Below are 72089 nucleotides of genomic sequence, written 5' to 3' on the forward strand. Positions count from 1 at the left end.
AACAATCGACCAGTTTTAATGCGCTCCAGTTAAAAATAAATTTTGCGGAGGAAACACATCCCAAAGAAAGAAAACAAAAACCGACAGCAACTGCCGGGATATCAATCACTGCCAAAATTCTGTTAAGTACTGGACCCCAAATCACAAGCAAACTACTGCAGCAGGGGGTAACACGTTTTATAATTGTGGTCTTCTAAATCAATTTCCGAAGGTATAATGAAAGCAATTAAGCGAAATAAAAATAAATCAAAGTAAAATTGAAATTAAACGAGTAAAATTAAAATAAAATTCAAATGTTCAAACGCTGACGACTACATCAAAAACGCTTTTTCAAACGATAATTTGCTAGAATAAAACTACGTCGCAATAATTTCAATAATTTGCTAGAATAAAACTACGTCGCAATAACTACGTTGCAATTGTTGTAGCAGATGAACTCCAGATCTACCAATGAAAGAGACCTGTTAAGCATTCTAGCTATTTGCATGATCCAACAACCATTCTAAGCTATGTCCCAATTCATTGCCTGATAAAAAAAAGTGCCACCAAATTTCCGGATGTGATTTGTGGAACTAGAAATCGGAACTTCATAAAATCGGAATTCCACATAAAGTAGAAGTTCCAATTCATCTCCAAAAGAAGCTTAAAACTGAATTAGAGGAGTTAATTGCACAAGGGCATATTCAAGTAGTCATAATAAGTTCACACCAGGGAGCTTTCAAGTTTTTCCAATCGAAACTACTCTCCATTCATAATATAAGTTGAAAAGGACCACTCGATCGAAATTGCTCTGGGATCAAAAAGTTTAACAAATAGATTCGCAAAAAAATATCGGATTTCGTATATTGATTCTCTAAATCAAAGAACTTTACAAAACCTGAGTTCAAATGCTCCGCCGGAAATTGCATATTTTAGTTAAACTTATTTAAGTTTAAATCCAGCTCAATTGGCAGCCTGATACGGCTAGCGATTGCAACTCAACTATTGTATGTGGCGATACAATGTGTAATTACCGCTTCAAAACTTAATTTTATTGTCTCACTGAAATGCCAGCTCAGTCTCAAAACGCAATTGAATTCACACTAACTGGTTTGCACAACAGACTGATTTTTGACGTTACTTTAACAGTAAGCAAAGGCCAATACGAAGATCATAATGTTTTAAAAATGTTTTAAAAATTTACACGAAGAATACCGTCAAAAGAAATTGAAGAAAACGCCGTTGTGCAAAAAGCGAAACCAAATGGTTAGGCCGTAACTTCAAGCAAATAAAAAATTTAATTGATTACAATGAAGCCATTCAAACACTTAAATTTTCAAAACTGAAAAAAATGAGACATTTTTGGGTTCCTTCAATCAGTTGAAAAACCTAATCCGAGATCATTGGAAGTCTTTCAACCACCTAGACAACAACTCGAGGAAAATAGAAAACTCAATTAGATTCAAAATCAAGAGGCTCGCTTTCACGATTTTAAAGCGAGAATAGCAAAAGCCGTATAATATGAAAATTTCAACCCTGACCTTGATGCAAACGCCTAAGTGCTGCCTTGAAACAAGGCATAGGTGCTGCATATTAGCAACTAACTCGCCAAGGATGGCAAACGGTGGCATTCGTTTCGGGGTTCCCAATCTATGTGTCCGAGTGTTATAGTGTAAATGAGTTAGATGGCCTTGTGTCGTCGAGTGAAAAATTATTATATTATTACTTATTATATGATGAATTTTTTATAGTGAATAGTTATCATCTATTTATTATATTATTGTTGTTATTACTAATACCATAAATCGAACTCTGATATGGATAGACAAAAAACTAGTAAAAATTACGACGCAATTAGTACTAAAAAAAATACCAAGCAATCCAGTTGTAATACACGCTATTTCCGAGCACAAAAATTGCTTCTTTCTCAATTCGCAACTCAAAAGCAGACCAATTCAATTACTCCTGAAATTAACAAAATTGTCAAACGCTTCATCTCAGTCCTTAAAATGTCCTGTTTGGACAAAGAAGTTCTCGATAAAATGAAGTGAACAACGCTTTCAGAACTATGATTCTCATATCAAGCAATACGTTCCAATGCACCACCGATTAAATCTCAATCGACGCCCCCTAAAGACATCGGTATCTGCACCAATATTACCCCTTCAACGCTCACTGAGTTCATAGTGATGCTTTTAATTTTGCGCTATTTAAAAAACCCTTCCTAAATCTTTCAGGGTAAGTTTAACATCGAAAGACGCAGTATGCAGTACTTACGGAAATCAATTATTGCATCTCAAATGAGAACAAAGAAAGATGCAAACATATCTCAACAAAAATCCACAGCTTCTGGTAGAATTAACATTTAAAATCAAAATGTAGCTGTGGACAAACGAGTAGCAACCGCAGCTCGTAAAAGATGCTTATGTTGTAGTTTTTGATAGCCCGCGGCCTGAGAGCTGACGAATGACGGATCCCAGGTTGAGGTGCCATCCGGAAGTGGCCCCTGATCAGACCGTGCCAGACGAAAATAACATCAGACCCTCCCAGACCAAAGTATCCTCTGATCAGACTAAAGTGCGCTCGAAATGGTCTCTGATCAGACTAATGTTCGCTTGAATCCGCCTCTGATCAGAGCATTCCCATCCTGAAGTGACTTCTGATCATACCATCCCCAGACCAAAGTGACCTCTGATCATACCATCCCCAGACCGAAGTGACCTCTGATCATACCATCCCCAGACCGAAGGGACCTCTGATCATACTATTGTGCGCTGGAACCAAATCCCAGACCCTGTAATTTTGGTCTGGGAACACACCTTGTGCGTTGGACTTGGTCTGATCAGAGGTCACTTCCGGATGGCACCTCAACCTGGGATATGGCAGTTCACGCATGGTGGCCCTCTATATGCGCAGGGAGATCTCGTCAAAAAATGCAATGCGTAACCCGTGCGTCAAAATATGTTAAAAAACAATTATCCTTTGATCAAAATAGGAAAATTTAAAAAGTTGTGTACAGACTGAATTGGAAAAAGAAAGATGTTTTAGAGGACCTATCTATATTGAAACTAATAAAGAGATGGTTTTTCTAGCATATATAGATCGGCATTCGAAATTTCCTGCAGCTGAGGTAATCGACAGAACAAGAGCAGTCAGCGTCCATAATTTCCCTCAAAATGATTTACTTTTGAACGGCATTTGTCGCTCAAGCAGATCAGATCAAACCAGTTCTCAAATTGATCAGCAGAAAAGGAATTTTGCAAAAAAAAACAGTATTGACAAAATTGAGGAAAAATAAACGATTGCTGACGGGCTGGCTTAGTAGAACACTTAAATACTTTAGGTGGTTTTTGTCTTAATAGATTTCCGATTGTTTCCGGTTTCTGATATTTTTTGTTTCAGAATTGGGAATTTGTTCGTATTGTCCTGTACTTGGCGTTCTCAATAGTTCTCAATAATATCTCAATTGAACTTTTTTACTCTCTTAACATAGGTGTTCTGGGATGTTTTCACAATTCTTTACGGCAAAATGCGCTATATGTTGGTTTCTAACAAAAGCGTCCAAGGTTTAGTGGTTATTTCTAATGCACTCCATTTTCTTACTGCGTTATCTGGTTGCACTTTAGGTAGTCTTTTATTCAACAACAATCTCAAAAACTTTATAGGTTTTCTAAACAAATGAAGGTGCTACCATTTGAAATTTTCATGAAACAGATTTCAAATCTATTTGACATCAATACAACACAAACACGCGCCCACCCCAACAATAACACAAGAATTTTTTTGCTATTTTTTTGGTTTTTGGTCTTTTGATCTATTGCAAATTCCGCCACACATAAAATATGAAAAGGTTTGAAGATGTATACATCTTGAAGACTGTGTTTATGTAAGTGCAGGGAAAACATAAATCTAATGTCGTTTGTTTTTTGATATATGATAGAAAAAATGTTGGTTTTGAAAACGTTGCATTCAGAGAACATGGATGAACAATTAAGCAAGAATGCAATTTTATGGTCAATTGGACCTGAAAATCCCTAAAAAACATAAGGTAAGCTGCCAATTTTTCTCGTCAATGCGATAACAATTAAAGTTTTTGGTGGCCTAACAAGAGGAAAATCAACAATTAACTTACTTCTTTAATTTTTTTTCCTTTTGCTAGAACTTTGAGAAAAATAAACGTTTTTTCTCTTTTTAGCCTTTTTTCGTTTGTGTAGAAATGTTGCTAATATTTGTTCCCACTTTATAAACAATATTAAAAAGTATGAAAAAAACGCAAACCAGAACAAACAGCGATAAGTTTTACATTTACATTTTTTTTACTTTTACTTTTTCGAAAGAATTTAATTCGAAGATCAATAAAACCATTAGCTCTACATCGATATCAGTTATGCAGTTAAATTATGTATCAATAGTTGGCGACTGAGGCCTTTATTATCCAATATTTGGCATGTGACAACAAAAAATTAAATACAAGTACATGGCAAAATCAAACTAATTTACCAAATTCTGCGAGAGAAAGGTGCCACAGCCCATGAAACCATACGTTAGAAAAAAATGAAAATGTTCAGTTTCGTAAAGTATTTTTCAATAAGATTGCTAAGTAATCCGACAATTTACCAAACAAACAAAACTAACAGCAAAAATGGGCAATTAAGCACGAAAATCACAAAATTTTGTTTGTAAGATCATAGTACCAAAGACAAGAAACCGTTCTCTTAAAACAATCCGCTACAAATTTAGTTTGTTTCCTATAGGAAATAAGGTTTCTCCTTACTTACTGTGAATACGGCAAAAGTTGACAAAAAATTTCAAAAATTCAATGAAATTTCCCTAAAACAAACACATTCAATGACATAAGAGACATCAGGTAAAAACCGAATTCTTGTAACAGGTTCATTTACAACTCTTGAAGAAGCCATTTAGACCTTTGAATGGTTAGACTGAGTAACCAGAGTGCAGAAAGAATAACAATTGAAGGCAAAACAAAAGAATTCAATTAAAGTCTACTAAAACTCTACTTCAAAGCCAAAAAAACCATTATGTTCTCTGAAAACAAACTATATCTACATTCAGCTTCATTTTTCAGTACATGGGAGCTGTGATCAATGCACACGTGAATAAAACTCTTCGGTCAGTAATTAAAATTAAAAAAACGAAAGCAGATTATTTCGACAGCACAGAAATAAAATTTAAAAAATTTCTGATTGTAAGAACCTTGATATTATCAAACCAAGCCCTGATTTTTTGCGCATCCAAAGAACTACCAAAGTGTTCCAAATGCTTGCTAACTGGATATATTCGTGAGTGAGATACTTCAAATATTTGAAAAACAATGATGCTTTTTGTATAATTATCTTGTCATATTTAAAAAAAAAAAATTAAAATATTAATTCCTGAAGAATTTTGAAGGGCGCCAAGTTTCAACTAGCTCTCTTTTGGAGTTCAGAGAGATTGTGTTGGCGGTTTCTAGGTCTCCACTTTTTGCAAACCTGAACAAAGTGAACCAAAAGGCATGTTTTGTGCAATTTTTGATGAAAAAAGTTTGAATTTTGTAAAGTCTATCAAATTTTTAGCCAAAGAAACTCAAATCAAACAATTCAGCAACGCTCGTTTGTCTCTAACGGTAGCAATAATACTCAACCGTTAAAAATTTTAGCTTACTTTAAATAATATTAGCAACACTGTGCCAAATTTCAGAAAAAAAAAACTACGGAAATTGTGAATGAAAATTGTCGAATCTTCACAAAACTTTAAACCTCGATAACCTGTAAAAACGAAATCCAAAAAATCCTTGCAATTCCATATTCTGGGATGTACGTATTTTTTAATGATACCACTCAAAACTCTCTACAATGAATATATCGATCGGCCAAAATTGTCTGAACAGAAAACCCATTTGAGTATATAGTTCCTCCCTACCACTAAAGCGGGGGTCGGAACAACAATATTTAAAACTGAGCAAGCGGGAACAACCAAAACTGGGGAACTGCGGACTGCAGTTGAAGCTAGCTCAATTTTGTTAAACCTAACAAATAAACGGCCGCCTCAGAAATTAAATATGAAAACAACCGATAATGTCAGGTCAAAGCCTTGAAAAAAAATTTAATTAGGAAATTTTCAAGAAAAAACACTCCCTTAACATTGCATTATTTTTTAAACCACAATTGACTGGGAAACGCTGTCCCAAAGTTCAAAGAGAGGCTTCTGAAAATCTGAGTTGATCATTTCTTGAAACTAATTAATTTTTTCAGCTGCTTATTTATTTGAACGATTGCAGTATTTTCTTTTGGGAAGTTAAATATTTCACTTTTGAAAATTTTCATCTTCAGGAGTATTTTTGCAGTGTGCAATAAATTTTAAATTATCCCTGATTGACATTTCTCTTTATGTTGCTTAACCATACATGTATAAAACACATCATCATTCCATTTTTACTTTTCCATCGTAGCTATGGTGAAAACTGATTCCCCTTTTCCATGGGAAAGGTCTAACTGTTATGTGCATAAACACACACTACACACACAGTATGTTACAACGCAGTATTTTCAATACAGTGTTCGCGTACCAAGGGACCGAATTTGCATGTAAGAAATTAGACTTATGGTGCCTTTACTTCTTTTTTAAAAAATGATACGTGAAATAGGCATTTACCACCGTATAAATTGCAGCAAAGTAAAGCTAAATGTTACACATATTTTCTTGCCTCGAGGAAATACTTTTTTTTTAAATTCAGGTCATTGGTTTTCTTCCTCAATTTTGGCTAAATTAGGATCTTGGATTTATTTTTTCTGTCAACTACCGGCGCGAAATTTAGTAATCTAAAAATATATTACTTCTGTTTTTGGAAGTTATTTATTTTTTGTTGCCGTATCGTGTTTTTCATTCATTACAAGGCGCCAGGAGAAACTTCTGGTGTTTGTTTTGGTTCTTTATTCACGCTATTGATGTTGTTTATTTAGACATTATTTTAACTAAGAGACTTCGTCAAGCCATCCTCAAAGTATTTGCGTTTTTTTGTTCATAATTTTACGACATTTTGTATTTATTCTTGCAAAGATCTTCAATTTCGATTTTGAAACAGTACTCATTGCTGCTAAAAAGGTAAGCTTGTATCATATAAGCAAAGCGTTTCTATATAACAGTTTGGACGGTTAAAGCTGAGACCAAATGGGAGTTTTGCAAATGACCTAGAACCGCAACCTAGATCCAAATGTACAAAGGCAATTAGTTGTCAACTGTTCCCTAATTGAGAATTCATCGGCTTTAAACGTACAAAAATTATCGGCTGTACGGTTTTAGTTAGAAACAAACTGCAAAAGCTCTTATGTTTTTCTTCGGTATCGTCGGTATGATTGGTTTAAAACGTCAGAAACTGTTGGCATGGTTAGTTTGAAACCACAAAAAATCATGAAAAACTGATTTAAGACTTGATTTCACAGTCCACTGAAACTACGTGTCTCATAACGCCATTTAGAATTTTAAACAATTTTAAACGTAATCAATAACATTTTTCTTATTTTTTTAAGAGAACAATATCTTTCTTCAAACGACTCTTTGTTATTCAATGTTAAAATGATCAAAAGTAGGTACAATTATTTTACATATTTGAATAACAGGAATATGAATTATATGAAAAAGTAATAATAAATCGTTTTCATGCTCTCAAAATTCGCAAATATTTGCAACTCAAAAAAATTAGTAGGACAAGGCTTCATATATTCCCATGTTTACCATTGCTAAGCAAGAAAAGAACCTTGATTAAAATAAAAGCAACCATTTAACGCAAAATCAACAGGTAAGAACTAATCAGCGAACATTACTCTAAGTCTTTTTTTGAAAACAAAGAGAGTCGTTAATGTGTCAACAATACTTTAAGTCCTTTTTAATAACAAGGATGCACGTTAATATGTGTCAACCTAATGTATAGATAACAAAAACAGATGTTGGAGTTTAAACTACAAGAAACTACGAGAAAAAAAAAACAAGCAACAAAAAAGCAAAAGCAAAAATTGCACTAAAAAATCTCAAAATATAAATTTGAAAGAACCTAGTAACAACGTCAAAATGCAGTCAGATAAAACTTTCAATACACAAATTTACTTTTTTCTTACCCATACAGCAAATAAAAATTTGTCATAATGAGACTAGGCAACAAGTCGACAAAGAGAACGAAAAATGAGGCGAAATTCAAAAATTAATCAACATTTTTTAAACCAAGAAATTTCAAAAGTCTTAAAAATCATTAGCTTTTAACAAAATAACCCATATATATATATATATATATATATATATATATATATATATATTACTAAAAACTCATTACAATAGGACTGGTTTTGGACTCAGCGAAAGAAATGGATTAAAGATGCAGAAAAAATAAAAAAATTCAAACGACTTGCGAAAATACAAATTATTGATACCATTAAAGTCATTAGCTATTATCTAATCCTTGTTTCTCTAATTCAATTGTTATTTATAATATTTCAGCTAAAGTATTTATACTGAGAGATCGAAAAGCTCACTTGAGCCACATTTGAAAACTAATGGGATCTCCTTTAAAGAGATTGTGCTGAAAGAATAGAAAAGTAAACACAAAAACTGACCACACAAAAAATGAAATTGCATTTTGTCAAACATACAAGACATCAGCGACAACATAAATCATTAGATTTAACAAAATTTTAAGAAGACATGTTTTTGTTTGAAAAACAAGAAAATGGATGGGACCTCTCAATGATGAAAACAAGTTACAAATTGAGGAAAAGAACAACAAAAACTGAAAGGTTTGAAGTTCCTTGAAAATGTAAAATATCGTAAACTTTAAGACTTTTCGCTATGAGAAGACTACTCTGGGTAACTTCTTTCATTCATTCCTCAATTACAAGCTTATGAGACCGATCAGCAATTTACGGCTCCCTAGAGAACAAAAAAACAGGCAAAAAGAGCAAATTCAAGAAAAAAGTTGACCGAGAAACTTGCCGAAGGCAATAGAAAATGAACTTTTCACTAAAAACTTTCCTTTTTTCAAATAATTTTTTAACAGCAATAGGATCGTTTTCTTTTTAAAAAACGACTCCCAAAAGTCAATCAAAATGAACAAATACATTAGAAACACCCTTTTGAGGAAACTCGTGGTATCACCGCCACTAAATTCAATAGCTTTCAACGGAAGCCAGTAAATACGCTTAACTATGCCTCGATGGGACGATAAGGATGTTCCTTTTATGTCCATTCTTTTTTACTCACAAGTTATCAAATGAGGCATTACAAAAAGTCATTGACTGTCAAAACAACAACAAATACAGGTAAAAATCAAAAATTCAGTAGAAAAGTGCGTGAAAGTGTCAAAACAATTTAAACTGTTCTCTTAAAGTTTTATCTATAATCCGTTGAACGTCTTCCCTCAGACAATGGGAACTATCAGTATCAGGATAATGTGAAGATTTCAAAAGGAACCAAAAATAAAAAAAAGTCCAGAAACTGAAAAAAAAGTTTTGAAAACTCGTGGCATTTAAATCATAAAACTAAGAGGCAGAATATAAAACCGCTAGCCAGATTATATTTGGTTGCTATAAGATGGAAGGGTTCCTGTCATTACTGAGACTGACTTACAGTTCCCGAAAGTAAATTTAAGATTGTTTAATGTTGAAAAAATTTAATGTTGAAAAAATTTAATGTCGAAAAATTATTTTTAAAGACCTAACAGTCATTAGCCGTCCACTCAAAGCACTAAATAGGTTCATTTAACGCTCATTACGGAAAAACTGCACTTTTAGTGAACGAGTTTTTGCTGAAAGACTCCAAAACAGTAGAAAAACCGCAAAAAGAGAATCAAAGTTTCATTTAAAGCTACGAAAAGACAGAGTCGAAGCCAAAAAAATATGCGCAATTTCTTAAAAACAAACTTTTTGTTCATTGGGCTTCTTTCGAATGTAAACAAGGTTTTGTCATAAACGAAACCTTGATATGAAAAGTGACTAGTCTCTGGTTGACATTAAAAAAACGAAAATCGAAAAGTTTTCTACAAAAACTCTTAAATAGAGTTCGAATTTTTCAGATGGGGAACTTCCCTATGAGACCAAAACTGGTCTTTTCATCGCCTTTAGTCTATTAGGAAGAGCAAAAATGATTCGTTTTGTGGCGTGAAATGTAATTTTGAAATACTCTATTAAAGAAAAAAAGCTCAATTTGAAGAAAAATCACTTTAAAAGTGAACTAAATCATGCCAAATATCCCGTGCTCTGACAAAACTTCAATCCTCGATAGCTCCTCAAAAAAACAAAATTCAAAAAAAACTCTTTACTTTTGAATTCTACGCTGGACGAGCTTTTTGATCATACCACTCACATTTCTCTACGATGAAAATGTCGATCGGCCAAAATTGTCTGAACAAAAGAAAACCAATTTGAGTATATAGTTCCTCCCCCCACAAGGAGGGCTCCGGAACAATTAGGGCTTTCATGCAATAATTTGAGTCACAAATCGCGCGTCAACACATTAACAAAATCATAAACACAGAGAACTAACAATTTTTCTTTTTAAAACGTTACTATAGCAAATAGAGAAAACAATTATTACTATGCAAATCGACGAAAGTTATTAAATACGCAAACAAAGGAAAGATGCCAAAAATTTTATTTGCTTTTAAAATTTGTTTTGATTATCCATTCTGACATCCATTTCTTGATATATTCACCGATTGAAGAACAAAAACTCACAATCAATTTGAATTACAAACAATATATAAGTTTCAACAATTCAAATTTTTGAGGATACTGAAATACTTTTTTTCTAATTATCGTTGAATGACTTGGTAAAATTTTTATCTGTGATAATTTAGACGAGAGTTAAATTGTTGTGATTGCACATCATTTTTGACGCCTCATTTCATTTGAATATCAATTTCACCACCAATTAAGTATTTCCATATAAACTTACCCAAAACCCCGAAAACCATTTTCTTAGCATTTCTTTGCAGAGCCGGTTCAATTTCAAAATTTTAAAAAAAATTCTTCAAAATTAATACTTTTTTATAAGTCAAAGTCTGTACAATATTTTTGGAACAGCCTAGCAAGAGTCTTTTCTTTGCTCTTACAACGTTATTTTCGTGCAAGGAGAGAGCATGATTTTTTACGTTGATTTAATGTTCTCTTGCGAGCAACACTTCTCAAAAATAACCTAAAAGTTTTCCCAATTGTGGTTGAAATCAGAAACAAGATAACATGAACAACTGATAAACAGATTAACGTGCATCAGCAGGGCGCTTGCTGGCGGATAACAGGGCCTTGGGACAGCAAGCGAACCCTCTATGGGTCACGCTTTTTCACAATTTTTCCTTTGAACGAATGCTCGACATTGGCAAATCTGAAAAAAAATTAAGAATTGTCGATTTTCGGCTAAATTTTGGCTCCAAACGGCTGAAAAACGGCTAAAAACGGCTCAGAAACACCTAAAAACGGCCCCATATGGCCCCTGGTTGCCCTGTGTTACCTTCCCGGGTCGCCCTGGTTCATTTGTTATCAGCTGGTGCCAGTTGTCGGGCACCCCGGGAAAGTGCAAATAATTAATGCAAAAATTGTGGCACGTTGCAAACTTTATTGGAATTCGACATTTTCACTCAAAATTTTTTGAAAAGTTGGTTTTGACTTGGGAATCAACTTGCAAGTGTAATCCAAGTCTTGGCAAAGACTTGTCAGACTTGCAGACTTGTTTTTAGACGTGCACAATACTGATATGTGCTTGTCAACTTGCATTTAGACTGGTCCAGTACTGATATTGACTTGCAGTTCAGTCGGGGTCCCCAAAGATCTCGCAAACTACCAAGTCGAAATATGGCAGAGTTTTGGCTACATTATTTGTCAAAAGCTCGTAGATTAGGGCGAAACCAACTCATGAAAAACATAACTTAAGCATCACTCTCAGCCACAGCTATTTATATGTTTTTATGCTTAAGAATAGAATGGATGTTTGGTACAACGCAAAGAAGTGTTACGATAACCGAACAAAGTGGTAATTCTGTTAATTTTGGAGACCTTATGTTTGTTCGCAAAGTTTTTGCAAACTGTTTTTATAGTTGGTAATGTAATCGATTGTCTACCTACCGTCGGTCTACCTACCCTTGTATCATTTCATCAATCCCACAATTCCACCTATAAAGAATTTTAACCCCTGGTCTCATTATATTTTAACCTAAACCATTAGACATCTACTCGAATAAGCTAACACCAACAATTATAAAAAACATTTTCGCTCCAAATTGTCCTTAAAGAAGCTCCAATCAAATTTTGCTCTAATATTCTGTTTTCACTTTAAAGATTTATCTCGACGTGGCAACTTCTGGCGATTTCCAAAACGTTAAAAATAGGGCTGGTGAGAAACTCTTGATTGTGAGTTTAAGAGGTTCATTTCAAACTGATGATGCATTACTTCATAATGAAACTCAAACTGTAAAATCAAAGATCAAATGCAATTTGGTACAAGTTCAATTTTATTTAAAATTCAGTGCACATTTTTTGCACATTTTCATTACACCTTTTCATTACACATTTTCATTACATTTTCATTTTCAAAAAAGAAGCAGAGAGAAAAGTGAAACAGTAGTACTCTATACGCGATTAACATCTATAGGGAATGAGATTGAAAACAAAATTTCAAAGATTTTTTTTTAAATTTGAAAGCGTGATTACAAAATATAGCTACTGCGACTCTATCCAAATTTTAGTGTTGATTGAAGTGTTTTTGGATATCTCAGATTTTTTTTATTGAACTATTTTAAACAGTGCATGGTTGCGGTTACGACCGCCGATATGCAAGCAAGGCGAATTTTAAAAAGAACGCCAAGTGCACCTATATACAATATAATTTATGTTCAACCAGAGGTGAAAGAAGTTTTATATACACAATAAGAAGAGTTTGAATTAATAAAATTGAGTTTAAGAAGTTCTTGTTAAGACTGGGCGTCCTATCTAACTGTAGTAAAAAACTTCCCTTGCCTCGGATGCAGTCAGCCATTTCAATTAGCGTGGAGGACTTCTGTTGGTTGAATTTGTTGTTTAAAAATTACAATGTATCGTTTCCTTGGCTAGCCTGGTGGAAATTGTGTTAAAGGATTGAGACAATTTCTTCAAGTAAGTATGAAGAAACAAAAAAAATAAAATAAAATTGAATTGTAAAATCTTAAGAAATCAAAGGGGCGTAGCTGGGACTCGAACGCACTCGTGTTGAAGTTCTCTTTAATCTTGGTGATAGTTCACTGCACTAAGTTGACTTATATAGCCTTAAGTTTTTCGTTTTAATGCTTTGTTCTTTCAATGTTCAACTCGTCGCAAAGTTAAAATGGAGCTCGGCAAATTGATTTGAAAGGTTTTTCACCGAAGCGCCCAGTTCTGATGTTGGATTAGTGTGCTGCACTAAGTGTCATGTACAATATACAAAATTTCTGACTTTCTTTCAAATATATAAACTCTCCGCCTGATGAAATTATGACTGGGGCTCAGATCGCTGGTTATGTTTATGGATGATCCTCCTTTAATGTTGAGAAAATTTGAGGAGGTGACAGAAACAGTTAAGATTAATAAAGAGAGAGGGAAATATAATAAGGAAAAGCGTTGTTTCTGACTTGAAAAAGCCATGAAATAAAATTGAAAAAACTAATAAAATGTTAATTAAAAGTGCTACGCTAACCTAAACCATAAAACCGCTGAAAGCAAACCAGGCGCAGCACAAAAATGAATGTTGTTGTTTCCTTTTGACCTGACAGATGTTTCTTTTAAATCAGTGGAGTGTTGAAGAAAATAGTAAAATATCAAAAGAAGGCGCAACAGTTGGTCTTCAATTACGCATGAAGACATCAATGGAAACTGCCATCTGTTCAGGCCCGAATTGACTAGGCGAGCGGCTGGCTGAACAGATAAAGAAAAAGGAACGAGGTGGACAGAGGTTGACAATGACTGAGTTGTACTTGGCACCGAATTGACTAGGCGAGCGGCTGGCCAAATAATCATATCACGTCTGATTTTTATGTTGCTTTTCAAATAGTATTTTTTTAAATATAGCTGGGAAAAATAAAATAATATAAATACTGGAGGTAATTGAGCTGGACTCGAAACGCGGATGAGAGAGAAAAGAAAGTTAGTTCTTCCGTTAATTTTTCCACTGTTTGTTAACTACTGTGCCACAATCCTCCTCTTCAAAACGTTTGAATTTTGTTGCAATTTAATGGATGGAAGAAACGTGGCACGAAAACAAAAACAAAGTTGCTCGTATGGGACTCGAGTTGTAGTAGTGTGTACTTTATTCAACCATTTTTGTGCTCTTCACAATTGTGCTATTCGATAACGGTTTTTGTTTTTTGGCTGCCTTTGTGTTCTTTGCACCATCTGTCTCTCTGTTTTTCATTTTGTTGTTGAGCTTGAAGTTTTCCCTTTTTCCTTATTTTTAATTTTGTGCTATCAGTTCTTTCTTTTCTTCTGTGGTTGAGCCCACTTTTGTTGTTTATAAAACTATGATCATTGATATTGAAGTTCCGGGAATGAACTGGGATTGATTCTCATTTTGTGTAGTTGATCACTATTCTAGGCAGTCAATTTAGCCACTACTCTATGGTGTATGCGGTTAGAATATTTAGTATTGGACATGATCACGAGTGCTTTTGCACGAGTTGAGCGGGCACTGTCGTTTCTTATTTATCAGCTCTAATACAGACATTATGTTGTGATTTGCTGCACTTTGAATATCTCCGTTGGCCAATTTATTTGCATTTCCCTCACTGACTTCAAGATTGCCTCTTCGTAGAGTTTTTGTACCTGGTAACATCTTGGTTTTCGAAGGCAAATTCCAGCAAGCATTTGAGTACAAAAAGGAGGTCGAATCCAAGATTTGTTAACCAAAATTAGACTTTCTTCGCTAACGTTAAGATAACTAAGCTTCCAGAGTTGAAGTAGCCTGCAGTTCGCTCTTCGTACTAGAAATTTGCAATGTTCATTCCACATGAGGTGTGGAGTGAAAGTGATACCAAGGAATTTTATTGATTGTGTCTTCTGAATTAATTTTCTTTTTATGTGGAGTTCAAGAGAAAATTCTTTCTTTGAGGGGTTTTTGAATATAAGGTAACGATATTTATTTGAGTTTATTTTAATTTTCAGTGAGTCAAACCAATCAATTAGACTCTTCAGCGATGATTGTAGACGTTTTTGAATTAATTTGGGGGAGCGCGACCTATGGTTAAGTGCAAAATCGTCAGCGAACTGTGAGATCTGGGCTTTTACTTGAGGCAAACGACTAACGTATATGAGAAAGTGGATTAGAGCAATTACGGTTCCTTCGGGTACTCCAGCTATGGGGCTGGTACTATCACTGACAATGGAATTGATCTTCACAAAAACGATCCTTTGCGATGAAAAAGAATTTATCCACCCTATGACTGAGTTATTTAGCCCAATCAAATTTAGTTTGTGAATAAATCCTAGGCGCCATACAGCATTGAACGCTTTTTCAACATCCAAGCATACGAAACCAACCATTTCAGACCACTGGAAAGCTTAACTGACATAAGTTTAATGAGCTTGTCTGTGTTGCAGCGGTTTTTCCTGCAAGCGCTCTGACTCTCGCCGAATGTATTTTGACTTTCACAATGTTCCATAAAATTGTTTTTTGCAACACTTTCATATATACTTGGCTATACAATTTGTAAGACTAATGCGTTGGTAGTTTTCGGCCTTCAATAGGTCTTTGTCTTATTTTGGTATCATTTTAATTCGGGATTCTTTCCAGTTAACTGGAATATACGAGATATTAAGGGAGCTAGATATGAGGATACAGGCACGGACTTTAACAATTTGAAGCAACTCTTGATTCAGTTTGTAGCAAATTTTATCCAGCCCACGGCATGTTTTTCTCGACTCGTTGAAGATTTCATCAAACTCCTTCGTTGAAACCACAATGGCAAGCTGTTCAAAACCTAAGTTTGTAATGATTATTGCTTTGGTTTCATTTTCAACATTTTCACAAAATTCAAAAATTTTTGATGATTCTGTTTCATGATTTTTCATTGTGTTTTTTAGCAGCTGTTCGGACAATTTTTTTTTGTTTGTCTGTAACCGCCATGCAATCTTTGCAGATTAGGTTTGGGTGTTCTGCTGTTTTTTTGTTTGTTTCCATTTTCATTTGTTAGTTCTTTTATTGTATTCCAGAAGCCTTTGTTACCCTTATCACAAGCACTTTTCACGACCTTTGTTCTTTTTCTTTCATCTGTCGGCCTCATGGAACGTTTAATTTCTCTCTGTAGGTAATTTATCTCCCTCTCAAAGAAATAAAGTTATCTCAAACTGCAGTTTTTATTCTCCTCGCCTAATTTTGTCAGTTTTATCAATTTTTGTGTCTCAACACTGTAGGGGAACTCTTTCTTGGTGATGCAGGAGCCTTCCAGAGGTTTGTGTATTACTTCAACTAAACTATTGCTGAAGTGATTTAATTCATCCTTTTTTGGATAATTCGCAGGCCAGAGATTTGATGATCTGTAAAATTTATGCGCGTTTTCTGTAGTTGATCTTTGATTTTAGCTTAAAAAATTTGCCTTATCGTAGGTTCATTGTGGTAATTGTAATTTTGTGATCACTGCCTAGATCTTCTGATACTTGAAATTTGTTAAAAAGCGTAAGGAGAAAACTGTCGCAAAAAGGCAGATCTAACATAATTTTGCTTTTTCCATCAGATTAATTATACGTGTGATAACCGTTGTTCAGAATTGTATAAGTGCCCTTGTCAATAACATTCAGAAGCTTTTCTCCATATTCAGAATCATAGGAGCAGTTTAGTTCTTGACGGAGAGCATTGAAATCGCCGCATACAAAGACATTTTTCAACTTTCCTCATAAAAAATTTCTCGGCCGACAGCGGCTTTCCGGGGGAATTGCATACAGTTATTATCCAAAACTCATCAAAAAGGGGCAACTTAAGGCAAACTTCAGTGTTGCAAGCGTTCGACCATTGCTATCGGTTTCTTTTTCTACTGGTGCTTTTCGCTTGATAACAATGCTATTCTTCACTGAGACAGCAGAACCACGATGACCGTTGTTGTAGGTTTCCGTCGCAACGATGTAATTGTTGAGGGGTATTGATTTTTTCCGGTTCTTAACAGCATTCAAGCAAAATACATCTATGTCTGCTTCTGCTGAAAATAGAATCAGATCGTTTAATTTGTTGTTGAGGCCGCGACAGTTCCATTGCAAAATGTTGAGCTTATCCATTCTGCGCAAAAAGTTTTTATTGTTTGGTAGACTGTTTGACTGTAATGAAATAACAGGCGCTGCATTTGCGCTTTTAATTCTGCCATGTATTCTTTGGCCATCTATTTTTGCAGTGAAGATGCGTGAGGCGCTGTTAGAGACAATACTTATTATATCACTGAAAGACATAGTGTTAAGAACTGTTCGGATTTTGATCAAAACTTCATTTACTAGAACAACAATTTTTTCCGTTGATAGCGTTAGCTCGGTGCTGGCATGAGGTTTCAATTTGTTGGCTACGACTGAGAATTTATTATCATTTATCTTTTTCGAGGCCTCTGCTAACTTGTGCTGAAATGCTCGACACCCTTGATAAACTGTCGCATGAGCACCACCACAATTTGAGCATCTGGCACACTCTTTCGCAATAGTTCCTTCTTTAACACTATGATCTTGCGAGCAGTGAACACGTCGAGTTGGATTAGTGCATTCTTTTGCTGAGTGGCCATTTTTTTGACATTTGAAACTTTGCATTACATGTGGTGACTCTCGGCTTGCTTCAAATCAGTGTAGCTGCCAGCCTATTTAGACGCCATGTTTTTGAGCTGCTTTGACTTGATTGTTTGATTCTGTAATCACAAGTATTAATTTTGTTGGTTAGCCAGTTGCTCGACTTAGGAGTTCTTCTTTTACCTCATCTTCAGTAATGCTGTGTGAACGTTTACAATGACAAAACTTGGTTTGGTTTTAGGTTAAGGAACTGTGCTCCTGACTGTCATTTTGGCATTTGGAAAGGCTTGACTTAGGTTTAGTGGCAGCATTAGGCATTCTCTCATTTGCTTGATCTCAACGGCTGCCAAAAATTCGACTTTAAAGCTCTTGCAAACTGAATTTGTGACGGTCTTGCATCAATTGAAACAATCATAGGTCTTACATTGTTGGTTGGGGTGAGCATTTGTTCTCTGAACTGTTTTCTCTTATTCCGCACTTCAGTAAAACCGCTTTCATCTTGCGTTGATTCTTCTGCTGCCAATCTGGCCTAAGATAAAAGTCTGTCAATTTGGCTGAAGTTGAGAGTCAGCCGCAATGAGGCTCTGAATTTTCAAAGAGGCTAGATGCGGACAGTTTTTCTAATAAACAAAATTTTGCAGCTAACCTTCTTAAGAAGTCTAAATGCTCTACAGTAAAGGAGAGAGCAACTTAAAAAACTAATTAAAAAACTTAAAATAAGAAAGAAGTGGGTTTAAAAGACTTTCTTGGTAAAGTCGGGATTTTAAATCTTAGGCAACTTTTAGTGAAAAATCTCTTATTATAAACGACTCAATCCCAAAGTGGATCCTAAACAAAGTGGAGTACTTGCTTGTGGCTTTCCTATCACACTTTGAGGTACTGATCCGAAAGTGACATTAATAGCGTTTTAATCATCATGGACATGAGGCTAATAGAGGTCAAGAACACCGAAAAGTTTTGGGGAAACTTGTATTTTAAAGTGCACCTGGAGGGCCGTTGGGGGCGCTACATCCCACAGCGGGTGAGAGGCCTGACCATGGACAGCGGTCCGCCGAAGCACCTACCCACTAGATGTCTAAAAATTGACGTCTTTTTGTTTCTTTGGTGCATTGGAATACATTATTCACTACAATACTATGCGCAGTGTTGATTGTAACGGTTGAAAAGAAATTATTTATGATAGATAGTAATCTGGTAAATGGTTGACAGCAATCTTGTAAGAATATGCGTTATTCTTGCAAGATTCTGGCAGAATCTGCCAGAATCTTGCAAGATAACCATTTGATTTCAACCCGGGCATAATTATTACATAACTTTCGGCTTGATTTTATATCGGCTTACTTTTACTTCGGCTTACTTTGCGTTTACCCATTGCATGTTATTTGATAGGAAATTCTTCTTTCGATTTTTCCCTGAGAGCAAAAAGTTTTTGTTACGAGAAAATTAGATGCATTAAATTATGTTGAATATCAATTAATCCCAATTTAAAATGTGAGCATCTCTTTTGTAAAATTGTAGGAATGTTTTATATAATTCCGAGGACTAACTCGAAAACTTAAAATCTCTTTTTTGTTACCATGCATCATGCAAAATGGGATATTTTGGGGTTTCAAAAGAATTCGACAACCCGATTCCAATAATTACTCGACCTGGTTTCGCCTTTGCTCTAAGTCGTTAGACTTTGCTTTCAAACTGAATTCACTCAAACAGTCAATTGCTATAACAACGATTAAGCAGGCGATTTATTTGATCAAATGCTTTAAGAAACAAAAGAGTTTCGCAAATATATAGTTTGAGTTGAAGCCATAATTATACCAACTATGGTCAGCGAAAAGGCATAACCGCGATATTATGGCTACAAATTCAGCTATGGCTTATATACCACTATTTATTCCGTCATAGCCAACACAAGAAAGCTATATATAATAATTCCATAGAAAATACCATAGCGCCGTTTCTTTCGGTGTACATTTGCTTTGCAAAGACCATACATACCATTGGTGGAAAGGCATGTTTAAGCATAACTATGTATCCTAACTATACGCACATCAAGTGCGTGAAACACTTAAGTCTCTCCGAAAATACTTGACTTTCGTTTTAGCATATTTTCAACTTAGCATAATTTGATTATTCCGATTTTTTTCTTCAACAATATCCCGACTATTGACAAACTTGCTCCCGCAACTAACTAGTTTTTACTAGTTTTTTAGTGAAAAATTTGAAAATCAACAATATTTGTTGAACTACAATATTTGTTGAACTACAGTTCAACTAACATTAATTATTGAAGTTTTACACAGCGTTTGAAATTTTTGAATTATTTTCTGCTAATCGTGTTGCAGGCTAAGTGAACGTGATTTAGCGAAACGTACATGATTAATACAAAGTGTTTTTATTTGATATTCGTCACTTGAAAAAACACGATCTATCGCATATTTAGCAGATGTTTCATCTATACATATTAATGTGTATTCTTATTTCATGCTAAATTAATGGCGCATTGAATTTAAACACAAAAGTAGTCACACAGTGCTGCTATCTATTGTTTTGCTACATCGCACTGTCGACCGTTTGTGCAAAAAGTTACATTTCTTTTACAATTTTACAAAAAAAATTATATAAATTCTATTGTTAGTTTCGGCTTTCATATAAACACACCATATTATTTAGAAAAACCTTCTTGTTTAGAATTTACTGCTCTGAGCAAACTGATGGCGGAACAATATCCGCAAATGCCGTCGGCTTTTTATGGCCAGAAACCAGTTGCTTTGATGAATTTTAACAATGTGCAAACAACCACTGTCCAGTCAAAATCAGCCCAACATAATCAGCGATTAAAAGCAAAATCAGCAAACTCAAAATCACGAAAACCGATCAATGACTCATCAATTTCCGATTACTCAAATTCCAACAACTTTGTTCAGCAAATTCCACCTACGAAATCTCAGTTAAACTATTCAACATCTCGGGGAATTCCGAACAACTATTCGGGCGATCACTTAGTTGGGTTAAATGGCCCTGAGAACATGACTCGTGAAGGTTCGGCGAGGTTAGAACGGGATCCGAAAGGTCAGGGTTCTGGTCAGTTCGCTGAGTACCACAAATTCACGTGGGGAATTTCACCCAATAGTTCCATTACATCAGGGTCATGCCATCAAGCCCTCAGGAAAGTAAGTCCGGTTTCAAGAATTTTGCAACAAAAACTATAAAAGGAATCTTAGCCACCAATCTAAGCCCATCTATTAATCAATACTATATTAATATTATAATCAATATCTATGATTTCTGTAATGATACCTATTAATCAATACTTTGTTTGGAAACTTAAGACAGTCCTGACGTAGACCCATAGTTCTATATAGCCGAAATTTAGGCACCCCCAGAAAATTGATGTTTGTCTCCCTTTTAAAAATAGTTTTTTTATTTTCATACCTACGACCCTGGTATAATAGATCGACAACCATATTTGCGTCATTTTTCAAGAAAATCAAAGTAGTAGATCCTGTTACGAAGCCCGTAACTCCTAAAAAACTCCTAAAAAGAACAAGTTTTTGGATAATGTCTACATTATAATCAGTGCTTTTTTACTATGCACGTATTAATTTCAAACTTCCGCTGTTAATATTTGTTAATGCCTATTAACACGTAATAATTCAAATGCATACATAGCGTTTAAGCACATACAAATGGGGAGTGCCTAATTTGCTTGAAGACCATGCGTGACCGCATTTGGTCAAATACTCACATGATTACAAAGGTAACCCAGGTCTAAACCTCGACTCTTGAAAAGACTTGAAAAGTCTAGTGGGGGGTCAATTTTAACTATAATTACACGGTCGAGGTTGCTAGTTAAAGTCCGAGCTAAAGTTTCATGGGTCGAGCTAAACTCTTTTCAAAGGGAATTTAAGTCCAGCTAATGTCTGTTCATGGGTCCAGCTAGAGTTTTTCCATAAGTCTTCTTCTTTGCTTTTTTAAATTCGAGATTTTTTTTACAAAATGCAGCTTCTTTGTATTCAGATGCAGCAACGTAGCAAGAACACGCCGCTTTTCACAATTGCAGTCCAACTTGGCACACAGTTGGAAAATTGCCAAAAAACAAGAATTGAGAAGCATTTGAAAACTGCAAACATACGTATGAATTGAAAGGCATTTGCATTAAAACTCGGAATTGTACTCAAATATGAGGTTACCCACAGTTAATCAAGCCGAAGAAATGATGGTGTGGGTTCATTTAAAGTGGGTTCACATTGCCAAGTTTCCATACAGCCTTATAAAAGTGATTTAAAAAAAAAACAAAAAAGAAGCTTCCTAAACCAAATATCGTTTGTCGGACATGTCAAGAAGCTCAAAAATGGCATTCTGTGGGTTCTTCAACAAAGTAATATCAGATGCAATGTTTCTTTAAATTATACAATGAAAAGGAATCTTTTTAAAGCAGAAAAATTTCAATAGCCATGGAGTTGAAATTCATTTTTATTGAAGTTGTTGCCACTTTTCTTAAATTCTTTTAAAGACGCTTTTAACACTTTCTATCACGCTTTCATGCCAATTTGTGTTCAGCTTAGTTTTTCAATCTAACTAAAGTCTTTTGTGCAAGCAATGGGTCGAGCTAAGATCCATCCGTACTTTTGAGTTGAGCTAATGTTTTTTTTGAAAAATTTTGGGTCAAGCTAAACTTTTGTAAATAATTTGAGTCGACCTAAAGTCCCACGTGTCACTGAAGTGCAGCTAAAGTCTTTTCATGCCTCATATGGGTCAAGTATGCTCCTTTCACAGTACATTTTGGCCAAGCATTGTCTTTTCATAAGTCTGCACCTAAACCTGGGATTCGAAAGTTATCTGCAATTAGCAACTTCAAGTCAAAAATAATTTGACTGTTTGAACAGCCAATTGAACAGCAATTATTTGACCAGCGAGCTGCGGTTGTTCGCTTTCTTTTGCTCTCACCTAAAAATGAGACGTAGTCGCTGCTAAATGTCTGTTATTATGTGTGTTCTTCCGGGTTGACTTAGAGAGGTGCCTCTGATGAAATGATTCTTTACACTTTATTCATCGTTTTAAAATTGAATGGGAGCGGGCAGTTTGTTCCATTTCTCAGCACTTTTTTGAGTTCCAGAGAATTCACCCCATTTCGTTCAGTTTTACTTTCTTTGAAGTTAAGCTGTTTTTTAACTTAGGTCTACTTAACTTTCAATTGTTTGTTAACTCTTTCAAAATTTGCGGAAGTTCCTTAAGATTTACTGTCTGTTTACTTAGTACTTCATTTAAATAACTGGATCTTTTCCGTTTGTGCCCCTCCCCAGTACTTTATGTACCCCCCAGTTACAGAGCACGTGTCATTACACAATAAATCATTATGTAAAAATATGGTACGTGCGTCTGGGGGTTGCAAATAATATGCACCCACTAAGCTGGGGGCACAAACGGAGAAGATCCAAATAACTTTTGATAACAAAATTTCAGCTGACAGAAGTCAGGTTTTCATAAGATCATCACAGTGAATTCATTTTTGACGAGAACATTAAAGAGCTATACTGACACTATTTTGTCGGTTGGTGCGTCGTATATTTTTAAAGGTCAAAATTGGGAAATATGTAGAATTTAACCATTGAAAAAAAAATGATGCCACGGCTATGTTATCATTAAAACGTTGTTGTTGGCATCTAATGAGATGTAATTCATTAAACGGTATGAACGTCGCACGGTAGTTATTTTCATTAGAACTAAATTAATTTGACTTCCTAGCGATTGACTTTAATCAAGTTGTATATCAATTTATTGGCAGTTGTGAGCAGGTTCTAATTTTTTCTTTGATGTTCATTTTCTGTCTAGACTGAATTGTAGTAAAACCTAAAAACATTCAGTTGTCGTAGTTTTTGACTTTTTGACCTTGGTAAATTTCTATGAACATTTAATGAGCCTTTTCTGCTGGTAGCTTTTTAGCTGATAGGTTTTTCCAAAGATGACATCACTACGGCAATGGTGAAGATTAACCCTCCACTCGAAAAAAACTTTAATTTCTTGAGGGGAAATCGAAAGTGAGGGGAAAATTTTGACTTTCACGAGCTTCGGCTACGCTTCTGCCTCAATAACCGTTAGATAAAGATATAATGAATCGGGGGATTTCGCAAAAAGTTAGTGAAAGTTACTTGATTAACAACAACAAGCTTCACAATAAATAGAATGGCAGGCTTAATCGTAACCGATTTTGATTCGAAATAAGATGCAAAAATTAAAGAAAAACTTTTTTCCCATTTTTGCCACAAAATTGTTCAAACTGTTAGTGTATGAACATCACTTTTTTGCTTTTTCATGAGTTTCTGATGACTTTTCAAATTGATGATAGATCTGAATCACCTGAAATTTTTTACACCTTCAGTTGATTACTTTAACAGAACAAAATTTTTCGGTTAAAATTTTCGTTTGACTTAAAAAAAGTTTCTTAAAGAAAATTATATTCGGTTGGTTGGCAAATTAATCAACTTTTCATGGTTTTGCTATTTGTCTTAATTGGGAGAAACTATTGACCAATTGCACATATCTTGGGTAAATTTGGGACCTATTTGTTTAAAAAAAACAATACAGGTTCCCAGTATTTTCAACTAAAGCTTTTTTCCAGCTGTTGATTTGGTCGAATTCTTCATAAATAGCTAAATCATCTTCTCCGGTGGTTAATATTGTGCTCTTGTTGTTCTATATCTATTTTTGCCACTGTTATTGTGCTTTCGTCAACTCTTTCCGACCAACTTTATTTAGAACGCAGTCTATTCTATCTGCACGCAGAGAAAAATTGCTCAGCAAAGCAACCTGAGGTGATCAGATTCAATGCCAAAACCATTTTACCCTATAAAGTGTGTCAAAATAGACCTTTTATTCTCTCTTTATAAAAAAAGTTTAAACCTATATATAAGCTCGCAAATTCTGATCAAAGTAGCACTTAACTTCCTGATGTTTGTATTAAAATACAATGAATTTTTCCTTTTCTTTTCGTTGCTGAGTTCACTCCCAATCTCCGGGTTCAATCGCAGCTATTTTGAGCACTCCGCTATTTATGTTTTTTAGGAGTGAAGCACTTTGTTCTCAATTTGAACAGAAAATTTTTCGAAACCGATGTTTTAGATGAGGACGAAAGAATTTTTTTGGATTTTGAGCTTCAAAAATATTTCAGATGCTGTTTGTAGCGGCTTTTGGACTCAATTGTGTGGTTTGAAATTTTCAACTGAAAGTTTTATTTATTATGATTCTCAGAACTAAGTTACGAGTCCTTGTTTTTGTCATTAATGTTGCTTGAAGAAACCTAGAACACACTATATTTTCGATGGTCGTTTAGAACGAAGGAATGCATCCATTTTTTTCGTATCTGCCCTCTGACTTATCAATATAATAATGTTTTCGTCTGCTGTCTTCGCTCAAACGTTTCCCCTCATACCGCCTGATAAAAATGGTCAATTGATAGGTTGGAAGACTTGCGAAACACAGCGGCTCCCTTGTTAAAATCATATAAGGCTTCTTGAAAACCATGAGAAGTGTATTTGAATTCTGATGTTTTCTTTAGACTAATTAAACCCTAGGATACAACTAAATCTGACCTTGCGTGTGGTATCTAAAAAAGTTCACCCCCCCCCCATTATAGTTGCATGTCATCAACCTAATTCCGCATTTGTTAGTGTATTGATGTGATGCTGTCATAAACTAAAATAATCTAAATGATTTTACATAAAAATGAAGTATTGTAAACTTTTTTTATCGAGAACAAACGTGTCAAACGTTTCGGTAATCTTGATTCGTGGTTCCCCTTTGATTTCCGGTTCTCTGTGTATACGCGGTGGTACAGGAAATTAAACTAATCAATTTGCCACCCAGGGCAAAAGTTTGGACCACATTTGGTTATAATTCAACATTAACCGCGAGATGAAGATCTAATACCTGTAATTTGATCAATATTATAGAGTTCGGGTTCCATATTATTAAGACCTGATGTATAAGTTTATCCAGTGACCATAGTTAGCCTAATATGAAAGGTCTACCCCGGTCTAAGTTGTCAAACATTCTAACATTCTAGCGCATTACTGTTCATTTAATGTTTGATCTATTTTATGTTTATTCACAGGAACTTGAAAGAGCGGAAGACCTTTTGAACCAGAGCATAGAACGATATAGGTCATTGACCTCTGAGGACAACCACGAGAACGCGATCAAATTAGATGATATGAAGATGAAAACACGAACAAAAGAAGCAATCCGAAACGAGTTCAGAGCCATGCTCGAGGAACACGATTCCTGTGCTACTTCGATCAACAGTATCAACAGCAACTCACCACCGCCTACAAATGTCTACAATAATCAGTCTAGTAGTTCGCGGTCACCCGAGAAAGAGCCCAGGACCCCGGAAGACGACAATGATGAGAGTTCTGGAGTTGTTATTGAACTCAAGTGTCCATTGTGCAATCTCAGAGTAAGTCACAGTTTGTGCAAACGGTCGAAAATCTTGGATATATAAACGAACATCAACATGCTTTTATAGCGTGGCCCACAAAGCTGAAATAAGCGGACGTTTCAAAAGACAGTGGACCGATTGCAAAGGTCAATGTTCGAATTTAAACATGCAGAAAAAATAATGAATAGAAGCTATTTCGAAAAAACAGACATTCGAATGTCCACTTTGATGCTCAATTGCCTGTTTTCGAACGTTCGCTTATTTCAACTTTATGATGCAGACTATACTTGATTGTCTTTTTGGTAACAAGCCCAAGATGTCATAGTCTTTATAGCTGTAAGCTGAGCGGAGCTATATTGGGGTGTTAGTGCTTTTTCTCATTCAAAGAGTTTGAGTTTTATTGGGGCGCTGTCTGTTTTTAAGATCTCCTTGCATTTTTTCATGGGTTTTTGAAGTCAATTTAGAGAAGTGACTATGGTAACGTCGAAACAGAAAGTGGAGCAAAAAAGGTGTTTCGTGGCGTAATTTTTAAACTCAAGTTTCGAAGTAGAATGAGAAACTTCAGTTGATCAAAAATCTGGTTTCTCAACTGTGGTTATTTGCTCAAATACCGCAATTTGACATTGATATTTGCTATTTTTGTTCGAATTTTGAATCATATTTTTTTCTAAGCAGTTTTTCCAATCCACTGTGTCCAATCTGGATCTGGTCTTCCGTTTAGTCACAAAAATTTTTTTGAATTGTGCCAGAACTTATCATGCTATGTTTTTTGTTTCGCCGTCTGACTCTGTGTTTCGTTTTACAATGGTTTACATAGCAAAACTTAGAGTCCAATTTTCTGAATTATTTCCCCATCTCACTAACGTCGACGGGGCAAGTGATGTCATTTCGCACTTTCTTATAAGTTTTCAGGTCATTTGCGTGATTAGATTAGAACTTAAGTTTAATTTCAAAAAGTTTCAGCTCAAAGAAACTCCTATATGTAATGAAGATCCCTAATAACAAGACGTTCGAGGAATGACGTTTAACAAGTTTTCGCAGAGGTTGGTGGCAGCGCAAATCAGCGCTGAATTAGTCCGGGGACATTCTTTTTTTTCTGAATGTCCAGTACACTGTTCGTTTCACAATTTATTATACAGGCAAGTGCTGATTTTTAGGTAGATTTTTCTGCATAAAAAATGTGCTCAGATTAGCACACGTTTACATTGTTTACTTCATATGCGATTCGAACTTCCGCGTGGGTACTTGAAATTTTTAATTTGCTTTGCAAGTCGTAACCACCATGTTATAAATGGGCTTCGTGGCAATTGCCTTCAAACTAACATGTTTAAAGAGTGTATATACTATAGTATTTACCAGTTATAAGCTACAAAAATTTGATATTATTCTGCTCAGACTTAATTTTGAGATATGAGTAATTCAGATATCACTTTTTGTTAAGCACTCATTTTTGATTATGAACTCGTCCTCTGGTTTGAAATTGAACGTTGGCCTTTGAATTTGAACCATAAGCTTTTTATGGGCAGCGGAAAGGAAGTAGAGCTGACTTACCAGTTTAGAAACCAGATAACACTTGACTAAATTTCCTATCGATGAACTAAAAATATCCCTCACAATTAGGGAAACTTTCTTTAGAAGGGAAACCAACCAATAAAACCAAATCAAATCAATTTGGTGCGTTACGGGCTCCTTTGCTAAAGATCGCATCTTTTAAAAAATTAGGAAAACCGAAAAGGTTTGAAAACTCGAAAAGCAAACCTAAAACCAATAAGACAAGACTGTTCTATTTGAGCAATAAAAGCGAAATGGTGGCTGTATGTCATCTCTGTATTTCGCAATTTCCATGCCATTTGTGAACCGGTCAATTTTTCAATTATCTCAAAAAGTCCAGGGCAACGAGACCAAAATTTTGTGCTGCGAAATGTCTCAAAATTAGCTTCTCTGTTCAAAAAAAAAATTACGAGGCGGAGAAAATATTTCAAATTCGGCGGTGGTAGCAAAAAATCAAATTATTTCAATTGTTGTTATCTAAATAAATTAATTTTTCAAAAAGTGTTTTCACTTTTCTAATTACTTTTCTATGGCTCGGATGTTTTCAAAATTTAAAAATTAGTTGTCATTGTTTCAGCAGAAAACAAATAAATAAAAGTATCTTATTCCCAATGCAAATACGATTTTGTAGGATCGCGTCTACTTGCCCATAATGAATATTTTTTATCAACTTTTAAAAAAGTGTTTTTTGCTGTCTCCAAAGTAAAGAATGTAAAAAATGCACACCAATGAAGATTGCTGAAAATGTTACCGACCCTCGATTACTGGCCCTCGAGTTGGTATTTTAGAATACATGAAAAAAAGTATTTGGTTTTCTATTTCAATTTTGAGGCGTCAATTTAATACGGATATGAAATTTAACGACACCTTCTACTCATCCAACAATGTTTTGAAATATTGCTTTAGTTTAATTCTAATGACACCTCGCACGTTGTTCTAGGCCCTATCGTTCATTCAAGCTTCATCGCAATTTCCGACACTGTCAATACGTAAAAGAAACCAGCGTTTGAAGTCGTGAAAAGGCAAGGAGCTATACTTGAGTTACGCTGCAGCAATTTGCTGACATACGGCCTATAACAATAAGTGTTACTCATACTTCCAGAAAAAACTGCTAAAAATATATTTAATTCGAGCTTAGTGAAGCAAAAGTTACTATAATTATCACCAGAAAGGACTTCCCGAAATCACAAATTGGACTTTTTTTCAAATAAAGGTTGTAGGTGTTGGTTTTCTTCTTTGTCTGATGAGGAAATAATCTAACTCGCCGGGAAATATCATAGCTCTGAAAAGATCTGTATGTATTTGGATCTCGAAAAACTGCTAAAAGTATAATTTTTTATGTTTGAGACATGAAATGGTGGTGTTCGCTCAAGTGGTATTTCCCAAATCTGAGCTACAAACAAAAAAGGTCAGCAATGAATTCAAATCTGTTGAAACCTAGCAAGGAAGTGGTCAAAAAAAGGTCAACAAGCAAGGAAATAGTAAAACAAATAAATAACCCCAGAAGAACTGGAAAAGGAAAAAGGAAAAACTACCTCACACTTTTGATTGCGAGAACTACTCTGCGTTTCATTTTTTCCAACAAAAGATACTGGCGAACAATTGAGCCTACTTTTTTAGTAGAAAGAATTTCATGTGGATGCAAGCTCGGTATACTTATTGTGCAGGTTTTTGCAAACACTAAAAGATCCTTCATTTTAAAGACCAGAAATTGAACGCAATAGGCACAATAACACAACTAACAAATACCTAAGAGTTTGTAGGAATTTGGATTGGCGTACGAGGGTATGTAACCTTAAGTTCGTAAGAACTTTGGTTGTGGTATCAGGCGGTTTGGTGCCACGATGTTCTCTAGTCGTTGTCATCTATGAGTATTCACCACTCGAATGGGTCTGATGATGGGTGTGATGTGTCTGAAGTATGTTGTCAAATAATGAAGCACCCAATTAAGACAACTAAGTCAGACAATTGGCTACACTTGCAGTTCTGTAATTAAGCGCAGTTCTGTGTAAGCAGCAGTGCTGTCTTGCTTTTAGACGATAGAAATTCATTGTCCTATCACCTATGTGCCGGATGGTTTTGATCAGCTGAGCCTAAGGTATCGCAAATCCATCAAATGTGTTATAAATTGACCTTGTCTAATATCGTTCATTGTTGCGCTACTATTTGTGTCACAAAAAAAAACGCGACTTATTCCAGGTATCGACCTCGCTTTTCACCCCGATAGTCCTGCTACCCTGCCAACATGTTATATGCGAGGTCTGTGCAGACCTATCATCTTCTTCGGTCTCCAGACCCAACATTACCTCAACCCCAGCAGCACCCGTGGCCTCTGGAAGTCGTGCCTCCTCCTCGTCCAACCCTCCTCTCAAACAGTGCCCGGTGTGTTCGGCTGTTGTCGTTGCAGCCGAGAAACTCACGCAGTTTGGTGTGAACAGACAAGAAACAACTCAAGCGGTAAGATTAGCAACATATTTGAATCTAACCATCTCAATTGTCATTTCACCTGCAATGTCTATAATCCTTTAGGTCATCATAACCCCCACAAATCCCCTCCCCTCAAATTTATTGACCTACTTGTTTCTTGCTTTGCTCTGCCAGCAACGAGCGGATCGCAAATAGAGAAATCATTCCTATTTTTAAAACTGGCGCGTTTTAGGAACCGAATTGTATTGGAGACGACAACAACTCGACAACAGGGGCCAGTTTAGCTGATGCTTCATTGAGTTCCATGGCGACTGTGTTGACAACGGATAGTGACCACTCCGGATCAGTTCTGGTGGAACCCAGAATGACAGAGGCAGAACAGCTCTTCTTCATTAGGGAAACTAAGTTCAGAAAACAAATGGGCAAACTGCAAGTGCAAAAGGAGCAGGTTGGTTATTACAAATAAGGACAGCTTTGCTTTTTTGCATAAGAAATACAGCGTGGCTTTTTTGTGTGCTTTTTTCATTTGCGCTTTTTTGCAGTAGAAGGCGATTTCATCTGTTAATAGTAAAGTAGGTTAATAAAGTAGGGCTATAATTTCTGAACATAATTTTTAATTGGCGTACAACCAAAGTTGCGTTACCTTAATTAAACAGATCGATTAACCAGACCTAAGTGACGGAAAACATTGGCCCATTAAACTATTAGTTTTTTTAAAGTTCTGATACCGCTCAATATGACGCTACATAAAGTTCACCTCTGTCAGTTTAAGCCAGCTTGCCCGGTAAAACATAGCTTACATTAAATATTATAACATCATGCAACGTAATATAAGCCTACAAGTTACATGGAGATAGCATCAGAAATGAAGGGATGATTCGTTGAAACTTTTTTCGGAAAAAAAAAACAAAATACTTGTTTTTTTTGCATTGCCTTGTTTCAGATCCTGGAAGCGGCCCAATCAGTTGCACGACAGCTTGAAAGCATCGAAACTGAAGAGTCGAAAGTGGAGCAAGAAATCAAAATCTTAGAAGAGAAATTGCATCATCTGCGGATACTGAAAAACGAACACCGCAAAACTTTGGAGGGTTTGATCCAAAAAGAAGATAAAATTAACGTGAAACAATTTTTGATTCAGAGGTCATTAGATAGCATTGAGTTTCAAAGACTAGAACATGAAATAGTTCGGAATAATAAACTATGAATTATAACTATCCTATGCTTTATCCATAATAGCTCCTTGCATAGACACAACCTGCCAGCCACCCACCCCCCCCCCCATAACCCTGCAAACACGCTGAAATGATTAAATCAGTCAAAAAAATTGCTAGATCAGTATCGCAAGCACCTCCCCCCGTGCATACCTTATGCCCTTTACAGCCCAGTTATCCACTTTCACGGAGGTGAAAGGCGAAATTTTTCCCACTGATATAGAGCATTTGCTAAAATGAATTCGCAAAGGGGGTTATGGCTTGCAATTAGCAAAACCGGTAATTTTGATTTCTTGTTTATGACCTGGAGCATCTTTCAATTGATAATTAAAGAAATAACTCGATAATTGAAATGTACAATTAGAATTCAATTTTGTATATTAGATTGATCAGTTGTTCACAACCTATTTATAATTTATTCTACCCTGTGTTAGTTCTAATTCGGCACATATCAGCGCAAAACACGGAAAATGTTGGAGCAAGATAACTTGTGGTTTTCTTTTGCATAAAGGCAGATCCCACATTGAAGCTAGTCGATAGACGGACAGTGTATTTTTTAGCACAACCGAGAGATAGCAAATTAAAAGCTAAAAGACGACCGAAACTCAGTTGGATTGAACTTTGTGAAACTATGTAATTTTTGAAAATATTAAAAACGGGAACATCTGCAGTGATTATCTTTACTAAACATCAGTATGTTTTTGCAGAAAGCCTTTTTTTGAAATTTAAGATATCATTCACTAGGTATACCTCAACATCTGGATCACCTGAGTATCTCTAAACAGACCGTTGAGACAAAACCAATTTCATGAGCTCCTCTCTATGTAGGTGAAAACACTATCGCAATCTTTACTCTAAGCAACGTAACATCGTGTCGTTCGAAGGTAAAAGCACAGAATAACTCGACAAATCTAGTTGCATTTGCTAGCAGGTCATAGTCTGGGTCACCAATTTAAACTAATCCGTTCGAAAAATCGAATTTGTTAGGCTAAGGGAACTCTTTTGAGCCATTTTGGAAGTTAATTTCAGTGTGGAAATTGGCTTTGGTAATTCTGAGAAATAATACGTTTAGTGCATTCAGAACGGAAAATCTCACTAAATCTTTACTCGATAACATCCTCCGGCCCGGAGAAATATGTTGGAAGGATTGGTACAAGCTTAACGAGCGGGCGGAACGAGCGATCCGGACGACGTGCGTACGACGGACGAGCGAGCGACGCTGTCGGAGCCGTGACGGAATTCTTCAATCCGAGCAGTTGGATAGTAACCCCTAGGGTTGCCTTCTTCAACGATCCAAACTAAATAACCGACCTTGAGGTGCTGCTCGGCAGGCGTCAACCACTTAGATCTACGGTTCAGAGCGGGTACTTACTCCCTGAGCCAACATGCCCAAATTGCTCTGGTGTAAGACTGCGCACGAGCGTACCGCTTACGATGATTGAACTCGTGATCGCTAACGATGGACAGAATTCCGGTTGCTTGGTTACCAAGCAGAAAATTATAAGGCGTTATTGCGCCTAGGGCGGACGGGTCGGCGCTTACGGACGCTAAGGCACGTGAGTTTAGTGAGAATTCAACCAGACGAAAAGTCGTGTTCAACACCTCATCTGTGAGGCGACGTGTACCGACGATGGTCTACAGTACCCTTTTAAAACTACGACCCAACTTCTTCCAGATGCCATCTTGGTGTGGCGCATTTGGCGGATTGAACCTCCACTTAATGCCCTTATGTGCAATTTCCGCGCGCGGCAATATGGAGCGTGTTCTATTTCTCAAACATTCACGGAGCCTTTTCGCCGCTCCAATGAAGTTCGTATCATCATCCGAAAAAAATCATAGCAGGCGTACCCCGACAGGAGACGAGCCGCTCCACTCCCATTACACCGGAGCCAGTGTCCATGGACGGAACCACTTCAACATGGATAGCGCAAGTAGTCAGACAAGTGATGAAAAATCCCCACCTCTTCTCGGTAGTCCGAAGAACGGTGACGTAGAATGGGCCGAAGTAACCAACCCCTGTGTTGGTAAAGGGAGGACACTGGTATGCGAGTCTCTCGTTTGCTGCACGGAACTTTCTACACAAAATGCAGTTTGATTCAATGGAACGCAGTGTGGAACGTGGTTTAAGGTTGGCATAACGTTCCTGCACCTTTGACTGTAAGTAATCGATGCCCTGATGAGGGTTTTTCAGATGAGTATGCCGCAGGAACAGTTTAACAAAAGTATGACGTGCGTCCAGCACGATAGGATGCTTAGTGTCAAAGTCAATTTCCACTAGCCGTTGTAGTTGACCAGAAGAACGGATGAGGCTCAATAAACGGAGTAAACTGAGCAACGCGGCCGCTCCTATTGACCGATTTGTTGTCAAGAAGATCTTTTCTTTCAGTATTAGAGGAATCTCCTTGAACCAAGTACTGGAGATGACGCTCGCCTTTGTCAAGCTCAACAGGGTCCACTGCTTCCGTCTACGGTACGGTAACTTTTATGAGATGGTATAAGACGGAGCATATATGTGGTGACACGAAGTAGTTTTTGATAAGAAATGAACTTATCAAACGGGATTATATTAATGCTTTGTTCCTTAAGGGGCTTGAATATGAACGCTGCAAAAGATCAGATGGAGTCATTATCTTGTTCCTTGGATATAACGCTGAACTTGATGTTATCAACGACGTCAGTATTTAATATGAAAGGATATTGCTTAGTTCTCAAAAGGTCAGGACCACTCACCCAGCTACTGGATAGCAAAGCTTCAGCGGACATACGACGCGTGCCAACATCTAGCGGATTATCACAAGTGGCAACTTGGTTCCATTGGTCAACGCTGGTGTTCTCCAGGGCTTCACTGACACGATTTGCAAAGAAGATAGGGTGCTTATTGGATGAGTTTATCAACTGTAAGACGATGGTACTATCTGTCCACATAAAGACTTCATCCAAAGTAACCAATAATGATCGACAGATTTCCCTTTTTAAACGTGCAGTGAGGAGAACGGCTTGTAATTCCAATTTAGTAACAGTCATGACCTCCATAGGTGCAACGCGGGCCTTTAACGCCAGCTCTGTTATAGTCTCCTCAAATGTGTAAGTTACTTGAGCCCTAAGAAAGCCTACTGCACTGAGTACGTCCTAAGAGCTATCACCAATCATGTGGAATTCAAGATGTTGGAAAGTTCCTGAAAAAAAATTCTTGGTATGGTGATCTGAGCTCACTGCGCCAGTTAGACACACCAGGCAACATTTGATGTGGGCTACTTCCGCCACAAAAAGCGCAATTATGGCTGATCACATGATTACACTCCAAATTGGAGGAACATTCCCTCGATGTCGGCAGATACGGCAATTGGATGTTGTCTGAACCGTAGGAGTACATAGATTAGGTTTTGTAGTGAGTCAGGTCGGGGGAGTAATGACTTATTAAGAAATGCGCCATGGAATTTAGCTGCTCCATTTAGTACTCAACGTACCTTGCCCGGCTTGTTTGATTCACTTGAAGGAGGCCTTTCACATTGCTCACAGATGACAATGTGGTGGTCTTATTTGACACTGGAAGGTTTATTTTGACTTGCGCCAGCATTCGAATGAATATTTTTGTTGCTGAAGCACAATTTGATTGATAAACCCTCTCAGCTCCATGAAGAAGTGTATTATGGGAGCTGTTGCAATCGTCCTGCCTGCATTTCCCAGGACTTGGGCATTGCCCAAAAAAACGTTTTCTCTCAATCATGAAAAGAACAATTTTGCTTCCTCAACTACCTTTGCTCCCTGAGTGGGAGACGTTTCTTTAAATACCCCACACTCCCAGATGCGGTGCTTACCTTTACACACAATGCAGCGAGGGTTTGTAGGCGATGCCGGTGTTGACGCTGGTCTCTGAGTTCCCTTAGTTTGCAAATTAGTAGCAAAGGTTCTTGAGGAAACTTTTGTCTTGACTAATGAGTTGATGCTTTCCTCAGATTTTGCCTTTGGTGATGATTGTTTCACTAAGTTGTGAGCCTCGGCTTTTTGCTTCAACCAGTCATTGAAGTCAAGGAGTTTCGGTTTTGCCCACTGCATTTGGACCGTGAAAAGTGACCGAGAATGTTTCATATTGAAATGCGGTGCCGTGTTAAGGAGCGAGACGCTCTTAAGGTCCGAGTCATATGAAACTGAATTACAGACCCCAACAAGACCCGTAATTATTGCAGGATAGTTTATGATGATATCACTAATGTGCATTTTAAGTGTTGGAAACGAACTGAGTTTGTTTAAGTGTGCACTGACTACTGCCTGGGATCGGCCAAATTTACGTTCGTGTGTCTTAAGTGCGTCCTTATACATTATTCCACAGTATGCAAACTCAGCGATGACGGTTTCAGCTTTCACCAGTAACAAGAGTTCTTAAGTACGTTTACTTGACATCATCAGTTAAGGACTATGAGTCTATAGCGCTTGTAAATTGTCCGAACCATTCATGCCACTGCAGGGGATCACCATTGAACTGTGACAACTTCCACTCGGGCAATGGATCGTTCCTGTTACAATTGATTGCGTCCGTCAACTGCTTTATCAAATCCGCGGAGTCCAAAGTAGGAGCCGAAGGTGTGGTATACGGTGAGCCATCCCAACACAACGGGTTCGGAACGGTAGTACCAACGTTGGCGGAATGATCGGATTAAAGTACGGTGTTTAATTTAACATATGTACCTACCAGTGGTACTGCGTTAGATGGGACTGCTTCTGAAAATGCCAGACGTTTCGACCCGGAAAAGCAGAAGCTGTGTGGGTTATGGGGACAAAATTTCGGGGGATGGTACATCTTTTGCGGGGGCAGTGGATGAAATAATTGTGGTACAAAACCGTTTGCGGAGGAAATGAATTTTGCATGCGAAGAAAATGGTAACGGATTGACATTATTCGCCACGAGGTTATTGGCTAGTAGTGGGAGTGCTTGTGGCGGCGAAGGAGCGAAAGGGAATGCTGGTGGGATTAACGGGAAACGCGGTGTTACGGGGTTTAAAACAGGTATTGACGGGCGGTTACTTTTATGTGTGTTTGTGCCGGATTAGGTGCCAGCGCAGCATTAGTGAAAGCATTTAAAAGTCGTGAACGAGGAGCTGTGACTAAATGCAACTGTCTCGGCATGTTAGATCTGCGGTGGAATTGGTTGGTGGTCTTACTGTAAACCATCGAAGAGCAATGTAGCTTGAGACAGTTGTCGATCTGTGTTTGCAGCGTTTAGTTGAACTGGCTCATCAAGAATTATTGTTGATGATGGAGGCGTATATTGAGGCTGTGTCTACTCTGGCAAGATGTTGTTTGCAAAATGTGCATTATTGGTTAGTTTGGTTCTAGTACTTGGTCCTTGTGGCTCATGAAAAAGGAGGATGGTGTTAGCCTCAACTTGACCATGTGTATTGTTTACAACGTGAGTTTAGGGTTTGATTTGAAGAGGGACGTGGAACAATTGCTTAGTTGGATTGGGCAATAGAACCAGAAAAGTGCAAACTTGGTACATTTGCAACATCTGCCTTGTTCCCGGCTGGTGACAGATTTACCCAATCTTGAACAAGTTTCTTGTTCTTGACTGAACTCTTTCAGTAAAGAGTTCGCTCGTTTTGCCTGTACTAGACCCGTCTGATGATGATTTTGTCACCAAATCAATTACTTTAAGGGCTGCAGCAGCTACTTGCTTGTGATGTTCTTCCTCAAGCTGCTGTATTTCCAGTTTTTGCAATTGCGTTTGTGTTTCAATTTCAAGAAGCCGTCCAGCAATGCGCAGCTCTGCTTCATGTTGTTTCTCAAGTTCCTCCCTTTTAAATCTTAATATTTCTAAGTCTCGTTGACGCTGACTTGATCTTTTTGAGGAAGTCATGTGTGAACTTGATCTTGAATGGTGAGAGGTATACTGCTCTGTTGTCTCTTTGTCTTGGACCGAATTGATGTACCCTCAAACAGCAGCAATGAACTAGTCAGTTTTCTTAGTTACAGTCTCCAACCATTTTTCAAGGTTCTTACAGGCAGCATCTGCATATTCAGAATTTTGTGCCAGATCAGAGAGCTCTTCATTTTTATCAAATACTCTAGTAGAAGCATCTATACACTTCACAATCAGACGTTCGTTCTTCACTTTCCTGTCTTGATTATCTACAGCATCGTTAACTTCACCATAGAGGTTATTAAGTTCAACTTCTAAATTTGCCCTCGCACTATAAACTTTGTTGAATTTGTCCTGCAATGTTGTCATGATCTTACCATAACAGGAACCCAAAGTTTAATTTTTTACTATTACAAAAGTACAATCGCTTACATACACATAACAACACAACACAAATGGAATAAACCGAACCTCTGTATGACAGTTTGCCTAGCAAACCGGCTAAGAACGAAGGTGTTCGTCGAATACAGACGTTCTCCTCGGCGAAAAAAACGGTGAGCGAAGAAAACGCGACACGTGACAGAACAGCAGACGGGACGGACGGGATGAGACGCCGAACGGGTAATGCACGATGCAACGGGAAACCGGACGGATGAACGGGATATTCTGGCGAACAGCGCGCGACGACGCGGGAAAATGGCACAGGCGGGTTGGAAACGTCGGGAGGACAGCGCGCGACTAAGAGGGAAAACGGTACGGGCGAGACGGGAAACGTCAGGCGGACAGCGCGGGAGGAAACGGGAAAACGGTACAAACGGGACGGACACCTTGAGCGGGTAGCGCGTGACGGAAAGGAATGAATTGATAAAACGGGAGAGAGACGGTAAGCCACGAGTAAGGAAGCGGGAAGAACAATGCTAGCAGACCACAGCAACTAACTCAACCAAGCAAACTAGCCGCAACTCCAGAACAAACTTAAGTCACACCCTAGAAAGATGGAGAGAAGGTACTGCCAGGCAAACTAGCACAAATCTTTATGGGTTTTATCTACAAACATCAAAACAGTTTACGACAACTAAGTAGTATAACCAAAAGTCGAAAAGGTCAGGAAACTTAATAACCGTTAATCCAGAACAAACTTAAGTCACACCCTAGCAAACCAGTATACCCAGAGAACAAAAGTGCATACTACCAATATTAATCAAGCTCCAACAATTTGCTAGCAAAAAAAGTGTGGTGAAATACACGAAACAAACCATCCGTAACTCCAGAAGGAATTTAAGTCACATCCTAGCAAGCAACGAAACTAAACAACCAACTAGCATACCAGCAGAAAAAAATTTACTACAACAAAAACTAAACATAACACACCATACAACAGATAAACGGGAATAGAAAGAAACACGGCGCAACGGAAACAACAAGACGGAAACGGAAAAACGAAACCAGATAACCTGCGGATAACGGACGGTAGTGGGTAACTCAAAAAATGGGGAGAACGGAAGGTTTAGTAAAGCGCTTTTGGAGAGAACCAACCACAAACTAACCGGTCAGAGGGTAGACCACAGCAACAACGCAAGACTAAGAAACTATCAGGTTATCAAGGGCTTGAGTGAGTTCCGCCTCCTCGAACGCATGACGGGTGCGAAGCGTTTTACGACAGCGCTTAGAAAGTTTTTTTCGGTCGGCAGCGTGTTATCAAGGACCGGAGGTTGTTCTTATGGGCCAATACTATAATGAGTGTTTATAGCTCAAACGTAGAGCTTCTGAAGTAATGCTCTGTACTCTTGAAGTAAATTAGGATCTTTCTGTTTACGTCTAGATACAATGTCTTTCACTATATGGATGGTACTACGCGTGGGTTGATTGTAAACATCAGGAGTTCCCTCTCCGAGGCAATACACTATGGCTTTTATACGCTCTTCATATGTTTCAAGCACTGCAATAAGATGCAATGGTGTCAAAGGCTTATTGTCGTTGCTTCGATGACGTGAAAGCGAACTGATCACGCCATATATACCATAAAACTAGCCTATTCTTATCACGAAGGAAATGACTCAATTGAAACTGCGCTGTTTTGTGCCGTTTCTGAGCGTTAGGAGTAAAACTCAGACCAGGTAATGCATAAATTTGTGTTTTATAATGGTCTTGTAACGCTTGAGGCAAAGTTTTTATGGTGTGATGCAGTGAGCTGGCAGCTAATATAAAAACCATATAATGTTCTTAAGACATAATTGATGTGAACTTTGCTCAAACTCCGTGCGCTTAGTGAAATTCTGTATGATTGTCGAGAAAGCAGACTTTAACATGGACGAGCTCTTATTTGCGAAAAATATTAGTTATCTGATTTTTTTTTTTGCAAAATTTGAAAAACTTGACCAAACTGTTCTTTGTTGTTTTTGATTTTTTTCAAATTGACAACTTTAAGCAACTATCGCATCCCGGATTAATTACCTTTTTCTCCACAAATTGCTAAAGCAATTTTTCACAAATGGTCCATTTTTTCAAACTTTATTTTTTGCTTCGCTTTTGTGCCAACAACAGAAACAAAACACCGCAATTTGTTTAATTCTGAAATTTGACCAAAATTGTCAAAATAAACGTTGTTTGTACCAAAAAACACTATGGAATGAGCTATCGGTTACCTTACTAAAGTGGAAAACCTGCCCAAAGCTTCAAATAAAGTATAACGCTTATATATGGAGTTGAAAAACATGGGGTCGGGGTTGCCTAGATTTGCCGTTAAGGAAATTGTTTTTTAGCAACAAAAGAGTTTCAATTTGATTAGATCTTTGCCAGTTTTTTTACCAGTCAATACTTCCTCTATCGTCAGCACAATGGAAAGCCTCCCTCTTCGTATTTGTTGATATGGGATTTATCTCCCACAATTATGTTGAAGCCACGAACCCAGCAATGTGACACTACTGAGGATAAGATTCCCATTGTACCGCTGGCAACAAACAGTTTTTTTGCCCAGTATTGTGCTCTTTTTTCGAGACAGAAGATGGTTTGAACTTCATCAAACACGTCATCGCCACATTCTGCATTTGCCATCGCTTGGTGCATTTCAGCTGCCGGAGTAGTTACAGTGTTACTTCTCAAGTCAATGTCATATTAACTAATGCCGCTTTGTTTCATTTTAGCAACTTCTTGTGAAACTCCGACTCCGTACCTCCATACTGGTAAACAACGCAGGAATAATGAGATTTGAAACTTACTGAGCTCATATCAGCAACTCGCATCGCACCCATTTGCGCCTGATAATCAATCAACTATACAAATATTTGATCTCAATATACGCATGCTCCTTGTCGTTTAGAAGTCGACTCAACAAATTTATTTAATAAATTTATCAAAACAATTAGCTTAAAGAAAATGTTCGTGGCGGGGCCAAAAATTTAACTCAAAAAAGTCTATTGGAACGTTGAATTTCAATAGCAATGTCTAGTTGGCAACTGTATGTAAAGTAACATCAAGGCAAAAAAGCACATCATAAGGGCTCGGCAAATCTATCTGTATTTGTTAGCACGTATTTTGTCTGGACGGATTTTGGGCTCAGATCAGTCAACAATACGTTTTCGAAACATAAAAATATTAAGCCAAAAAGAGCGCAATTGATTTAATTTTTTAGTAGGCTCAACGCAAATGATGTTAAAGGAACTTTTTCTGAGCTTTCTACGTATAAAAGAACGGATATAAGGCTACATGGTTAATAAATTACGTAAGAAAACTTTCTCGTAATAGTGTTTCACATTTACGCGGTAACAGGGAGACCGGACGGACGAACGGGAACGTCGGGCAAACAGCGCGCAACTAAGCGACAAAACGGTATGGAGCGCGACCGAAAGCTCGGGTGAACTACGCACGACGAGGCGGGGGACAATGCGGACGGAACGGAAACGTCGAGTGGGTAGCGCTCGACGCAACGGAAAGCAGGGATAGCTCGTGCGGGAAACGGTTAACCAATAGCGAGGAGTCGGGGAGAATAATGCTAGCAGACCGCAGCAACAAACTCAACCAAAGAAACTAACTGTAACTTCAGAACAAACTGCAGTCACACCCTAGAAAGAAAGAGAGAAGCTAACGCCAGGCAAACTAGCACAAGTCATTATGGGGCTTTATCAAACAATATCAAAACAATTTACGGCAATGAAGTAGTATAACCAAAAGTCGAAAAGGTCAAGAAAATTAATAGCCGTAACTGCAGAACAAACTCAAGTCACACAGTAGCAAGGGACGAGACTAAACAACCAAGCAGCATAAAAACAGAAAAAAAGTACTACAGCAAATTTCAACATACTACACCAGATAACAAGGGAATACGAAAAGACACGGCGAAATGGAGACAAAAAGACGGAAACGGAAATTGAAACCAGATAACCTGGCGAAAACGGACGGTAGTGAATAACTCAAAAAAAGGGGAGAGCGAAACATTTAGTAAAGCGCTATTGGAGAGAGCCAATCACAAACTAACCCGTTACTCGTGAGTAACTTAAGTCACAACGCCAATCAGCGGGTAAACTCAGCGGGTAGACAAAAATGCAAGACAGAGAAACAATCAGGTTATAATGGCTTGAGAGAATTCCGCTTCCTCAAACGCATAACGGGTGCGAAGGGTTTTATGACGGCGCTTATAAAGTTTTTTCGGTCGGCAGCGTGTTATCAAGGACCGGAGGTTGCTCTTATGTGCTAATACTATAGTGAGCGTTTTAGCTCAAACGTAGGCTTCTGATGTAACGCTCTGTACACTTTCAGTAAATTACGATCTTTCTGTTTAAGTCTAGACACAATGTCTTTCACTTTTGGATTGTAACTAGAGTACTACGCTTGGGTTCATTGTAAATATCAAGAGTTCCCTCTCTGGGGCAATACACTATGGCTTCAATATGCTCCTGACATTTTTCATTTTTGAAGCATTGCAATAAGCTGCAATGGTATTAAAGGCTGAATATTATTGCTGCGACAATACGACAATGAATATTTCACCATGTCATGCCAAATAACTAGGCGCCTGTTATCACGGAAGAAATAACTCAGTAGGAACTGAGCAGTTTTTCGGAATTTCACAGCGTTAGAATTGAAACTCAGACCCGGTAATGCATAAATCCTTTTTTTATAATAGTCTTGTATTGCTTGAAGCAAAGTTTTTATGGCGTGGTGCAGTGAACTTGCAGTAAGCATGAAAATCAAAAGTTTCTCTACGACATTATTGGTGTGAGCTTTGCTCAAATTACGAATCCTAAGGGAATTCTCGCTGATTGTCCAGAAAAATACTACCAAGGACGAGCTCTTATTTGCAAAGAAAAATTAGTTGTCTGATTTTTTTTATAAAGTTCGAAAATCTTGACCAAACTTGTTTTCCTCACAACGTTTTAAGCTATCTAACTACTATTAAATCAGAATTTAAGCTAGATTGATCGAATCGAATTTTTTGCCAAGTTTTCAAATTTGGTCTTTTTTCAAATTTTTTTTGCTTCGCGCAATTTAAGACGGTTATAGCCTTCTTAAACAAAATTCAGCAAGATATAACGCAATAATACAATTATCACATATTTTGCTGAAAATTTTCCAAATTGATGTTTTTAACTCAAAAAACCACAAGAAATAGGTTGTTGGTGACAGGGATAATGTAAAAAAATGCAAGATTATAGGATATGTAACCGAAAGAAATGAGGGGGATTACTGGATTTGCCGATTTCTATAATAATAATTTACTGCTTCAAGAAGAAATAAAGTTGAGTTTGGATGATTTTACAGTTTTTTTCATCTACGTATGATTCCTGCAAACATCCTGACTTCCGCAATGTCCTGTTGAACACAACCCATAAGACATTCCAGCCACCATCTTTATGCATTTAATCTGTGTGTGTACGCTCTCCGGATGCCCGTGCATTCTCCTGTAGTGGCTCCTACGTTACCGGCTGCCGGGAAGATATACTACACGGTACCCCGATTGAGGTTGTTGGGATGTGATAGTTGAGGTTGGAACTGGTTACTACCAATTCCCGCTCCAGTTAATGCATTTTTTACAGTGCTGGCCACATCTAAGGATAAAGTTGGCTTCCCCTTAATGAGAGACTGTTATCCGCTTCTTCTGTGGGGTCCCGAAAGATGCAAACCAGAGCCACCATTGATTTTGGGTCCCAGTGGTCTCTCGCTTTAATGCTTGAAATTCGACACCGAGAGGGGTAGCGTAAGCGTAGGCGTCGTCCCGTGTTCCTATTTGGGGACTAAATTGATTAAAATAATTGACAACAACGAAGCGGCAGTTAGAGTCTGCCAAGATAACAAAAACTGGATGGATATATCACAGTTTAGGTTGAAGAGATATTATTATTCTCATAAGCCGGGTCGCTGCACCAAAATGTAGGTGAAAACACTCTATTGCAATCATTATTCTATTGCAATCTTTACTCTAAGCAACGTGACATCCTGTCGTTCAAAGGCTAAGGCACATCATGATATCTCGACAAATCTAGTTGCATTTGTTACCAGGTCTTAGTCTGGGTCACCAATTCAAACTTATCCGTTCAAAAAACTGAATTCGTTAGGCTAAGCGAGTTCTAAGCCATTTTGGAAGTTAATTATCCGTTCAAAAAACTGAATTCGTTAGGCTAAGCGAATTCTAAGCCATTTTGGAAGTTAATTTTAGTGGGAAATCGGTTTTGGTATTTTTGAGAAATAATACGTTTAGTCAAAAATACCAAAACCGATTTCCCACTAAAATTAACTTCCAAAATGGCTTACGTACGAACGATATAGTACGCTCGAAAATTCTCTATCTAATGATATAATTTATTCCTTTCAATTTACTCGGTAACACTCAATTTTCATTTCAATGTTTTTCATGCTATCCTGACCTGTGAAAACACCCACCGCATTCAAAATCAAAACTGATGACACTGCCCTTAGCAAATGGAACAAGAAACCTAATTAAGGAAAATGTAAAACTTCGTGAAAACAATCGAATATCACTAAATACTAGTTGTGTGCACCAAAAGAGATGTCGTGAAAATACAAAAGAACTCAACGTGAACCAAAAAGTTGTCAAGTAAATCAGCATGAAAAAAACCTACAGAGGGTACTTGAACATCGAAAAGTTTTATACATTCAATCAATGCAGGAATTGTTTTTTGATGGAGCAGAAAGAAAATAGGCAAAAAGTAATGATAGAAGCAACGAAAACCAAATGCCGAAGAATGGTTACATACGTATTTCCGAAGCTGGTTCTTATGTTTAGCCAGCATCTGCAGTTTCAGATAGCTTTTTTAAAATATGGGATAAACAAATAGAAACATCAAAATACTCTTATCCTTCTGAAAAAAATGCTGAAATAACCTAAATTATTCATATTATTGACAATTTTATTGATATTATTCGACATGAACAAAGTCTAAATTTGTTAATACTTATGTAGAACTTATGTATGAAATTAAAGCATCAGTACACGCTGATGCTGCAAGTCAATTTTAAATGAAGCTACTGACCATTGTTAGAGGAATTAACCGTAAATTTCGCATATTGTCCCATTTGGAACAATGGAAGTTCGCCTTAGAAATCAACAGTACAGAGTTCAAACTTTAAGTAATCTTTAGAAAAATCAGTTTTATTTGAAAAATAAAATATAAATCTACTGATCTCAAAACGTAAACAGTTGCTAAACTGTTTAAGTTAAAATAAGACTTCACTAAATAATGCAAACAAAAGCAATGTGGAAATAGCGAAAAACATTTACTGGTTAAATACATTCTCACTTTCAAAAAAAAACAAATTTGCATTGGTTATGTTCTTGAATCAGTACTAGCAGTTTTTGTTTATAATACTGTAACACTAGTAGTTGAAATCAGATAAGGAGCAAGAAACAAAATTGTATCTTGTTGGAGGCACAAACATTTATTCATGGCCTGATTTCAACTTTGTTTTTGTAATTTTGCCCTTTAAGACTGTTCGTCGCCAATGTATAGAGCAAATGGAACAGAAAATATTCACAATAATCTCATGAAACGCTTTAAATTGGCACGCTTCCCTTACAAAAATTAAAAATCAGGGCAAGAAAAATGCAAAAAATTTATTGGCAAAAGTGAAACTTAGCTAAACAAATGAGAAATATCAAGTATTAATTGAATGCAGTAGAAAATCTTAAATGCAGTTTCAAGATGTTACAAAAATTTACAACCTTTTGTTAAAATAAAATTTCTAAGACTTCAAGTATATACATAAAACAGTTTTTCAGGATATCCCTACTACAAAGCGGCAGTGCAAACCCGCTAAAAATCAAACATATTCAGATTTTCTAGTCGGAAGAAGTTAAAGAAACGCAAAACTGTAATCGACACTAAAGCAATTATTGCGAATTCTTTGTCTCGTTTTCCAAAACCAAGCCTATATCAATGCAAAACGTCAATCCTTGGAAATTTTTCAATTTCCTGAAACTCAATTTTTGTTATTAAGATCTGACAAGGAGAAAACTTTACAGTCAATCATAAACAACCAAAACTTGAATCAGGGTATGTATTTTCATGGAAAATGAAGTGTGATAATTTGTCATTGGTAAATCAATGGCACTTTGCCTTAAACGAGAGCATCACTAAATTGCTATCTCGTAGAGAAAACATTTTCCTGGTTTCAAAAAGGGCTATAGAGAAACCACAAAATTATCGACCAGCATCATTTACTCCGACACATGAAAAACTTTTGAGCGTTTTCTGTTGGAGAAAATAAGAAGGAATTCGGACCATAACAAAAATATATATCAAAAACAACAAAAGTTCGGCAGAAGTCAAGGCGTGATACGATCGTTTCAATATTTGAAAAAAATCTCTGCGTTGGAAGAAAGTTCAGATCTTTTTGACAACATTCCACATTTTGTGAAAACCTTCAATTCAAAAATTGTCGGCCGTTTTGAGGAAAATTTGATTTATTGGGCTTCGCAGAAAGGGCAAGGATTAGTTACTACTTATTATTGTGTAATGGCGAAAGTGAGTTGAAAATGGACTTATGATGTCGAACTGGACAGTCATAAATCAGAGTTTCCCTCAAGTGTCCTCTTATTTCTATATTTAGTTATTAAGATTTATGCAAAAATATATGAAAAGAGCTGTAATAATTTGCATCTTGCAGATGATACGACAAGAAAAGAGCGATATTCAATTGCGATCAATTACTGGAATTGTTTTAGACAAAACTTGAGACATGAAAGAACTTGAAAGACAACGAAAGGAAAATAGATTGAAAGTAGATTAATATACAGGAGACATTGACATTCCGAAAACAAAAGTCACCAAGTGCATGGTGTAGATCTTTAGACCTATAATTTGATAATGAATTGATTTACCCATTTTTTTTAGCTATATCGCATCCGAAGTGAGATCAGATTATTTGGTACCGCCTCTAGTTTCTTTGAAAAATAGATTAAGTCTTTTTAAAAAATCAATTCTGCTGTCACACTTGTGTTTCATTGGAATGTTCCCAAGACATCGTATGGAAGCTGGCTTAAAGAGTCAACCAGCAAACAATTAGGGCATAAAAAATTGCTTTCTTGGCGAAAAAAAAAGACAAATAGTTTGCTATCTGTTTCCTGAAAAAAGAACTTGATTAAAAGATGAATTGTTCAATTTATAATTTGACACCATGTTTACGTTAACCAAATGATTACTTTAAAGGACATATAAAACAAATTTTTTGTTTTAAAATTAAGAAAGTCTTGTTCTGTTTGATGCGGAGAGCAGTATATTTGCACAAAATGCTTCCAATTTTCAATTTAACTTTTAGATTTTCCCGGTTACATTGATTGCTTTAGCGAATCACGGTTCATGTCAAACAACTTAGTGACATTGGCACTAGAAGTCAATGGATGTTGCGGGCAGCTTTCTTTGCGTCCGAAAGTTAACATTTGATATTTCATTGATCTCATTCGTAATAAGGAGATGCAAGCCTTAGATTGAACGAGAACTTTGTCATAAGTATTTATCGTCAGAATGTCAGTTCTCATAATGTATATTTACTTTTTCTTCTTTGAAAACTAATTATTGCAAACTGTTTTTGGAAGTTTTTTGGCGTTTCCAACACAATCACTTCTTCCCTCTTTCTTTAATGTACCTCGGTAGTATTTAATTCCTATATTCCTATATCATTCGAGTTGTCTTCATCTCTTGCTGAATAACTCAGAAGACATAGTGGTTAAATTTGGCTTTGCTCCGCAGATACTGTTATGCTGTAGAACACTCTTCGATATTTTGATGTTCCTCATAGGAGCACTGAGTTTTCGTTTCTTTTTAAAATGAGATCCTCTCCATAAATGACTCACTTAACTCAGAGTATTTCTTCTGGCTGTTCAACAAATTTCGCCGCAAACGAAAAGGAGAAAAAAAAAGGCGAGCATTGAAAGCGGTCGTTGATCTTCAGCCGAAATGTTCTAAATTCTTTGCGCTGCCACTGTGCCTTAATATTGACAACTTTCAAGCGTAAGAACCTTGTATTCATTTTTTTATTCTCTTGTTGTTTTGCACAGCATTTGTTATCATTTTATCATCATTTGATGGATTCAATTGATGATGCAAGAGGAAAACCAGGCTCTTTACGTTTTCAGGTCTCGTGAGCAGAAAGTATACAGAAGGCGAAGTAAATGCAATAACAGTTTCCGAGTTAAAAAAATTAAAAAATTTTACTCAAAAACAATCGGAAAAAATTGATAAAATTAAGCAGGTAACGAAAATTTGAACAACCGATTGCGCATTCAGGAACGTTTTACAGGGAAGGATTCCATTATTGTAGTAAAGTTAACATTCGATGCGAGAAAATGTAACAATGTGGCTTCACAAGCACTGAAATTTTTCAGAGTGTTTTGAAAACTCATATTCCTTTTGAGAAAATAAAGGCTTACCACATACTGCCCAACACTAGAAACGCGATGCAACTGCCATCAGTAATCTGTAAATTCCTATATGTTGATTGCAAAAACAACGCAACCTCTATTCGAAAAGATAGAACCTCAAGAAGAAAAACAATCCCATCAAAAGAAAAAACTGTATATCAAAGAAACACTTCCAGAGATTGAAGCCAGTATAGCCAACGAAGTTAAAAGAACGCGACATTATGTTGTAAACGCATAAATGTGTTGTGTCAGTTCTGGTTGAGAACGGCGTTAACAAACCAAAGTTCATGAGAGTTAACGAGCTGGAGGATCTTGACAAGGTGAAAACGATTAAAAGAAGAACACAAATCTGCAATAATGAAAAGCCGGACAGGCGATCAGAGAAAACATCGTGTCGCCGCCAAAAAGAACAATTTGTTGATAACAATAAATGAAAAATAAAACAATGATTAAAAATTTGAGATCAGACTTTATTCTCTGTGCCTGCTTTGACTGCTTATACTTTAGTTTGTATTATCTATCGTCAAAACGACGGAAGAGATGTTCAATGAAACCGATAAGGTTAACTTTTTCCAAACCAAACTATATAAAAACCACATTTTGTTTCTTTCTTTTTATTCCTATTTACATTTATGAGACTGAGTTGTTGTCTGCTTGCAATTTCCGCGGGCCATTCTTCGCCCGGAAAATGCGCGCTGACATAGTCAAAGAATGTGAGAGTTAACTCAGCTATTGCAGTGCCTTTTCGCAATATCCGCAAAAAAAAACACTTTTTTCAGCGGAAAATCCATTCAAAAAATAAGAAAAAAAAAGGGTATGGGGAGAAAGGTATATAAAAAGGAAATGGGGCCTATCCGCAACCTGAAGACATATTCTTACGCAAAACTACGGAAAAACCAAAATCAAGGCCAGCTGCAGTATTTAAATTACTAGTTTCCTTTTCACATCCTCAACAAACTTAGACAGAATTATGATTTTAGATAAGCAAACTATTAATCTACAGAACATACGTTCCCTTCAGACAAATTTGATCTGCTGAATTTATAATTAGAAATTTTAAAATCAAAACTTATAGTCTTTTGCCTGACAGAATCTTGGCTTTCGAATCACTACAAAACGTCATAATTCTAACTGAGAGAATACCAAAAACTATGCTGTTGTGAGAAAAATAAACAGGGGGTTGGTATAGGCATCTTCGTCATAAACGACTTGGATTCTGTTGAAGAATTAGATGCAATCGGAACAATTTGCTGGCTATAACAATAAAGATCAAAGCAAAAAAGCAGCATTATCTGATCATTTCTTGTATTTAACTTCAACCTAGAAATCGAAACAATTAAATTTTTCGATGGCCTGAAGATTACTTAGATACATCACCTGTTGACCTTGAAGATAATGATCTACTATTTGGAGAATTCAACATCTGGTTTCTGGTTAATAATGCAAACTTGAGGAAAATAGTCACTTTTTTGGAAGAAAATAACCTCCAACTTTGAAAAAAATAAACCAACACGCAAAACCTTGCAAATCTTTACGCAAACATTGCAGGAGAGCCAGGAAAAACATTCGATACAAAGTAGAGATATCAAATCAAAACACACAAAAAAACCAAGTTTTGTTTCCTAATAACCAGTAACCGTAGACACCTGTGATTGCTTCCATCAAAGTTTAGTTTAAACTGCTACAACACATAATATTTTTTTCTCAAAATTGACTTCTTGACACATTATCTAAAGAATGTCTGAAGCATGGTTTATTTCCACAATGCATAAAAGTAGCCAAAATGTTGTCTTTTTTCAGAAACAGTTATCCTAGTGAACCCAAAAACTGAAGACCAATCTTACTAATTCCAGCCATTGTCAAATTGTTTGAGAAAATATTATATAACAGAATATAAGCGTTTTCAAACGAAAAACAACAATTTTTAAAAACTCAGTTTTGCAATTTTGCTTTCGAAGTAAAAAAATGTATGTTTGACACCGTAGCTTCACTATTTGAAGTAATCAGGAAGAAGTGATTTGAAACAGAGAATTCAATTTAATGCACTTTTTTTGATCTAAAAAGAGCTTTCGAAACAGGCAACCATGAGATATTACTGAAAAAGTGTGAAAACCACGGACTTCGGGGAATGGTACTGAAATTGATTGATATCTATCTGAAAGATCGACTCCAATATAATAAAACAAGAAAAATTTATTCCGCAAAGAAAAGCGTTAAATGTAGAGTCCCACAAGGATCAATACTTTGTCCTCTGCTTTTCATTATCTAACTACATGACATTTTATCTCAAAAATCAATAGAAAGCAAAATTACACTCTATGCTGACGATACAGTTGTTTCCGATAAAAGTAGTACTGAGGTTGTAGGAAATAAACGTTGCCACACTAGCTGCAGTTGCCAGCTACAGCTAGTCTCATAAAAATAAATTAACAATTAACACAACAAAAAAACACATGGTCTTTGGAAAAAGAGGCGATCTAAACCAGCACAAAACAACAATTGATTGAGCAAAAATTGAACAAACCAGCTCTTTTAGGCACCTAGGACAAATATTAAACAACCAGTTGAAATTCAAAGATCTTATTACATACGTCTTAAAGAAGGTTTAAAATTTTTGTTACCTTTTTCAACGATTATGCTTGATTTTTACGACAACACAACTTCTAAGCATTTCTGAACTTTTTATCAAATAAATTGTAAAATGCGGAAATTTAACCTAGGTATCTATTAATGAAAACTTTTTAAACCCATCAAAATGTTGATTAAAAGATTTTTACAAGTAATTTTCTGGAAATTTAAACACAAGTCAGTCGACCAAAAACGAGTTCACAATTTAATAGGCAACGCTTCAGAGATATATGTTTTGATTTATTCAATTTACTAGTAAATTTCATAAAAAAATGAACCGCTAAGCAACGTTTTTACAACCCTGATAGCGGTTTGGACCTTAATGAAATTATGAAAAGGAAAAATCGAGGACAGTATGTACAAAGTGACAGACAAATATTTGATAGTAATTCATTGAAATGTAGAGTTCTTGTGATGTTTAAAATGGCATTAAATTACAACAATTAGTTCATTGAAGATGTAAGAACAAATAAACAGGCAAACATAGAAGGATTTTGTTATACAATTTTTGATCGTTACATAATTGGTAATAATTTTTTGCAAGACGGATTCCTTCATGTTCATTAGAGCAAAAAGTATTGGTTGCTAAAAACACCGTTTCCTCATTAGTTAACCTATACCAGAAAGGATAATTTTTCATCTTTAATTTTTTTTCTTTCATCATTTCAAATAAAATTGCAGAATTCTTCCTGAAAACGAACCAGATAGGTTCAACCGCTACCTTGTAGTGTCGCAAATTGTAATAGATTGTATTTGTACAAGGTATGTAAGTTTGTGCTACCATTATATGATAATGGCACTGTGAATAATGTATTATAATATTATTATTATTGTTTGCTCAGTAGAACTGTCGTAGATTATTTTCGGGGTTGAAAAAAATGTAATGAGGAATTAAGTGGGTCTTTATTACCGTTTTAATCATGCAGTTGTTCACACTAAGAAATCTACTACTTAGTTCTGTGTCACTCTTTGACTAAATAAAAGCTCAGCAACTGTATTGTTTTTTTGTTGGAGTGCTTCCATGTGTCATTAATGCAATCTGCTAGAATTCTCCAGCAGACACATTAAGAATAGAGCTATACCCCCTGAAATCCACCTCAACTGCTCTAACTCAAAGCTATTCCTTTGGTTTTTGGGTATTAGGCAAAATTTTTGCTTTTTCTCAGTTACTATTTATTGGAACCACTTGTTGAGATCATCACTGACTATTTCAGAACTGCTGTCAAATGCTATTAATCTGGGTAATAAATGACTCAATGATTCGAATATAACTTCAGAAACCCTTTCTGTAGGGAGAGCTTCTATCAAGCGAAAACATGTTTCAGTATGACGAAAGGATTCGGTAATTTTTGACATCAGTATATAGAACACCAGCTTCTAGACCAATTGAACCATCCTTTTCAAGGCTACAATCTACCAAAAAGTCTCTTGTGTTCTCTCAAGTGAAATCAAAAGTCCAAGTTTGGCTGGAAAAAATAAATAAATACAAATTCTACAAGCTTTGAGAATACCTGGGTAACAAATGACTCAATGATTCGACTATAACTTCAGAAACCCTTTCAGTAAGGAGAACTTCTATCAAGCTGAAAACATGTCTGAGTATGACAAAAGGGTTCGGTAATTTTTGACATCATTATGTAGAACACCAGTTTCTAGACCAATTGAACCATCTTTTCTAAGGCTACAATCTACCAAAAAAGTCTCTTGTGTTCTTTCAACTGAAATCAGAAGTCCAAGTTTGGCTGGAAAAAAATCAACATTCACAAATTCTACAACCTTTGAGAATACCTGGGTAATAATTTACTCAATGATTCGACTATAAATTCAGAAACTCTTTCAGTAGGGAGAGCTTATATCAAGCTGAAAACGAGTTTGAGTATGATGAAAGGGTTTCGTAATTTTTAACACCATTTTATAGAACACCAGCTTATAGACCAATTGAACCATCTCTTCTAAGGCTACAATCTACCCAAAAGTCTCTTGTATTCTTTCAAAAGAAATCAGAATTCCAAGTTTGGCTGAAAAAAAAAACATTCACCAATTTTACAACCTTTGAGAATACCTGGGTAATAAATTACTTAATGATTCGACTATAACTTCTGAAAACCTTTCAGTAGGAAGAGCTTCTATCAAGCTGAAAAAAGGTTTGAGAATGACGAAAGGGTTCGGTAATTTTTAACATCATTATATAGAACACAAGCTCCTAGACCAATTGAACCATCCTTTCTGAGGCTACAATCTACCAAAAAGTCTCTTGTGTTCTTTCAATTGAAATCCGAAATCCAAGTCTGGCCGGAAAAAATATAAACATTTACAAATTCTACAAGCTTTGAGAATACCTGGGTAATAAATGACTCAATGATTCGACTATAACTTCAGAAACCCTTTCAGTAGGGAGAGCTTATATCAAGCCAAAAACGAGTTTGAGTATGATGAACGGGTTTCGTAATTTTTAACATCATTATTAGAACACCAGCTCATAGACCAATTGAACCATCTTTTCTAAGACCACAATCTACCCAAAAGTCTCTTGTGTTCTTTCAAGTGAAATCAGAAGTCCAAGTTTGACTGGAAAAAAATAAACAATTACAAATTCTACAAGCTTTGAGAGTACCTGCCTGGGTAAGAAATGACTCAATGATTCGACTATACCTTCAGAAACTTTTTCAGTAAAGAGAGCTTCTATCAAGTTGAAAACATATTTGAGTATGACGAAAAGGTTCCTTAATTTTTGACATCATTATATAGAACACCAGTTTCTAGACCAATTGAACCATCTTTTCTAAGGCTACAATCTACCAAAAAGTCTCTTGTGTTCTCTCAAAAGAAATCAGAAGTCCAAGTTTGGCTGGAAAAAAACATTCACAACTTCTTCAACCTTTGAGAATACCTGGGTAATAAATTATTCATTGATTCGACTATAACTTAAGAAACCCTTTCAGTAGGAAGAGCTTCTATAAAGCTGAAAACAAGTTTGAGTATGACAAAAGGGTCCGGTAATTTTTGACGTCAGTATATAGAACACCAGCTTCTAGACCAATTGAACCATCTTTTTGTAAGTCCACAATCTACCAAAAAGTCTCTTGTTTTCTCTCATGTGAAATCAATAGTCCAAGTTTGGCTGGAAAAAAAAACAAATACAAAATCTACAACTTTTGAGAATACCTGGGTAACAAATGACTCAATGATTCGACTATACCTTCAGAAACTTTTTCAGTAAGGAGAGCTTCTATCAAGTTGAAAATATATTTGAGTATGACGAAAGGGTTCCTTAATTATTGACATCATTATATAGAACACCAGTTTCTAGACCAATTGAACCATATTTTCTAAGGCTACAATTTACCAAAAAGTCTCTTGTGTTCTCTCAAGTGAAATCAGAAGTCCAAGTTTGGCTGGAAAAAAACATTCACAACTTCTTCAACCTTTGAGAATACCTGGGTATTAAATTATTCATTGATTCGACTATAACTTAAGAAACCAATTCAGTAGGAAGAGGTTCTATAAAGCTGAAAACAAGTTTGAGTATGACAAAAGGGTGCGGTAATTTTTGACGTCAGTATATAGAACACAGCTTCTAGACCAATTGAACCATCTTTTTTTAAGACCACAATCTACCAAAAATTCTCTTGCGTTCTCTCAAGTGAAATCATTAGTCCAAGTTTGGCTGGAAATAATAAACAAATACAAAATCTACAAGCTTTGAGAATACCTGGGTAACAAAGGACTCAATGATTCGACTATAACTTCAGAAACCCTTTCAGTAGGAACAGCTTCTATCAAGCTGAAAACATGTTTGATTATGACGAAAGGGTTCGGTAGTTTTTGACATCAGTATATAGAACACCAGTTTCTAGACCAATTGAACCAACTTTTCTAAGGCTACAATCTACCAAAAAAGTCTCTTTTGTTCTTTCAACTGAAATCAGAAGTCCAAGTTTGGCTCGAAAAAAATCAACATTCACAAATTCTACAACCTTTGAGAACACCTGGGTAATATTTTACTCATCGATTCGACTATAACTTCAGAAACTCTTTCAGTAGGGAGAGCTTATATCAAGCTGAAAACGAGTTTGAGTATAATGAAAGGGTTTCGTAATTTTTAACACCATTATATAAAACACCAGTTTATAGACCAATTGAACCATCTCTTTCTAAGGCTACAATCTACCCAAAAGTCTCTTGTGTTCTTTCAATTGAAATCCGAAATCCAAGTCTGGCCGGAAAAAAAAATAAACATTTACAAATTCTACAAGCTTCGAGAACACCTGGGTAATAAATTACTTAATGATTCGACTATAACTTCTGAAACCCTTTTAGTAGGAAGAGCTTCTATCAAGCTGAAAACAGGTCTGAGAATGACGAAAGGGTTCGGTAATTTTTAACATCATTATATAGAACACAAGCTCCTAGACCAATTGAACCATCCTTCCTAGGCTACAATCTACCAAAAAGTCTCTTGTGTTCTTTCAATTGAAATCCGAAATCGAAGTCAGGCCGGAAAAAAAATAAACATTTACAAATTCTACAACCTTTGAGAATACCTGGGTAATAAATGACTCAATGACTCGACTATAACTTCAGAAACCCTTTCAGTAGGGAGAGCTTATATCAAGTCAAAAACGAGTTTGAGTATGACAAACGGGTTTCGTAATTTTTAACATCATTATTAGAACACCAGTTTATAGACCAATTGAACCATCTTTTCTAAGGCCACAATCTAACCAAAAGTCTCTTGTGTTCTTTCAAGTGAAATCAGAAGTCCTGGTTTGACTGGAAAAAAATAAACAATTACAAATTCTACAAGCTTTGAGAGTACCTGCCTGGGTAACAAATGACTCAATGATTCGACTATACCTTCAGAAACCTTTTCAGTAAGGAGAGCTTCTATCAAGCTGAAAACATATTTGAGTATGACGAAAGGGTTCCGTAATTTTTGACATCATTTTATAGACCACCAGTTTCTAGACCAATTGAATCATCTTTTCTAGGGCTACAATCCCTTGTAGCCTTGGATCCCTCTAAGGCTACAATCCCTTGCTACCCCTAAGGCTACCAAAAAAGTCCCTTGTGTTCTTTCAAGTGAAATCAGAAGTACAAAGTTGGCTAGAAAATAAAACATTCACAAATTCTACAACCTTTGAGAATACCTGGGTAATAAATTACTCATTGATTCGACTATAGCTTAAGAAACGCTTTCAGTAGGAAGAGCTTCTATAAAGATGAAAACATGTTTGAGTATGTCAAAAGGGTTCGGTAGTTTTTGACATCAGTACATAGAACACCAGCTTCTAGACCAATTGAACCATCTTTTTTTAAGGCTACAATCTACCAAAAAATCTCTTGTGTTCTCTCAAGTGAAATCAGAAGTTCAAGTTTGGCTGGAAAAAAAAACATTCACAAAATCTTCAACCTTTGAGAATACCTGGGTAACAAATTATTCATTGATTCGACTATAACTTAAGAAACCCTTTCAGTAGGAAGAGCTTCTATAAAGCTGAAAACAAGTTTGAGTATGACAAAAGGGTCCGGTAATTTTTGACGTCAGTATATAGAACACCAGCTTCTAGACCAATTGAACCATCTTTTTGTAAGTCCACAATCTACCAAAAAGTCTCTTGTTTTCTCTCATGTGAAATCAATAGTCCAAGCTTGGCTGGAAAAAATAAACAAATACGAAATCTACAAGCTTTGAGAATACCTGGGTAACAAAGGACTCAATAATTTGACTATAACTTCAGAAACCCTTTCAGTAGGAAGAGCTTCTATCAAGTCAAAAACGAGTTTGAGTATGACAAACGGGTTTCGTAATTTTTAACATCATTATTAGAACACCAGTTTATAGACCAATTGAACCATCTTTTCTAAGGCCACAATCTAACCAAAAGTCTCTTGTGTTCTTTCAAGTGAAATCAGAAGTCCAAGTTTGGCTGGAAAAAATAAACAAATACGAAATCTACAAGCTTTGAGAATACCTGGGTAACAAAGGACTCAATAATTCGACTATAACTTCAGAAACCCTTTCAGTAGGAAGAGCTTCTATCAAGCTGAAAACATGTTTCATTATGACGAAAAGTATCGGTAATTTTTGACATCATTATATAGAACACCAGTTTCTAGAGCAATTGAACCATCTTTTCTAAGGCTACAATCTACCAAAAAAGTCCCTTGTGTTCTTTCAAGTGAAATCAGAAGTCCAAGTTTGGCTGGAAAAAAAACATTCACAAATTCTACAGCCTTTGAGAATACCTGGGTAATAAATTACTCATTGATTCGACTATAGCTTAAGAAACGCTTTCAGTAGGAAGAGCTTCTTTAAAGCTGAAAACATGTTTGAGTATGTCAAAAGGGTTCGGTAGTTTTTGACATCAGTATATAGAGCACCAGTTTCTAGACCAATTGAATCATCTTTTCTAAGGCTACAATCTACCAAAAAAGTCCCTTGTGTTCTTTCAAGTGAAATCAGAAGTCCAAAGTTGGCTAGAAAATAAAACATTCACAAATTCTACAACCTTTGAGAATACCTGGGTAATAAATTACTCATTGATTCGACTATAGCTTAAGAAACGCTTTCAGTAGGGAGAGCTTCTATAAAGCTGAAAACATGTTTGAGTATGTCAAAAGGGTTCGGTAGTTTTTGACATCAGTACATAGAACACCAGCTTCTAGACCAATTGAACCATCTTTTTTTAAGGCTACAATCTACCAAAAAATCTCTTGTGTTCTCTCAAGTGAAATCAGAAGTCCAAGTTTGGCTGGAAAAAAAAACATTCACAAAATCTTCAACCTTTGAGAATACCTGGGTAACAAATTATTCATTGATTCGACTATAACTTAAGAAACCCTTTCAGTAGGAAGAGCTTCTATAAAGCTGAAAACAAGTTTGAGTATGACAAAAGGGTCCGGTAATTTTTGACGTCAGTATATAGAACACCAGCTTCTAGACCAATTGAACCATCTTTTTGTAAGTCCACAATCTACCAAAAAGTCTCTTGTTTTCTCTCATGTGAAATCAATAGTCCAAGTTTGGCTGGAAAAAAAAACAAATACGAAATCTACAAGCTTTGAGAATACCTGGGTAACAAAGGACTCAATAATTCGACTATAACTTCAGAAACCCTTTCAGTAGGAAGAGCTTCTATCAAGCTGAAAATATGTTTCATTATGACGAAAAGTATCGGTAATTTTTGACATCATTATATAGAACACCAGTTTCTAGAGCAATTGAACCATCTTTTCTAAGGCTACAATCTACCAAAAAAGTCCCTTGTGTTCTTTCAAGTGAAATCAGAAGTCCAAGTTTGGCTGGAAAAAAAACATTCACAAATTCTACAACCTTTGAGAATACCTGGGTAATAAATTACTCATTGATTCGACTATAGCTTAAGAAACCCTTTCAGTAGGAAGAGCTTCTATAAAGCTGAAAACATGCTTGAGTGTGTCAAAAGGGTTCGGTAGTTTTTGACATCAGTATAGAGAACACCAGCTTCTAGACCAATTGAACCATCTTTTTTCAAGGCTACAATCTACCAAAAAGTATCTTGTGTTCTCTCAAGTAAAATCAGGAGTCCAAGTTTGGCTGGAAAAAAAACATTCACAAATTCTTCCAGCTTTGAGAATACCTGGGTAATAAACTATTCATTGATTCGACTATAACTTAAGAAACGCTTTCAGTAGGAAGAGCTTCTATAAAGCTGAAAACAAGTTTCAGCATGACAAAGGGGTTCGGTAATTTTTGACGTCAGTATATCGAACACCAGCTTCTATACCAATAGAACCATCTTTTTTTAAGGCACAATCTACCAAAAAGTCTCTTGTGTTCTCTTAAGTGAGATCAGAAGTCCAAGTTTGGCTGGAAAAAATAAACAAATACAAAATCTACAAGCTTTGAGAATACCTCGGTAACAAAGGACTGAATGATTCGACTACAACTTCAGAAACCCTTTCAGTAGGAAGAGCTTCTATCAAGCTGAAAACATGTTTGATTATGACGAAAGGGTTCGGTAATTTTTTACATCAATATATAGAACACCAGCTCCTAGACCAACTGAACCATCCTTCCTAAGGCTACAATCTACTAAAAAGTCTCTTGCGTTCTTTCAAGTGAAATCAAAAGTCCAAGTTTGGCTGGAAAAAAATAAACATTTACAAATCCTCCAAGCTTTGAGAATACCTGGGTAACAAATGACTCAATGATTCGACTATAACTTCAGAAACCCTTTCAGTAAGGAGAGCTTCTATCAAGCTAAAAACATGTTTGAGTATGACGAAAGGGTTCCGTAATTTTTAACATCATTATATAGAGCACCAGCTTCTAGATCGTTTGAACCATCTTTTCTAAGGCTATAATCTACCAAAAAGTCTCTTGTGTTCTTTCAAGTGAAATCAGAAGTCCAAGTTAGGCTAGGAAAAAAAACATTCACAAATTCTGCAACCTTTGAGAATACCTGGGTAATAAATTACTCATTGATTCGACTATAGCTTAAGAAACCCTTTCAGTAGGAAGAGCTTCTATAAAGCTGAAAACAAGTTTGAGTATGACAAAAGGGTCCGGTAATTTTTGACGTCAGTATATAGAACACCAGCTTCTAGACCAATTGAACCATCTTTTTGTAAGTCCACAATCTACCAAAAAGTCTCTTGTTTTCTCTCATGTGAAATCAATAGTCCAAGTTTGGCTGGAAAAAAAAACAAATACGAAATCTACAAGCTTTGAGAATACCTGGGTAACAAAGGACTCAATAATTCGACTATAAATTCAGAAACCCTTTCAGTAGGAAGAGCTTCTATCAAGCTGAAAACATGTTTCATTATGACGAAAAGTATCGGTAATTTTTGAAATCAGTATATAGAGTACCAGCTTCTAGATCAATTGAACCATCTTTTCTAAGGCTATAATCTACCAAAAAGTCTCTTGTGTTCTTTCAAGTGAAATCAGAAGTCCAAGTTAGGCTGGAAAAAAAATAAACATCCACAAATTGTCCAGGTGTTTTTTTTGCTCTTTTTTCCTTCTCAAGTTGAGAGTAATGATTTCAATTTTCCGTGTATTTTTTTCCTTTTTAGCGTCAAATCGTTTATTTTTTCAAAATCTCCTACATATTGATTCTTGTTACTAAAATTACTCTCAACAAAGTGAATGTGGTTTATTGCGAAGAACTTTTAATCATCGACTGAGAACACGTTCACATCACTATCACAAAAAAAAACGAAACATAAAACTTCATTTTCATTAGTGACTTTTCATGTTTAGGGTCGAGTGCATGTTTGTCTTTAGGAAATGAGAATTCCCACAAAACCAGTATGGCCTAATGCTGAGGTTGACTCTTTTCAGTAGTTATCAGCAGTTGGACTTCTTGATGGAACTACTCTTTGGTAGCTCTTTAGAACATCACATCTTTTTGGAAGACAGCCTCTCGTTCCTTCAAATCCTTCAGAATCTTGCAAAAAAATTAATTGTGCAAGATCTTGCAAGAAAAAGTTAATCTTACATGATCTTGCAAGAAAAAATTAAAATTGCCTGAATCTACCAGGAATCTTGCAAGATTAACTTTTTTGCTTAAAAATAAAAGAATGAAGAAATAAAATCAACTCAAGGAGTTTCTCTGCTTTGCCTTCTTTGGGTTGTTTGGGAGGGAGTATCCTTGCACGTTTGTGCATGGAAGTGTTTCTGCTGTTCTGTGTTGTTCTTTTTTTTCTGTTCAGGAATAGACGACACTCCGAGGACGACGATACGACAACCGAGGGTGACGATACGACACCCGAAGAACGATCAAGAAAAGAAATTTGAATAAAAAGAAAAAAAACTTAAAAAAAGAAAAAAAATAAAAGAAGAAATGGCGCGAATGACCTTCTTTCATAAAATAGATTGATAATTCGATGTCTTTGTTTCTCTTTGTGATGCTTTTTTTATTTTTTAGATTCAATTTTTGACGCTTTCAAAAGTTTTTGTTGCTAGGATGGGATTTAGGATAAGGACCTAGGACGGCTTTTTCGGGTATTTTTGAGCGCGTTTTTGGTTTTTTAATCTTTTCTGAGCCGATTTTTTTCTTCCGAAAAAATTATCTTGCAAGATCTTGCAAGAATCTTACAAGGAAAAATTAATTCTTGCAAGATTCTTGCAAGATCTTGCAAAAAAAGTTAGGCGATAGTGATTTACGATTTAGATAAAATTGAAAAGCTGAAGAAACGTATTGCTTTTAGCACCCCGAACCTCATGTTAGATTAAGTTCTGTTCGAAGATGACAGTAGAAAGTGTTTATAAAATATTATCAAAACCGCCAATTTTTTGGCATAATTCGCCAAGGATTAGCTATATTCATTGCTGTTGCGACAAAAAAAGTTATCAAAAACTTCCACTTTTTATTATATTGTGTGAATTGGTCAATAAAATTAGTTCTTAACAAGCGCGCAACAAAACCAAAGTTGTGGGTGAAATGAAACTTCAATGGATTGGACATCAATTTCTTCGTTTCTTTTGCGCAATTCTATCCGCAATTTCTTTTGGTATTGATTTGAAAACAACTGAACAAGCTGTTGAGGTTGTCTATTTGTCAGAAGATAGCTGTTAAAATTTCATAGAAGTCAACATTCAATTATGCTAGTTCTTTTTTTTCATTTTTGTAAAAAAAAAGAACAAACACAAAAACAATTCGCGAAAACAATTGCATTTTTGACAGAGCAACAAAAACATAAATCAATGCCCCAATTATCATAATTTGAAAGCTTGGACCTAATGGCAGCCTTAATTTTCAGAAAATTTCCAGTGAGATATAAAATTTTTCTGAAAATCTTAACCAGATTTAGCTGCATTTCTCGGTCTGCAATTTTTTTGCTGTTCATGTAAGTTTTTTTGTATTTTTGCGCTTGAAAGTAAGTAACTATTGCTTCTGTTTTCCAGGAAAATAGTAAAAAAAAATGATCTTCTATGGTAAATTTTTGTCTCTATCCGATATTGAAGCCACCCATCGAATCGGGAAGCCCTTCCTGAAACATGTCATTATATTACTTAATTTATTTTTTACAGCGCAGGACCAACTATGCGCGAAAACAAATTGATGACGCAACCGTTTATCCTTTCTTCTGAATTTTGAAATAATTACTATTACTGCAGATTTGGAATCAATATCAAAAAACTATTTATAAGTAAATTTCAGACCACAACTTTTACTGAAACATTGAATGGCATAAGAGCAGTAGATATTCGCAAATTTTTATCTATTTTCTTAGACTTGCCAAGAAATTTCTTAGACAATTTATACTTCTACTCTTCGGCCTATGCCAGCTCAAGATTGTTTAGTATAAAAAATGATATTATCGTAGTTCTCGATCAGTACCAAAATTCTGTTTGCAAATGGATTTGCCCAATAATCTAAATGTCGGGCGACATTTTCCAAGAGCATTAACAGATAAACGGAATTGCAGCTGAACCAATACTACTTTTTTGCCTGTTTTGGCGCCAATATTTTCTTCAGAATGTAAGCCCGCCATGAAGACGTCAAAAAAGAATACTGATGGTATAAAAATATACTTCATGGTCGTTTTAGTGGTTCATCCCCTGATTTTTTTGCTCCTGTTGATAATATGCCGGAGAATGTAGAAATCCCTAGTTCTTTCAGGAATTTGGCTGATTCTGGGATAAAATGGTTATATTCCAAATTCTTGCAGAAAAATGGTTATCTTGCAAGGTTCTGCCAGGAAATGACAATCCGGCAGAATCGGTCAGATCAAGGTGTTCTCTCACATGATAGAATAAGGGGCCCTCTGAGAAAAACTAGAGACGCTTGTATCTTAGAGAAAAACAGTTCTCAGAACCCTTTCCAAATAGTTTTCATCTAAAAAAGTCTTGCATCTAAGTTCTTATTTCATATAGCTTAATCAGAAGATTGAACGACTTAATGTTTTTCTTCTGAAGAAAAAGGAAAAAATAGAAAGTGTGTAAATATGTTATCAAAATTGCGTTATAGAGGAGGTTGCAAATAACCTATTCTAGCTCCAAAAAGGAATCGTTAGATGCTATTTTGAAACATATAATGTATGATGTAAAAAGAATTTATTGTATCAAATAAAAGAGAAACTGTCAATACTTTTTATTATTGTAAATAGTGTGTGATTGTGTTATCGAAATCGCGTACATTGTTTCTTAATTCTGCTCTCTTGCCATGCAATCACAATGCTTTTGTACAATTGATTTTTCTCTGTCGTTTTCGAGGAGGCAATAATTAACCCTTAATGGGACAATGAAATAAAAAATGTATAATTGCATAATTGCCTGAATTTCATGTATAATTGCCTGGGCATACCAGCTCTTCCATTTGGATCGTTTAAAAAAATACTTGGCAAGTCTTTATTTCAGCCTCAGACAAGACGTGGCACATCTAAAACCGGTCGGAAATAATGGGGCGCAAAACTTTAAAAATGGTCAGAAAACGGTATAAATAGCAATGAAAGTTCTTAATAGTTGAGAAATTGTCGAGAAATACGGAGAGTAGTGCGTTTAGCGACGAAATTCTAACCTATAATTGTACTGACAGTTATTTGTATGCTTTAACTTTACTTAAATAATTCCTTCACAACAACACTGACCAAAAGTGGTTGCCGTTTTTGTACTAGCTGATGGCTTGGTACTAAAACTATCTATAGATTATGATTTTTGCGCTGATTCTTGTTCAGTCCAGCTAGGAAGTGCGGATGTTTACTTAAATTCAGCTGTTTGATGTCACTCAACTAATTACCTACATTGCCTACAACAAATAACTGACATAACCTCAAGAAATGCTTTGAATGTTTGCTGCATTTTCTTGAGAAGTTACCTTAAAAAAGGCTCAGAAAATGGTTCAGCAATGCGTTGGTAACTCTTGAGAGTTATGAAAAATTTGAGTTCTTTTCAAAAGATCGATGTGACCACCATTTCCATTGTCTATATTCATGAGATATGCAGCTATTCTTTGCGTAAAAACACCAGACTTTGTTCCCATTCTGTAAATTCCGTATATTATTTCTGTAAATTATTTGAAGGTGAGTTTTAATCAATCAAAGCAGTTGATATGTGTCCTGGATAAATTATTCAAAGCAGTGAGATGGATTGACTGATTGATAGCTTGTAGAATTTTTCCGCCCTTGTTTGAACAAGCAAAAACAAAAAATATTGTTGTGACACTCAATTACCATTGTAACTATGGGTTAATTTTTGAATGGCAGCCAATAGAATAGTTCGAATTTTCATTACTGTATAAAATAATTGTTTTTTATTTGAATCGCATTGCGCTTACAAAAGTTGCACCTCAAATTGCTATAATTTACCATAATAACACTTTCTGGGAAATGGACACTCTTGACGTGAGTTGTTTTCAAATTCATTATCATTAAGGATAACGGGAATATCATGACAAAACAACAAAATTTATTCTATTTTTCGAACACAACAAATAAAAAGTGAAAACTTTTCAGCTTTTCCGCGCATTCTAAAAAGAGAAGACTTTGAACAACTGAAAGATAGCCACACACATTCACACACACGCAAGCACCCACGCACGTATGCACACACACACACTCACACACACACACACGCGCGCACACACACACACACACACACACACACACACACAGACACGATCTCGCAAACCCACGCACAAAATCCACCGCCGCCGTTATCTTTTTTCTTCTGCTTGTCCCCAGTAAATCTTGTCCCCATGTAGCTTGCTGGCCTACAAAATAAGCTATTTGCTAGCGTATGGAAACAACCAGTAGATTTTTAACAAAACATTAAACAAACTATGAAAAATTTCACTGAAAAAAATCTCTAAAAAATTCTCTGAGCTATCAATATCTCTTCTGTATCATGGTAAATAACGGTTTCTGAAATTTGAACTCCAAACAAATATCAATTTCCCCGATAACTTTCATCCATTTTTGTTTAACTTTTGTTTCTGGTTGCAAATGGTCAAAAATTTCGAAGCTCCTGAAATTCAAGCCATTTCGAACAAAAAAACTACTGCGTTAACAGTTTATCTACTCAGTCAATTCTTTTCTTAATTTTTGTTCGTCGTTACTATTTATCATTCAGTTTTTCTCTTAAAAGTTTGGGCACGTTTTATATAAATTCTTGGCAAAGGTTTGTTTAAAATTAACTTATGTTTTCAGTTTTCAAGTTTAATTGTAATTACGGTTTGGTTGCCCGAATGGAGATCGGAACTATTTAGTTCAATTCTTTTGTTTGTGTTTCAGAACTTGTCCAACTAAATTTCTGGTGAAAAATGATCACATGATAGATGGCTAACACACGAGGAAGTTAAATAAAAACTGTTTTTGGTGAAAAGCAATAGATTTCCTATAATTGCTAAGATCTTATGAATTGTTGGGAAAATATGAGTTTAAGATTAGATAATCAGTTTTAGCAGTTGCAGAGCCCACACTTGTGCAGTTTCTTTTTTAAATTTTTTTTGGGTGGTTTAAAAAAATTATCTGAATTACAGTTGCGGTTGGTTACAGTTCGTTAAAGTCTGGTGCTGCAAATAATTTTTTTAATATCTTCAGATATCTTCAGATGTGTAAAAATTGAACAGATAATCCTGATTAGCCATGATCGATTACAGTAATTCAATTTAAACGTGATTCGAGCACTGCTTGAATAATATGCATCTAATGTTTCCAGAAAACAGTACCAATGATGTGCCAAAAGACGTTGCTTCCAATTTTTTATGATTAATTGGGATTCAAACGCATGATTGAAAAACGAAATCATCTGGATAATTCCAGCCACTAGTAAAATTTTTGTAGAAAATATGCGACAATATAAGGAGCGATTGAAAAAATTATAAAATTGATCAATTTTGAGCCAATTGATAAAATTTTGAAGATAGTTGTTCTTTTAAAAATTTTAAGAAACTACTTGTTTTTTTTTGAGAAACAATTTGTTATAATTGAAAAAGCAGACCAGTTCGTACAAAAAGTGTTTTATTTTTAGTTTTTGGTGTTTTTGTTTTTTTGAGTTGAAATGTCCAACAAACAAGTTGTTTGCCCGAGTTTGAACTTGGTAGTTAGCTTGAGCTTGGGATAGCCTGAATTTTTCCTTCTGATGTTATTTTTGTTTTTTTCCAGCTGAAGATATCTGGAAAAAGAAATCGAAGTAGTCTGTTTCGAGCTTAAGCGAGCTTGCAAAAATGTGCTCGCAAAACAACGGTTGGGACAAGCAAAACTGCACTTAATAATTTTAAACTACATTTTCCTTTGCCAAAAAAAACATAGGGTTTTCAGAATCAATCAGCCAATTGTTTATGCTGAGAAATGAAACACTTGTAACTGCTTGATACAGTGACCTAAACAAAGAAACAGTTTGCAAGCAGTTAGAGGTTACATTGATTTAACGATTTTTGTTGTTAGCTATTCTATAGCGTGATCGTTAATGAGTATATATTCTGTTTGCAAAATCCTTCACCAAATCTCAAAACGTTGGCAGTGTAAAAGTAATCAAGCAAAAAATTGCCCCGTCGAATGCATGTTTGACTCAATTCTATGAATTCTCTTGTCCTGCTCGTGAGTACGTAGGCATCAGGAAGGCTGCAAATTGGCTTGAAATTAAACAATTGGGTGTATACTGGGGTGCTCGCATATCAAAACACAGGAATGGTTTACACCACCCCAGTCGTTTCAGCAGTTTTTGCAGTGGAAATTTGTTAACTGCATAATCTGCTTTCTTGTACAATAAAGTTGCATTACTTGTTACTCAATTAGTCACAATAAATAATCGTTCAGCTTTGATGTTCAACAATTTGCTTCCCTAATATTAGGGATTTTATTCCTGAGAGAGAGGTTAAGAACATCAATTTGAAGTCATAGGAATTTTATTAACCAAAAAGAAGTTTTGTATCAACAACAGGTCAATTTGCAAACCAATCGTAGAGAATCTGATGCAATTTTGTCACAACTTGAGTCTTTTCTTCCAAATGTACTTTCAAATACAAAATCTACGATTTCAGTGCAATAGCGATAGCAGATGGTATTATTATGTACAATGGGAATTCTCCCATTGGTTTAGCACAAGATTTGGTGAGAGAAAAACTATAGCTATTTTAAGTATTTCACGTTCAGTCGTACCTTGTACGTAATCGGCAACAGTAAATTTGGTAAAATTGGTTTGTTTGTAGATTCTGTCGTTCGTTTCAGTTGAATTTCTACTGTTCGAATCAAACCGTCAGACACGGTCTCCGCCAAATCACACTGTGAGATGGTCTTCGAAACTCGACCCTGTTATAATATCATCGTTTATCGCTGTCTAAGATCAACCAAACGCCCTCTTTCATGTTTTTGATTGCCGTAGGTCGCCTCTTTAACCATTTATTCAAAGTTGGCAAATTAATATTTGCAAAATTTCTCGCATGTAGGATATGAATTGACTTGGGTTTTTGTCGAAAGAGATTTTGATGGTCGACAAATTCTTCTGCGCGTGGCAGGTAGGGGAATCAAACATTCTTGTTGCCAAGCAAGAAATGATTATGAGTCAATGATTTTTAGTCATTAACGTCTGAACTGACTGAAATCAATGGTCGTGCGTTGAATGTCTGTTCCACAACACATCGTAGTTTAAAGAACGTCCTGTGTAACCAGTCTGTTCCCAAACACCACATCAAAGCTTGGCGAGCTATTGTGTGTTTACAACTTTTCTGGTGGTGCTATTATCAAATGCCTACGTTTATATTGGGCTTTGGTTTTTACTTTCTAGCCACAAGTTCAGAACGACGAGAGTTAGAACAATCGCGATAGGTTTTAGCGACAGTCGAAACTACCAGATTGTCATACAAAGGCTACGGAATTAAGTCGGAATCCCGTCTTCCGATGTAATCCCGACCATTTCATTTACTAAAATGTAGAATTCCGTCAGAAATTGAGATCTGCTCGAATTTCACGACAGACAGAATACCATCAACTTCTGATTGCCTGCGCGTTTCACTAGATCTGGAGCATCCAGTGTCTCCAGGTATTGCAGATTTGGTCGAGGAGATTCAATATGCTGCTGAAAGTGGGAAAAAGCTGTCGATGGAGCTCGTGGACATTTTTCGATCTATACAGAACCTGATTCAATCCCGACTATATGCGTTGGACGCAAATGGCTGGCAGTCAAGGTCAACAACCCAGTCAGTATTAACCCACACATTTCGCAAATAGAACTACGGCACTCAATAAAACTCTCGGAGCTAAAACTTGGTAATTTTATCGTTAGCTCCAACTCCCAATGGTCCTAGAGTTGTCGCAGCTTTGTCGGCTCTGTTGCTGAATTCTCTATGATTGAAGCACACAGCAAGAATCTGATGTCCCTTACGCTTGAAAACGTGGAAAGAAAACGCGAAGTTAAATCACATGTAGAATGTAGTAAAATGACATGAGAGAGGGAGAGTAAGATAGAAAATTTAGGTCAAGTTATTTAAGTTAAATTAGGTATTTGAGTTTAGCTTTCTGTTATTAAAGGTTATTGTTTCGAAGGCGCCAGAAAGGTGATTTGAGTGATATATCTTAAACAGACAAATTAATGAACAAAAGCATATTGAGCTGTCGATATATATAGTTGAATTAGCAGGGTTGTATTTGTGCATCAGGCCAAAGTCGAAATGAGTGATTTAAGTAAACTAGAGAGCGAAGATTTGAAGTGAACTAGATTCTTTGAACAGAATTGGAAATTCAATTTGAAGTAAACAAAAGTGCTATTTTGAAGTGATAAAGATAGGGGGTAGCAGAACTTGGTGCCCTGCATATGTGAGAGTTATATTAAGCGGACGCTTATGAAATTTTAATGTCAGGTACACCCAATGATCCTCTCAGGCTGGTATACTTTTTGGGCCAATCCGACCACCCAACTCCGAGTTATTAGCACCGGAAGTGGCGTGATTTGAAGTATTTCGATATTTTGAATGAAAAAATGACTGTTTGAGTAGAATATAAGGCTAGTTTAGGGTTGCAATGGGTATCAAGTCTAGAGTATTGTACTGAATGATTTTGGGACGAGTCTAGGAAGCATAATTATGATTTTATATATGAAAATGCAGTTTTAGCGGAAAAGTAGTTAACACTTAAACTGAAATAGCAATTTCTCAAAAAGTTGAAATCTGATTGACCTGAAAATTGGGGGATAGACTAATTTGGGTACGAGAAATCCAATTTTGATGTCGGATTTGACCCCAGACCAATCCGCACGGAATTAGTGCACGCCGGTGCTGCTGGACGTAAAAATTAAATTGCTCGTGGAGTACTGGTAGTAGCTTTATGATTTTTGGAGGGTTAGTGTAACATTTCAAGGGTTTTCTAATGGTGCTATTTTTAACTTCTGGGTGCGACCGGAAGTCGGTGCTTCGGGTTGACCCGAGTGCCGAAGACCAGAAATTGGCATTTTTGAGTGGCCGAATCATTTTGAAATGGTAATAATACGATAACTTGAGAGAGTCAATGACAAAAAATACCCACCCCGGTCAATTTTGACGAACTCGGATTTCTCAGGTCTCGGCACCCACGACTCCTTAAAAAATTTCAAATTGCAAATAACACGCAACGGCTAATGGGTAGGTCACGAAAATTGGCAGGCAAGTTGGTGGCACCCTAGATTTACTGGAAAACTTTACTCGAAGACGTTTTCACCACTACTTACCGAGATATTAAGTTCTGAATTTTGAGGTCATCCGAAAGGTTGATGAAAAATATGCGCATTTATTGCTCGCGTTCCAGTGGGAGTCAGGCCATGAAACTTTGTGAGTAGGTGCAACTATGAGAAAATTTTCCGTGACGACAGTTAGTTTTCAACTTTATCCCTCATTTTGGTCAGGTGACCTTTGGAAGACCCCTAGAGGTGAAATTTTGGGCTTTTAGGAAAATTAGACTTTTCGGTGGTTCTTAGCTGGGGAATTGCATGATATAGTTTTAAAATTGGAAATTACAATTGGTCTTTGGTTTAGGGTTGAGTTTAGTTATTTATTCAACACGTGATTTTTGACAGGTATTGATTGCAGCTAATTAATTTTATAGCGGAAGTGGAGGTATAAGAACTTTTCAGAACAACGTTCAATGATTACTAAGCAAACACTGATTGACATGTCAAGTTTAAATTTGAGATAAAGTAGAGCGGATTTGTTTACATAAAAGTCCAAAGGTCGTGTACTTAAGATAAGTAGAAATTTGAACAATTGTTGGTAGCAGTTGAATGACAGAGCATAATTTGATGTTGGTTTGTTTGCATAGCAAACAAAGCCCTCCTACAAAATGTGACAGATTTAAATTTAAAAATGCAATGTTTACTTAAGATATTAGGGTTTGTTTGCTTAAGATAAGAGCGTTTTGGTTGAGTACAAATTGAAATGACACAGAAACTTTAGAGAGAGAGAGCGAGACTTTGCAGATTTTGGGAGAACTTCGGAAACTTGGATTTGCACAAGCGAGAAAAGGTTGTTGGTCTATTGGGAGTAAACCTTACAAGATGGTGTGAAAATCAAGGAAGAGATTGAGACTTAGACTGAACTCTGGAAGTTTGTAATTGCAAGACCAGTTGGGAAACTGTGAGCGTTTTCGATTTAGCTCATTTGGGAAGTGAACCACGGTTATTGCTATTATTATATTAAATACTATTATAAATTGTCTTGTTTTGTCTTTTCCATTGATATGCAAGTAATTCTCTTTCCTTTGTTATCCATATAAATAGAATTGATATAACGTGCCCCATTGTGAAACAACTTATTTCAAGGCAATCTAATTTGCAACAGAATACAAGAGTGGAAGAGGGGAAATTGCACAGTAGCGAAGTAACGCTTGCTTCACCAATTCAGAACATTCGGTTTATATTATTTGATCGATCTTCTGGGCGACAGAGTCCCCACACTTTTGGCCTAGTTAGAAATTCAGAAGACGACATTGGCTCTCCTGGATGGGCTTCGTTTCTCTGTTACTTTCTGCTGTCAAATTATTTTCTGATAAGTTGGAGAGCATGCGATTTTTTTCGTCGGCGAAACTGCTGAGAGCACATCGAAAGTTGACTTACATTTCCAATTTGGATTACCCATATTTGGGTAACCTTGGTACCCCATTTGGGTTACCATGCCTACAAAATTGTGTTGGTGGGCCTTGATTGCAGTAAGTGATTTACCAAGAGGTTAATGGCGGTCGACCCTAGAGAAGCAAGCATGGACACTGACAGAGACGCTGTATCAGTTTGACATACGATTGTCTGACAATCCACTTTTTTATGAGCAAAGCTACAGTTTGTTTATTAGAGGCAAAGCGGGAAGTAGTGCGGAATTCATTGTAACCAGTGAAACTCTGGATCAGAGAACGCGACAGCTTTGTTCTCAAAGGCAGGTGATTGATACAAGAAGCAGCGCTGGCGTTTCTTTAATTGATCAGTTTCGGCAACCTGGCAGAAGTTCTGAAGGGTTTGGCACTTGGTCCAGCTGTGGTTTGTCAAGAAAAGGAGCTTTCGGTAAAGATATGTCTGGAGAAGTGAAAGATACAAGAATTGCTGAGAGTGGTAGTAGAAAAAGAATATCAAGTTAGAGCGATGAAGTGCAAACTGGAACTGAGGTCGAGTTTACGGAGGAAGCTTGTGGTCAAATGAATCAGGAAATTCATCGAGCAGCGCTAAGCAAACATGAAAACAGTGGCTTGAAGGAAATTCTGACAGAATAAAAACTCATTGAGCCGAAATTTGAGTCTTGAGGACGAGAAGAACAGTATGCTATGGATAAGGATTATGTACATTCGCCCGAGTCTGATGAGCTAAGCAATGAACAGTCGGATGATGACAATTTGTTTGAAGATATTTCGGATACAGCTTTTTCGGATGTAGAAGAATTTGATATCGACGATGCGAGAAGCGAGACAAGTTTAGCCGCGAGTTTGAATTCAGTAGCATGCGACAACGTAACTGCAATAGCGAGCAGTTTTGGTGATGGTGTCAAAGCTAACAGAAACGATATGTTGGGAGCCTGGGCCTTGATGAAGTTAAAGACAGGAGGTGTGGACCACAAGTTCTGCAATGCAGCACACGTGGCTGATGAGACACAAATGTGTACAACTGAGTGCACTGTGGACACTTTGGAGAATTGGACAAGTTCAGGAGGAAATGATCGGCCATTGGTATCTGAAACACAAAAGGGTCAAAACGATAAAGCAGCTGGTGATCGAAGTAATTTTGCACAGTTGGGAAAGGATATGGAGGAATGGGTGCAATCGCAATTGGATGAAAGTCAGCTATGTGATAGTGTTTTGGTGGAAACAACGGATGAGCATCAAAGGGAAAGTGCTGAAGTTGAAAGAACAGGGAAATCACAATTCAATGGCTTCAGTGATGCACAGTTGGTTTCATGATGATCAACAGCATAGAAGGGAGAACTCTTGCGGGTTTTTAATGGAAGTTGAGCAG

At 36.3% G+C, this 72089-nt stretch overlaps 1 protein-coding gene across 2 annotated transcripts; it reads left to right on the forward strand.

The window, feature by feature from the left end:
* Nucleotides 1-6598: 6598 nt before the first annotated feature.
* On the forward strand, nt 6599-31423 carry LOC142337523 (uncharacterized). 2 transcript variants are annotated; one of them, XM_075386811.1, is made up of 6 exons: nt 6599-7080; nt 20403-20884; nt 25825-26169; nt 29902-30159; nt 30362-30577; nt 31073-31423. In XM_075386811.1, exons 2-6 carry the CDS (start codon nt 20426-20428, stop codon nt 31331-31333), a joined length of 1539 nt encoding a protein of 512 aa, XP_075242926.1. In that variant the 5' UTR covers nt 6599-7080; nt 20403-20425; the 3' UTR covers nt 31334-31423. The 2 variants fall into 2 exon arrangements, with proteins under 2 accessions (XP_075242926.1, XP_075242925.1); XM_075386810.1 differs by lacking the exon at nt 6599-7080 and having other exon boundaries at nt 19962-20884.
* Nucleotides 31424-72089: the final 40666 nt, after the last annotated feature.

Source organism: Convolutriloba macropyga, chromosome 4, assembly GCF_964194025.1.
Source record: "Convolutriloba macropyga chromosome 4, txConMacr16.3, whole genome shotgun sequence".
Classification (NCBI taxonomy): domain Eukaryota; kingdom Metazoa; phylum Xenacoelomorpha; order Acoela; family Convolutidae; genus Convolutriloba; species Convolutriloba macropyga.

Coding starts and splice junctions, on each gene's coding strand:
- LOC142337523 (XM_075386811.1), top strand. CDS start 20,426: ATGGCGGAACAATATCCGCAAATGCCGTCGGCTTTTTATGGCCAGAAA. Junction 20,885..25,824: donor GCCATCAAGCCCTCAGGAAA/GTAAGTCCGGTT, acceptor GTTTATTCACAG/GAACTTGAAAGAGCGGAAGA. Junction 30,160..30,361: donor GACAAGAAACAACTCAAGCG/GTAAGATTAGCA, acceptor GGCGCGTTTTAG/GAACCGAATTGTATTGGAGA.